The 51,731-nt window shown below is 42.6% G+C and overlaps 3 protein-coding genes across 3 annotated transcripts; 2 read left to right on the top strand and 1 right to left on the bottom strand.

Annotated features, from left to right (window-relative positions):
• Positions 1–3,506: 3,506 nt before the first annotated feature.
• Positions 3,507–4,909, bottom strand: b3galt9 (beta-1,3-galactosyltransferase 9; the record flags this gene model as incomplete). Its single annotated transcript, XM_084572441.1, has 2 exons — positions 3,507–4,792; positions 4,904–4,909. The coding sequence occupies 2 exons, from the start codon at positions 4,907–4,909 to the stop codon at positions 3,686–3,688; spliced, it is 1,113 nt and encodes a 370-aa protein (XP_084428567.1). The 3' UTR covers positions 3,507–3,685.
• A 3,410-nt stretch (positions 4,910–8,319) lies between these two features.
• psmd5 (proteasome 26S subunit, non-ATPase 5) lies at positions 8,320–13,062 on the top strand. The gene is made up of 10 exons (XM_084572900.1): positions 8,320–8,508; positions 9,262–9,406; positions 9,491–9,604; positions 9,686–9,814; positions 10,044–10,153; positions 10,232–10,374; positions 10,516–10,707; positions 11,063–11,172; positions 11,276–11,416; positions 11,603–13,062. The coding sequence occupies exons 1-10, from the start codon at positions 8,336–8,338 to the stop codon at positions 11,858–11,860; spliced, it is 1,515 nt and encodes a 504-aa protein (XP_084429026.1). The 5' UTR covers positions 8,320–8,335; the 3' UTR covers positions 11,861–13,062.
• Positions 13,063–19,218: 6,156 nt separating this feature from the next.
• kcnt1a (potassium sodium-activated channel subfamily T member 1a) lies at positions 19,219–51,033 on the top strand. Its single transcript, XM_084572699.1, has 30 exons — positions 19,219–19,328; positions 26,221–26,300; positions 27,426–27,573; positions 28,402–28,449; positions 29,215–29,263; positions 29,393–29,452; positions 29,776–29,850; positions 31,416–31,499; positions 31,952–32,046; positions 32,367–32,547; positions 32,644–32,808; positions 32,960–33,096; positions 37,909–37,972; positions 38,093–38,201; positions 39,096–39,204; positions 40,188–40,337; positions 42,218–42,447; positions 42,931–43,147; positions 43,382–43,487; positions 43,654–43,826; positions 45,842–45,913; positions 46,060–46,194; positions 46,374–46,485; positions 46,646–46,747; positions 46,992–47,075; positions 47,161–47,289; positions 48,294–48,591; positions 48,688–48,750; positions 48,839–48,923; positions 49,909–51,033. The coding sequence occupies exons 1-30, from the start codon at positions 19,234–19,236 to the stop codon at positions 50,024–50,026; spliced, it is 3,573 nt and encodes a 1,190-aa protein (XP_084428825.1). The 5' UTR covers positions 19,219–19,233; the 3' UTR covers positions 50,027–51,033.
• Positions 51,034–51,731: the final 698 nt, after the last annotated feature.

Raw genomic sequence — 51,731 nt, 5'->3', positions numbered from 1 at the left:
AAAATACAATGAATGAATCACTAAACAATTCATTTGAGGAACCTGATAGTGTGTCAGAAAGTTCTCAGTCATCCAGGTCATGGTATATCCAAAAAGTGTTCAAAAAGGCAACTGGACTTTTAGAGTTTTCTGAGAAGACGTTTGAGAAGACGTTTTGCCACTCATCGGAGTAGCTTCTTCAGTTCTTCAGAACTGTTTTGAAGAACTGCTACTCGGATGAATGGCAAAACGTCTTCTCAAATGATGAACGTGATAGTAATTAAAATTAATCCAATGTACTTCAGTAAGCTCCGCTCCCACAGTGAACGCTACAGGACTTCTTTCATTCCATTCTCAGTCCAGTTGTACAACAACTCACCTTTCAATAGCAGATAACTCCATGTTATTTGTGATAATGGACACTACTGCACCTTACTATCATTCCTATGTATATAATTTCTTCCGTCTCTATTTTTTGAACATTTTTTCCTATGCTAATTCTGTATACTATATTATACTGCTTTTATTTAATTTTACCAAATTGTATTTTCGTTTACTCACCCATATAGCTTTGGTGTTATTTGGAGTTGTTCGGATGATATTTAGATCTGCGTATATCCATATAGTGGGAGTGACTGGGGCACCGAAACGCAGCCTCTAAATAACGCATTATCTGCCGCGAAACTCGTTCATCTCACCAATATTTTGTTATGATACACTAGTGCTATTCCCCATTGAGTCTGGAGTTACTTGTTATCATCATCCGGGGTCTGTAGATTGACCTACTAACCTCTGACCTGAATGATGTCATCTCTGAGCACCGCGCGCACCCCGCGTGGCTTGTTTACCTGTAATTTGCTACTGCTAGTTTTTTGCAACATGGCTGAATATTTTTCTGATTCTGAGGTTGTGGACGACGACTTTGTTTATGATGGACGTCCTTACCGTTTTGAGCCAGAGTATATGGATGAGGACCGCGTTGAAAGGAGGATGCGGCAGAGAGAGGAACAAAGAACAACAAACCGCTACATGTCAGCAAATAGATAACAAGTAACTCCGGACTCAGTGGGGAATATCATCGTATCAGCGTATCATAACAAAATATTTAGTGAAATTAACGAGTTTATAATGCGGCAGATAATGCGTTATTTAGAGGCTGGGTTTCGTTGCCCCAGTCACTCACACTATATGGATATACACGGATCTAAATATCGTCCGAACATTTTCAAATGACAGCAAAGTTATATGGGTTAGTAAATGAACGTATTTTATGCCAGAAATAAGGTAAAGGCTGTAAAAAAAAACTGTAATTCTTAAGAGTGTTTTTTATGCTGCTGCGGTAAAATGAATGATTGTGTAACAATCCATCATCAACAAAACTCTTTAAAAAATACATATACATGTAAACTTCTTCTTCTCCACAAAAGGGTATGACCACTTATAACCTCTTGTTATTTTAGTACTTCACAGAAAGTCCTTGCCCAAGTGAGATGGTAGCGACCATAGCACGACAACAGTCTAAAACCAGAGCATCATGGGGGAGATTGGAATAGACAGGCAGAGAGGCCAGGGATCATGCGGTGCTCAGGCTATGGGTGGAACGTTGTTGATGCTAATTAATCGCGATTAATCCTGGAGAGCGATCTGAGTTCAAGAGGATGGCACATCGGTCGAATTGCTGCTGCGACTGGTCAGCAGCCAGGATGATTATAGACATGCTGAGATGTTATTCTTTGAATACCTTGGCCTGATGCATGGAGACAGACAGCCGGGGGAAGGCTTCGCAGACACAATGGAACCTGGCCAAGGTGGATTCGTGCGTTGCTGTGTGAACCACTGGCAGGGAAACAGAAGAGAGAAAGGTTGTAGAACACCCAAACATTTTGTTTGGTTTGGTGCTGGGACGGTGGCCAAACCGTCCGCCTGAGGAATTTAGAGAGAGAAGCAGCAGTTTGAAGAACATTTAAAGGACGTAAAACTGCTGGGAAAGTTAGAATGGAAGCGAGACAGACTCATTTCCTGTGGTACCATACCTGCTGTGTGTTTACACTACACAAGCTTATAATAAAAATTCATATCTGTATATAGAAAAGGGTAGCATACACTTAAAACTAAATCCCATGAGGAAAGGGTATGCAGAAACCCAATAATATGTTCACTGAGAACTCAAAGGATAAACAAAAACTATGTGACTTATGCTGTTACGTTTCACGTTGGACACTAGATGTCCTCATTTGTGTGTTCGCTGAACTACATCATGTCCTGGTGCACATGTATGTGAGTAATATTTCCATATTTTGAAAGTCCATCAATGCCCTTTACGATAAACCTGAATTTAGGTCATTATCTATTACACTACTACTTCACTGAAATGTCACTAAATGTTCAACTAAACTAAAAGGGTCTTGATGTCAGAGTTTATGTTGTGTAACGTCAAACATCCACCCACACAGGTATCTCCATTATTTTTACCTGATGCGACCTCATCTCAGGACTGTGTGGGCACGTACAGATTGTGATTCATTTTTAAAAAAAAAGCCTGACTCACCTGTTTATTTTTGTTATGTGACTGTACCTCAAGGCTTATTTGACTCATTTTGAATTTAGCACAAATATTACTAATGAAATTTTGTTCAGCTGTTCCAGTGAGTCGTGACAGAGGGAGTGCGCAGTCGTGCATAATACCATTACCCAGAAAATGAACCACTAAAGTAACCCAAACTCTCTCCTATGAACCCTTGTGGGGAGTCACAATGCATTTAGACTGCCATAAAAGCCACAGGTAGACTAAAACTAAGAACTTTAATTTTTTACAAAGAATTGCAGGAGTTGAAATGGTCAAATGTAGTTATCGCCCCCAAAACACCAAATGAAAGCCCAAGGTTTTCTTAACCGACTGAAATGCTACTTGTCCTAAGCAGACCAATTATCCAAAAACACACACGATGCATCAGAAACATACAGCAATAATGACTGATGGGATAATAGAACTCAGGTTACACTCAAAACTGATCCGTAAAGAGGGAAAGACTCTAAGACTGATCTTATCAACTCAAAAACTCCAAAGCAACTTGACGTTATTTACATTTTCATATGGAACATTAACTGAAGGTAAAAGGAATTCCTGGTTCCTCTACTGAAACCACTACTGATTAATTATAATTCAGATCTACACTGCAATTTGATTTACCTATATCTGACTCTATGGATATACACTGATCAGGCATAACATTATGACCACCTTCCTAATATTGTGTAGGTCTCCAATGTGCTTCCAAAACAGTTGTGACTCATCAGAGAATGGACATGGGCCTTCTGAGGGTGTCCTGTGGTGTTTGGCAACAGGATGTTGTTAGTGGGGGCCTTTGGGTCCTATGGGTGGAAGGGAGGGGCCTCTGTGGATCATCCCACAGATACTTGATCAGTTTGGGATCTAGTGAATTTGGAGGCCAGGTCAACACCTTTTTGAGTTGTTCCTAAACTGTGTTTGTGTGTGTGCCTGTGTCAGGCTGCATCCTGCTGGGGATGGCTGCCAAACGTTTCCCAGCAGAACATTGTATTGCCACAAGATGGTCAATGTTATTTACTTTGTCCTGTCAGTGGTTTTAATGTTGTGGCTGATCGGTGTATATTACAGTTCTCAAGGTTGAACCTTAGCTGCACAAGAACAACACACACTGTTTACATCAACCCAACAATCTATCAATTAACCATATGAGTCGGACTGTCCGTGCGAGTTGAAGAAGGACAGTTTATCCAGGTACGTGAGGGCCTTGCAGGTCACTAGACCATAGTAGGTCTGTAACACTGAACAACCTCCACCCTTCTGTACCAAGTCAGCCCACACCTTGCTCAGCTCATGGCTCCCCATTCTTGCTGAGCTGAACAGATAGTTGTAACAGCAGGTGTTGTAGCGGATGTGCTTCTCTCCTGAGAACCTGGCGCTGTGGGTCGGAGCGACGCCGGCCCTCTGAGCACAGAGACCCACAAAAACATCAGCTGGCACGTGTGCAAGGACCGCTGCGGATGATACGTACACTTTTCGCACAACATCTTGGGACAGGACGAAGGCTGTCCCATCACAGTATTCGGGTAGGTACTTGTCAGGGTATAGAGCTTGGGGTAGGTATCCAGGACTGTTGGGGTTCCTGTCAGGGGAGTCTCTCTGGATCACCCTGCCCAGATAGAGGTCCTCAGGGTGCCTGTGTAGCCCCAGCAGGTAGCCACCAATGGCATGGAGATTGACAAACACAGACTCCTTAGTCAGCAGTACAAAGCGTGCCAGAGGACAGAAGGCGATCACCCAGCGGAGAGCCAGCACCGTCCTCTCTGTTGTGCCATGTAGGGATGAGTCAGCTGCAGCATGACCCTGGACCAAGTCCCCATAGCGTTCAGACTCTTTCATGAGGACCTCTTGAGCAGCTGAAGTTGGAGTCGATCCCAAGAAGAACACAGTCCTCACTGGAAAGCCTTGGATGAGAGTTTGGTTGGCCCACGTCTTCCTGATCGCATCTCTATGGGTGACATTGGCTGGATAGCTAAAGACTACAGCGAGGAGGAAGAGGTCGGAGTTTTTGCAAAAGTCAGGGTTGGTGATGAGGTACGCCTGGGAGACGTTCTCCCTGGCGTTGGTCAGGTCTAATTTCCTCGCTTTCTCCCTTACAGCAACAACCATGGCATCAGTGTAAACCCCAGGTCTGGGCTGCAGGAGGTACTCCTCCACAAAGTCTGCCCCAAACAACAAGGCATGGAAGAGCAGCACGTTGAAGAGGAGGAAACACCACTGGTGAGTACGCAGCTTACACAGGAAGCACTGGAGTATTAAACAAAGGACAGTTTGATTTACAATAAATAAATAAAAAAAAAAAAAAAACTGAACAAACTTCTATCACAATATATAAAGTCCAAAGAATCTGCTCTGTACCTGCATGACAATGGCTTCAAGCGTCTTGTTATTTCTCTGTTTATGATCCGTAGGTGACCAGGAGACCTCCCGCTGTGGCCGTCTTTACAACAGTACTGACAGGCAGGGTTTCCACTTTCATGAAACTCTAGCAGCATGTAACCCTGCACCCTAACCCCAAGTCAGTGCATCATTAACGGGAGTGTACGCTCCATCATTCGTACATCTTTAATGACTCCTAGAAGGAGTCGTAGAATTGTAGCAACGTTAAACAGTCCCAGAGGCGTGTTTAAAAGGAGTTTAAAGGTATTATTAAAAAATACAATCTGTGTCCACATCACCTTAACAGGAATTCTAAAAAAAACGTATAAGATATCTGCTACTTCACAACAACGTCAGTTCTTGGCGTAGATGGCTCTATGGTTTTCAGTTTCCACATCGAACTTGTGTCATGTTGTGACTGGCTTCCTAACTGGTTCAGATGTGGCAAAGCCGGGTTTGTATATGTGTGTAATCGTGTTAAATGTGAATTTAAGGAAGCGGAGAAACGTTCCCTTTGCAGCTGCTGAGCGTCAAAACTCGTACATGCGCTCTGAGACTTTTTAATCAAATATATTTTTTATCATATAGATTGAATATTATCTCTAAGATGATTATTGTGCACAAACGCAGTTTCTTTATTAGTTATTAAGTAAGTAAATGCACCTTTTTGATTGCTTTTGTAACATTCAGGTGTCACCTTCCCAGGTGTTTGCTATCTTTGTATTACGTCACACACTGCAAGTGAATAAATGCAGGCAAAATGTTGTTTGGCTCTGCGCCCGTTTTCAGATTGTTTAGATGTATTGATGATATTTCCCTTACTTTGATAGTGTTAACCTAAATGTAACATATATAATTTTAATCAGTATTCTTGTGACATTACACTGTCTCATAACAGAAGCTACCGACAGGAGACTGGCTGATGGCATGAAACCCTATAGACACAGCTGGAAGGTAGGTGACCCGGCATCATGTTGTGCTGAGGCCAAAGATGAAGGCTGTTGATCCAGATTAAACCTGAGGAGCAACTAAGATGCATTCGCTGGTATGCTGGTAAAATTGTTGCTATGGTTGCTATAATGTGTAAAGCCTTTATTGTCTTGAGCTGTGGCCTGATGTAGAGAGACAGAAAGCTTTGCAGACACAGTGTGGAATCTGGCCAAGCTGCAGTAAAGAGTTTTAGTCTGTTCTTTAGTGCTGTGAATCAAAGAAGCAGGGAGGGTCTCTAACCCAAATTTACATCCAACACAAATATACAATTTTACTGTTCTTTCAGAGTCTAAGGCATCAAAGGTCCTCTTTCTATCTACCAACGGATTATCATGCTGTAGAAGTGGGGGGTGGGGGGCCTTGATGTACTGTAGTCTCTCGCAGACTAATTATGGCCAACAATAATATATAATGCACAGTCAGCGTGTTTTATTCCAACAGAACATGTATGATGTCCCCATAAATTAACTACTGCTATATCTCAAAACACGGCAAGGTTCAAACTGGTTGTAAAATACTTTCCCAACCAACAGTGAAAAGAGCTGTTTGCAGTATGACCCCACTTAATTTAAACCAGATGGGACGTTGTGTCATTGCAGAATGTGGTAGACGTGCCGGTTAAGCGTTGCCTTCAATTCTGAGCACGCTCCAACAGTGTCACCAAAAAAAGGCCACCCCGCCCGACCACCACAGCTCCACGATGGGAACCACACATGTAGATGCCATCTGTTAACTTTCTGTAGGTCTCACAAAGACACGGCCACTCAACCACAAATCTCACATTTAGACTCGTCAGACCAGACTCCAGATTTTACTCCAGTCTGAGGTGCATCCCTCACGTTTCCTTCTCTTCGTATTGGTTTTCTCTCTCACAAGTTGTAACTCTGAAGCAGTTTGACCTCATTCACACAGTCTCCTTAGCTTTTGACTGCAGACAGTCAACCCTTTTGAGAGACAGTTTTACGAGAGCATTTAGTGGTTTTTACTCTTGAAGAAAATTTCAAAAACAAAACATTGCATTTTTTTTCGGGTTCACTGATTTCCATGTCTTAAAGTAATGATGGGTTGGATCTCTTCTCCTAACTTAGCAACAACAACAACAACAACAACAACAACAAAGGCAATAAATATATTACCTTTGGACAAAGCTAGTTACTGAAAATAGTGAAAACTACTGTATAATAGCGTAAGAAAGCTGGTATTCCCTCTGTATGGTCATTTAGGAGGATGATGTAAAACTGTACTAGATCAAACACAAAAGTATTTTTGTTATTTAGCCTAGTCCACTAACTAAAAAGGGGTTGCCAAAATTGTGGAAACTTTTATTGGTCCAACACAAAATAGCTCTTGTAGTTCTTTTAAAAGAAATATTAAATACTACAACATTAATGAAGCTATGATTTAGTGCAGAACTGTCATATTAGAATGCATTAGATTCCTCTTGTATACCTAATAGCCCTGCGATGGACTGGCGACCTGTCCAGGGTGTACCCCTGCCTCTCGCCCGATGACAGCTGGGATAGGCTCCAGCAGACCCCCGCGACCCTTAACAGGAATAACCGGGTATAGAAAATGAATGAATGAATGAATGTGTACCTAATGAACTGGCAGATGATTGCACATCATGAAGCTTGTTGCAGTATTGCCAATGATGTGTCAAACTCCACTGATAAACAGATCAGGAAGGCTGGCTCTGCTGCTGGCTGCAGACAGGAGACTTTTGACGCGGTGGCGGATAGAGGAGGACACTTGACAAACTGTTATCAATCATGGTTAACCCTGACCACCCTCTCCACCATATAACGGACAGACAACGGAGCACCTTCTCTAAAAGGCTTAGACAATTTCGCTGTCTCAAGGAATGCTACAGTAAATCTTTCCTGCTACAAGCCATCAGTCTGTTTAACTGGACTTATTGTTACTGACTTATTTATTTTAGTTTTTTATTTAATTGGTCAGTGTATTTCAGTTTATTTTATTGCAATATCATTTCATGTTAATATTCAGTAATTTTATTATTTTTGTAAATATTGTGTATATTGATTTTTATATTGTTAAAGCTTATTCTGAGTGCCTGCACATTGCTGCCACTGAGAAACACTGGCTACTTTAAGGAAACAAGGACAAAATGTGAAAGATATTTTGATTTATTTAAACATACTAGTAAAACTTATGGCAGACGTGTTTAAAATGTTCATTGCTGCTGCATATATAGCAGTAATTAGTCTAAAAGTATGAAGTATTTAAAGTATTTTTGAAGCCAATTGTAATACCTCATTTAGTCCAGTAGGTGGCGAAAGTGCGCCACAAAGTTGGATATCGCGCGAGTAGATTACGAGACGGATGATGAAGTAGAAGAAGAAGTGACGTTCGGTGATAGGCGGACACGTTTGACGGTAGTTTCCCCAAACATTGAAAGTCATGGCTGCTTCCATAGAGAGTTTGCTGCAGGAAATCTCCGGCTCCGACGACCCAGTTGAGGAGCTGCAGAGTTTGAAAACGGCTCTGTTGGCGATACCCGTCAGCGCTTTGAGAGACTCAGTCAGCGGGCAGCGTTTCAATGTGATTTTCTCTCTGCTCAACTCAAATGACAGGTTGGTGTCAGCTCAGAGCGTCTTGTTTACACTGTGTTAGCAAGCCACTGGCTGATAAATGCTGAATCAGTCAGGGTGTGTTATAAGTGTCGCTAACTGCCACCTACTTATCAGTAACTAAAATATACTGGTAGTGTAGGTTAGTTAGCTGAAAATGCTACATTTAACCTGAGATAGTAGTTAGCATGCTAGCTAGCTACAATGCTAGCTGTGAATTAGTAGAATTAAAACGACACAGTGTTTGATAAATGTGATGCTAACTTTAATATTTAGACTGTTTTTGGATGCCAATGTCTATAACCGAGGACAAAAATTAAGTTTTGGCTGGCAGTGTTATTGCTATATATTTTTATTTATTTTTTTGTTCAGTTTTGATGTGAACACCCTCAAATTAGAACAAAAAATTAGCACTTTAAGCTAATTAGTTCCACATTGGATTCCTGGAGTACACGGGCAATAGATCATTAACTATTTTGTTAATTGTTCATGTAATTTTCAAGAAAAAATAGCAACAGCTCAGTTCTTCCACTTTGTTCAATGGAAATATTTAATACACTTCCATCATATTTAACTGAGTGGTGCTATGTTTTGTGAAATTGTGATGCTATAATTTATTTTCTAAGAGTTTATGGACCAAATAAAATTAGATTAAGTGAGAAAAGAATATGTAGACACATAAATATTGGACATTGTTGTTAGTTGCGGCCATAAATCAAATCCTTAGCAGGTTTAATGTGAGCTTCTTTTCCACAGGGAGCAGGTTAAGCTGTGCGTGGACATCCTTGAACGCATCTTAATGGCCCTCAGCCCTGCACACGTGGTCCAGAGCTACAGAGTGGAGCTGCAGGGGGGGTTGATGCATCCTAATGACGCTGTTAAGATACTGGCCTTGACACAGGTAGGCTGCTCGCACACCCACCCACACACATAAGGTTTTCTTAGAGCGCTGGCGACATCAGATATTTCTGTTTCGCTCTGGCAGATTGGCAGAATTGTGGCGCACCCGGACGCCCTTGCAGAAGTCCTCAACCACCACGACATCCTCCGAGGGGTGATCCAGTGCATCGGAGAAGAGAAGTTGGCTGTGGCAAAACAGGTGATGAATGAGACGCTTAAGTGACTTTGACTGCATTTAAATTGATGTACGGTGTGTGCAGTGACAATTTTCCTCCCTCAGGCGATCCAGTCCCTGTCTAAGCTGAGCCACTCCAAGCCTGGATTAGATAAACTATTCAACAGTGACCTTCTTAAAGTCGTGAAGGATGTGATGGCCACGAGTGACATTGTCAGATACAGGCTATATGAGGTACGTTTAAATGTGCATTGATGGATGGATGACGGGACAAGAGCAGCAACCTTTTACTGCACTGATTTTCCCAGTTAGTTAGTGTGTTTCTATGGAAACGGCAAGGTTAACCCAGTTGTTTTTTCAGATTTATTTTATTGCTTGTGTACTTTATGTTATCAAATGAATACAAGTTTTTATTTTGTTGATCTAAAGAAGCCCTACTTGTTCTTCTTCTTCCTGTTTTCAGCTTTTGGTGGAAATCTCTTCCGTTTCACCCATTTCTCTCGGTTACTGCGCCAACAGCGGCCTCATTAATCAGCTACTCGGTGAACTGACGGGAGACGATGTATTGATCAGGTAGTAACATTTTTCATTGATCTGATGTATGCCAATATGTTCTTTATTTATTTATTTATTTATTCTTTTTTTCAACAGGGCCACCTCCATAGAGATGGTGACCACCCTCGCCCAGAGTCAGCATGGCCGGCAGTATTTGGCCAAACAAGGTATAATGGATAAGATCTCCAACATGATCAGGGGAGCTGAGACTGACCCCTTCTCCTCGTTCTATCTTCCTGGTGAGTCTCCTAAAAAAATATTCCAAATTCAGCCATGAATTAAAAACATTTCTTATCATTTCACTCCGCAGGCAGTTAATGGAGAAAAGAAAATTGTGTGTGTGATTTGGCTAAAATTCATGGTGATCTGTTGGTCTGTAGGTCTGGTGAAGTTCTTCGGGAACCTGGCCATTATGGACAGCCCACAGCAGGTCTGTGAAACCTACCCGGTCTTCCAGAACAAAGTATTTGAGATGGCTCTTGATCCGGACCCTGCGATGATCGGGGTGGCTCTGGACACTTTGGGATTGCTTGGATCTACCGTGGAGGGGAAGCAGGTCCTGCAGAAAACAGGTTTGTGGGTTGTCTTTGCATGACTTGATCCACTGGGCCTCATGCAAGAACGACAAGCGAGCAATAAAGACCTGTCTGTCTCCACTGAGGAAAAAATATTTTGGCCTTGCATGATTCCTATTAATCTACTGTTCAAATAAAGTCCAAATAAGCTGAGTGCAAAACTAATACGCTAATACGACAAATTATTTATTTCATTATGACAAGTTGGTCCTACTCTCAAAAAAGAGAACCTGACAGAAACAAATATTACAATAAGAATGCAAATATATTCTTGTATGTAACCCATCATTTTTATTTGTTTATGTCAAACTGTAAGTCATGCCTTTGTGAATTATTTCTTGCGTTTGTTCAGGAGAAAAGTTCAAGTCTGTGTTGTCAAGAATGAGCCAGCTGGCCAGTGCTGGAGCGACAGAGCTCAGAGTGCGCAGCCTGGACGCCATATCACAAATCCTCACCCTACAGGTATCTGTGTTGACACATAAAAGTATGATCATTACCAAAAATTCAGATTTGAACAAAACAATTATGATAACTTAGGAGTATCTATTGTTTTTTTTGATTGCAGCCAGAGCAGCAGACAGAAGACCTTCTGGCCCTGACAGAGTCCTGGTTCCACGTTTTGTCTAATCAGCCCATTGACATGATTCGCAACATCAGCAGTCAGCCGTTTCCAGAGCTTCATTGCGGGGCTTTGCGGATATTCACTGTAAGCTCTGGTTTAATCTACAATCATATCCTCTCTGTGTCACTGAACTTACCTGTAAAGCTGTATCTGATATTAAAAGATTTCATTTATTTCTTCTATGGTTTGTATTATTTCACAAAAGCAAATTACCCTTAACAGCTCCATTATTTGTTTATCAGTGGATATTTGTGTTTATGTGTTTTCCAGGCCATCGCTGCTCAACCCTGGGGTCAGAAGCTGATGATCAGCACCCCCGGGTTCATGGAGTTCCTTTTGGACCGTTCAACCGGTCAGACAAAAGAGGCCAAGGACGCTAAGTTTGAGCTGGTCAGTTCGCTTGTGGGTTCGTCAACAGCAGCAGGGATACTGGGCAGTCAGTACTACATCCGCCTGAAGACTTATCTCCAAGAAGGACCATACTATGTGTCAGCCGTGGCTGCGGTCGGCACGGAAGGAGCAGACTGAGTTAAATAAAACCAGGGACACTTCTTGGGCTTCTACTGTAGTTAATGCTTAAGTAATGGGGTAAGTGCCTGAAAAGATCTAACTGTGGGTTAACATATTATACTCTGCTATGATAAACTCATTGCTGGATTCTAACAAATCGAGGCAAAATTTAAATATATCAAGAAATAAATCGCCCTGTCCTCATCTTCAGTCATTTTCTTTTACTTTATTTCCTAAGTTAATCTAGTCTTATTTTTAAAATATGTGTAAAGTAAAAGTATGACATGAAAATGAGTACAGTTTCTAAGCTCTGTCCAGTCTAATAAATATCTTTCAGTTCCATTATCCGATAAAAAAAAATATCACATCCGACCCTTTTCAGACTTTTTATACGCTACAACTACAGAAGTTGACAAGTAATTGAAGCTAAAATAACAGAAAGCAACATGTATTGTACTTAGCACATTTAAGTATTAACCCACTGCTTTATACGTCTAGTTTATTTGACATAAGGAGTGCTGCGCAGCTCTCAAAACCAGCTGTTGTACATTTTAAAGTAATCAGAGGACAGGAAGGTTCTGATTATAGATTTGATTTAGTTGAGTTGAGTTATGGGAAATGTATGATCTTGTCTTAGTTCTTATCCCCGATGTAAGGGATTAAAAAAAAAAGTCGTTGGGTTTGAGCATTTTGTTTAAAAATCTCTTAAACAATTCCTCCAACTTTATTTAAATGCAACACTAAAGTACTGGAGCATCCCTCTTAAAGTTATTCAACAACACTCATTTAATCACACAATGTGCAGTCTCCACATTGTGTTACAAAGGTTTTGTGCTACGGCAGAGTATGTGTTGGTATGTTAACACATGTTTAGATCGAGTGTCTTTTTCACCAAGTACTTAAGCAGTAATTAAAGAGCCTTAGAGAAACATACAGATGTTTCCCTGACAGATTCACATCACACAGTGACCAAAAGAAGCAGTCGCATCAGTCAATTCTCTACTCTCCAAAATCCATCAGACAAGTGTTTGTAATATTTTTGTTTACTAAATAGATTTTTTTTTCTTTTTTAAATTAAAGAGATTCAAACTCATAACTGGTGTGTTCCTTTAATTCACATTTTTAACAAGTGAGAAAATTTGATTCTTCACATTTTTTTAAACGTATGACAGAAAGTGATGGTTAGTTACTTAAGTCACTAATATGTATTTAAGTAAGGGCATATTACCATGTCATGATCCTGTTATTACTAGTTCTTTTAGGAAAAGACCATATGAGAAGCTTATTAAATATAAAACATTGCTGAGGATTAAATCAGTGGTCTCTTCCAAAAACTGCCACTGTGACATAATTTAATGTCTGAGATGTTAGCAGTTTCTCCAAAAGAGAAATTAAACATTTCAAAAGTTTGTGTTATTAAAAAATGTTTCAGGCTTCAGTTTAAATGTATATTATATAATTATATATATCATTTTCTGTAACCGTTCCTCCTCTGAAGGGTTGTTGGGGGGCTGGAGTCTATCCCAGCTGTCATTGGGCGAGAGGCAGGGTCCACCCTGGACAGGTCTCCGGTCTATCGCAGGGCTAACACAGAGAGACAGACAACCATTCACATTCACACTACAGCCAATTTAGAATCCCAATGAACCTAACGAGCATTATCTTTGGACGGTGGGAGGAAGTCGAAGTACATGGAGGGAACCCCCACAGACGGATTCGATGGATTTGTACCCAGATTCTTCTTGCTGTGAGGCATCAGTGCTCAAATGCAAACTTGTGTTGCATAATTTGCTTTATTTTCTAGACCTGTAAATGTTTCACAACCTCTCAGACAGAAGTACTAATTTTTTGGCTTTTCTCTGTGTCGTGACAGAGGAGGTTCCCAGCATGTATCTGATGAACACATTAATATATACGAACTGAAGTCGTGTGTGTCGGAAAAGATATTAAGATGAATATCACTGGGTCTGACTGGTGTTCTGTCGTCATCTCTCCAATCTTAGTTTTCTGTGAAACATTAATAATTTTGCCCTTGTGGGCCATAAAAACTAAATAAACTGAAAAGAACTAAGTATTAGAAAAGAAGAGACACATGTATCGGTTGTTATTTTAGGCTTTTGTTCGGGCATTCTCAGATTTAGGCTCCGAGCTGCGTACGTCGACGTGCAGCAGAAGGGTCGATGGCAGAGAGGAAGCACAGTGGCCCCAGACACCAGACGGAGACGGAGACGGCGATGGCAGAGGGCAAAGGTCAGATTTCTAACTGAATATAGCAGCAGAGCTTATGTAAGTGCAAGTTGAAGCCCCCTGTAGTCATACTCATGATTGTGTTAGACCCAGATAATCACTATCCCCCTCACTGTCGCATCACAACAATCTAATAAACAGATATATTTGCAAGCAAAGCGCACACAATATGCTTGATTTAAATCTTTAACTGGGTTTATATGAATGTTTAAGCCTAGAATCTGCAGAGCAAACGCTGAGGCAACGGTGGTGAAGAAAATAAAAAATCCTTTTTAACAGGAAGAAACCTTGAAGGCTGCTCAGACTGGCTGCGTACGAGGGAGATGGAACAAAAGCAAAGAGAGAGTTTGACGTAAGCTACGTGGAGCATACACCGATCATGCATAACATTATGACAACCTTTCTAATATTGTGTAGGTCTCCCTTGTGCCTCCCAAACAGTTGTGACTCATCAGAGAACAGACATGGGTCTTCTGAGGGTGTCCTGTGGTAAATTACTTTCTCCCGGTGGGGAGCATGTAGCTGTGTAAAATTATATCTTTGAAACAGCTGTAGAGAAATGACCAGTCAATCGCTAGATGGAGCCTTGTTAACTACTAGCACGACAAAAAGATTATTTAAGCCCTGCATCGGCGCCTTTTTCCGTTTCAAGTTTTCCTTTATGGTGATTTTTAAATTGAGCCATTTTTCAGCCCTGCTCCATCTGACCACTTATATAATTCTGCCTCTGCACATCATAAACGTGGCGTGCATCAACGTTAAACCCTTGCACGTTCCCTCCTGTTGAGACCCCCAATCTCACAGATGTGACTTTTTCCTCTCGTCTCCGCTGACTGACTCGGTCCGAAAACATCCATCATAAAAACTCCTCAGCAACCTCATGTCACCGTCTCCCCAGTGAATCATATCACCTCGCCCACGCCTTCTTCGTACTCGCTCCAGCTTGCGTCATCAGATAAACAGTGAAATAAATAATAAAAAGGAAAGGATTCAGTCAGACAGTCAGTCTGTTCTCGGTATTAATGATTTTCATTTATTCATTTGTCACATCTGCAGGTGTCGAGGAAATCATCCGGCAAAACGTGCAGCGTTGGTGACCTTGCAAAAGATACAACACAAGAGCTGAAAACCTTTGAGTTTCTCTTAAAAAAAAAAAAAAAAAACTGAACTTCTGTGTGCAGAATGTGTTGCTCTCTTCCATTCTGTTTTAGCATTATCTTGTACGTTAGTATCAGGGATGCTGCTGACCTCTTGGCCTTCCGGCCTCGTCTGAGCCTCCTCCTGGGGTAACTCCCGAGCGAAAGGTGGGATGATCCGCTTCTTGAGCTCGGTACACCTGAGAAACACTGACAGCAGGCAGGAAGTGGGCGGAAATGTGGGATTTTCTGAGTTTAAGTGAAGGATGAATCATCGGTCCAGTCGTGTCGTCCTGCTGTCCTTATTGACACGCATCACGTATCTGCGATGTCCAGGATTTATGCGTGTTTATCAGAATTCACGTTTCCTATCTCGAGGTGGGTAGATGTGAAGGCATTCATGCTATCTCTGAAAGATATCTGGTGTATGAAGGGAATCTGTAGGCTTATTATTAAATGTGGAGAATATTATTTTTGCATGCCAGCTAAGACGAACAAGGACAAGGTAAATATTTTAAAGCTTGTAAGGCCTCGGCTCCAAGGGGAATTATTCAGCGCATAAAGACAAGAAGACGAGAATAACAGGATTTTTGCATAGTTGTACATCTTCATTATTTACTATAGCATAGTCATGTTTCTTGTGCAAAGTCTGTCTAAATGCAGTGGATTCTGTACTTTAGTACTTTGAGGTATTTATGCATTTGCATTTCCATTTTATAGTATTTTCTATTCCATATATGTAAGGGCTAAAGAGTAAAAGACTAAAACATTATTTTCTGATGTAATGTCACGTTCCCAGATGTCTGGGAGTTGTTTGATTTCTGCTCCAAACCCCACAAATGGCATCATTTCTAAAAACAACAAAGGGAAATTATATGTATTCTTTCACAGAATATCACAGAAATGTCCAGAAGTAAATAATTAGATGCACACATGCACAGGAGGACGTTATATTTTGTATGCATGGCCTCGTTAATCATCTCACAACCCCTTAAAAGATTCTTCTAACACAGTTTTACTTGATGTTAGGCTGTTTTAAGTAAAAGTTTGTGATACTTCTGCACGTTTCAATGCAGGATTTTGACTTGTCATAGATTTATACTGTAATAAAAGGTCTGAATGCTACTGTTTTATGTTTGACCTAAATGGGAGAACACAGTAAAAAAAGAACAGGCACATTAGAACCCTGGGATAAATAAAACCCATTTGAAGCTGCTTAGGATATTTTTACTTCATATCAAAGAGTTGATTCAACTCTGTGGTAATTTTATTCTAAATACTGGCCACACACTGCATTACTCTGGTCTCTAAATGTCACTGCTGCCATTTAAAGTTTCTGTTTTCCTCCTGGAGAGCTGAAGAGACTGGGGGGTCTCCAGCAGAGGGCGCTAACCCCCTCTCCTCATCAAGAGTTGGGTGATAATTCAATAGTTATGTCATTAGGTGTACCCGCTACCTCAGGAAGGAAAGCTGTCATGTTCACTGCTGCAGACCTGTCCTCTGCATCTCACAACATACCCCCCTCCCACCTCTCTCTCTCTCTCTCTCACACACACACACACACACACACACAGCCTCATCTCCTCCTGCCAGCCCAGTGATTTCATTTGCATCTCTCAGATTGCCTCTTTGAAGAGTTCATCAGTCAGCTGTCACTCTGCTCGCAGCATCTATTTGCGTAGACTGACAAATAAATAAATAATAATAACTCCAAAATGCACCTGGATAGGTGAGAGGGGCGCACACACGCACCAGAGGGAGAAATCACTTCTCAAAGAGCGCGTCTTTCTCTCCGGGAGTCCACTCCTTTCTGGCAGATCAGCCTCCGATGCAATTAACCCAGGAAGGCGACTTCGTCAAGGGGGACTCAACGCCGACCACCGCAGCTCTCCAGTCCGACGGCAGCGCCGGATCTCCGGCCAAAATGTGCAGTGAATGTTACGAGAATCAGACTTTCGTGAACGATGACGGGACCGTGAACGACCACAAGCCACGGTAAGAGAGTGGAGCTGCAAGGCAACAAGTAAAGAGGCGAACTTTAGTCGTTATGTAGGAAAATACACGAGTTAGGATTTTTTTTTTTTTTTTTTTTTTTTTGTTATTGCACCTAATATTTCTCAGAGATGACACTTGCATGAGGAATTTGCAAATTTAAAAAAAAGTGCCATTGCTTTTTTTCTTTTTAAATAATATATTATTTATCGTGCAGATAAGAACCAAGTTGATACTGTGGATACTGTTTTTTTTTTTTTCGTTCATCCATCGTCTGCTCATCTCATCCTTTCACCTCTGTTGTGTGTTCAGCTGTTCGCCGGCTGTTGTCTCAACTTTCAGCATTAATGAAGCGATATCGTCTACTGTAAATGTGATTACATTACTCCAACTAATGCGCATTCAGTCTGGTTAGAATGGACCGGCCTCTGGTCTTGTGTTTCTTTGGAACAACAACAAACATATTGTGTTAACATTGTTGCACACATGTGAGAGATGTGTGCCATTAAAGGACACATCTCGTCATGAAACTTCTCTTAAATTATAGAGTTGTATGAGTGTTGATCTTTGCCACTGGGTTTGTTTAGATAGATGGATGGATGGATGGATGGGTTTTTACAAAGCCACATGGGAAATGTCTCCGTTTATCAATTATGCAGCACGTTTGACAAGCTTAATGAAAGACTACAGCAAACAGACGGGCCTGATGGTGGAGGACAGATGTGAGACATGTTTTCTACACTTTTTTTTTTTTTGTGAATTTCCAGAGGACATAAAAACAGCACACGTTCTTCACACCTCATCAGAATGAATAAACACTCTGGGATGAGTAACATTTAATCAAAGGATGTATTCATTTAATGATGATGAACCTCATTTGGAAAAAAAAAAAAAAAAAACTTCCAGCAGCTGATGGTTTAATATTTTAAAAATCTGTGATCTCTCTTTGAAAAAAAAAAAAAAAAAAAAAGTGCTCAAGATAGTGGAAAAAGCATAAATGGATCTGTTCACACTTAACTCAGGAGCCTCTGATTCATCTCTTTCCATCAAGTGACGGACACCAGGTCATCTTCCCACATCCTCGCCTCCTGGAGTTACAGGGTAACATCCCTCTATACTCTATCACCCCTTTGCATGTTACTCCGGCTTTCCAGTTGTGACTGAACAGGACAGAATTAGGCAGCCGTCTCTGAAAAAACAGTTAACAGTAATCGCCTCAGATGAGATTAATCAAAGTAAAGGATCTATAGCGGCTCTTGCGCAGGTTTGTTGATGTGTGCATGTGTTGAAACCAGTGGCGAGGGGGAAGTACTCGGATCCTTTGCCTGAATAAAATGCACCATCGCAAGTAAAAGCCCTGCATTCAAAAGGTCGCATGATTAATCCGGCGTGCCGTGAGATCATCAATGAGGTTTAGAGAGAAGATGAAATGTACTTCCCGCCTCTGGCTGCAGTGTTCAGACACCAAACATCAAATGTTTATTTCTGGCACCTTGAACGTCAAATCACATCAGACAAAAAGTGTTTCTATTGATGCCATGAAATGAAGTTGCGTCAGAAGTGGCTGCGTTTTATTGATCTGCAGAAGGATATAATTTGCAATCAGTGGTGTTTTAGGTGATTTCATTACACAAGCTGCAAATAGGCAAGTAAAGGTTGAGGAGTGCTGGATTAGATTACAGTATAAACTTGTGACAATATCTTTTTATTTTTTCTTTCTGTTTGTTTCTAACCCATTTGTTCACATCCCTCTAAAAGCCACCAGCCCTTTCCCATCCCACGTTTCCCTTCTTTGCCTCCTCCGCTTCTCCTCGTGCATCTCTTTCGGTTTCACCATCACCTGTCCTTCCCGCCTCCCGTCACTCTTGCCCAGCTCCTCACTTCTCCCCTCATTTCCCTTCTGCTTCTTCACTTTTCTCCTCTCCCTCCCCCAGCGCCTCCCCAGCACCGCTACAGACCAAGAGCAGCAACAACAGCAGCAGCAGCGGGGTTATCTTAGACATCTCCGCCCTCAAGATGGAGCAGATGGAGAGCGAGGTGCCTCCGCTGCCGCCCCGCTTCCGCTTCCGAGACCTGCTGCTCGGGGACCAGAGCTTCCAGAACGATGACAGGTAGGCGGGCGGTGTGGACGTGGAGGGGAAGTGTAACTCGGGCAAAGTGGGACGGCACGTTGGAGGAAGGAGCGTCACATGAGCAAAAGTTGTAAAGCAGCTATTGACACAAGGCTGCACCCTTTAAAGGCTAAAGTGATTAGTCTAATAGTCCATTAGCCTTCTTGTCAGACACACTGGCGCACAGCTCCAACAGATGAACCATTTTATTTACTTACTGATGACTTTTCCGTCATTTGTGGCCAACCTGATGATTTCCACCATTTATACCAGTCACATTTAGCAGTTTTGTTCATTAAATTTAGATAATTTGCAGTTTCACTTTGAGCTAATGCCTCCCACAGTAGATTCCTGGTAGTCCTTTTACTATTTCAGGTTTTGTACCCAATACTTATAGCAGCTTTAGCATTCATCCTTCTCTTATAGGTGACTTATATTTGGCTATTGCCACCCAAAAAAAAGGTCACACACTCTAATATTTCGTTGGACCGCCTTTAGCTTTGATTACAGCACACATTCTCTGTGGCATTGTTTCAGTAAACTTTTACAATGTCACCAGATTTATTTCCATCCAGTGTTGCATTAATCTTTCACCAAGATCTTGTATTGATGATGGGAGAGTCTGACCACTGCACAAAGCCTTCTCCAGCACATCCCAAAGATTCTCAATGGGGTTAAGGTCTGGACTCTGTGGTGGCCAATCCATGTGTGAAAATGATGTCTCATGCTCCCTGAACCACTCTTTCACAATTTGAGCCCCATGAATCCTGGCATTGTCATCTTGGAATATGCCCGTGAACATCAGAGAAGAAAATAATCTGTTGATGGAATAACCTGGTCATTCAGTATATTCAGGTAGTCAGCTGACCTCATTCTTTGGACACAAAATGTTGCTGAACCTAGACCTGAGCAACTGCAGCAGCCCCAGATCATAGCTCTGCCCCCACAGGCTTGTACAGTAGGCACTAGGCATGATGGATGCATCACTTCATCTGCCTCTCTTCTTACACTGATGCCATGGTTCCAGACTGTCCTTTCAGTTTTTAATAATGCGTTGGACAGTTCTTAACCCAGTTTTAGTAGTTTCTACAATCTCCTTAGATGTTTTCTCTGCTTGATGCATGCCAATGATTTGACCCTTCTCAAATAGGCTAACATCTCTTCCACGACCACAGGATGTGTCTTTAGACATGGTTGTTTAAGAAATGAGAAGCTACTCATTGCATCAGTTGGGGTTAAATAACTCGTTGCCAGCTGGAGGATAATCACCCATGCAGTAATTGTGCAATAGGAGGCTCCTACCTTTTCGCTTAGTTAAAACCAGGTGGCGACTGTTTGTTTTTGGCCAGGCAGTGTACTTAAAAAATATAAGATATAAATTAACCCTGTAGGAAATTGTTGTGCCAGAGCCAGAGAATGCAACTAATTACATTAAATAGAATAAGCCATTTAGGGCTATTTCACCATTTATCCATTGCTTTAAGCAAACTATTTTCATTATTTCTCCAGCAAATTGAGATAAATGATCATTTCCACTTACTTGGCAGTTTGATTTACTGTTTACTGTTTACTGCTTGTATCCATTTAGCTGGTTCAGCTATCTATTACTTTTAGCAGGTACAGTCATTGATTTATCCATTATGTTTAGCCAACAATTTCAGCAGTTTGTTAATTGAATTGAGATCATTTGCACTTTAGACGACTTTGAGCTAACCGTGTAGTTTATTCCTGTTAATCCTTTACTTTTAGCAAACTGTTGAAGTTGTTCGTCCATTAAACTGGGCAATCGCCATTTTATCCCATGCTTTAATTTTATTGTCAGCATATCTGATCGCTTGCTAACAAGCTTGTGGTCTGCTGATCCCTTTAAATCCCAATATGAATTTAAATTTTCCTGTTTGCCTGATTGCTTTTAAGTCATTTTCAAGCAGATAAATAAAATATCAAAAGTATGGCTGAGGATTCTGTGTTTTTATAAACTTAAGAATTTATATATAGTTAAGAATCAGTAGGTTTATTGATAATGATTTGAGCTGCGGTTCCACAACTTCGTCTGGATCAGGACTCATGACATATCAGCTCCTTTTGCTTCACTTTGACGCCATTTGTTTGCATTTGCTGCAAATTGCCGGGTGCGTTTTTTTTTTTTTGGTTTCCTCGAGTATATGAAAGAAAAAACACACATATTTTTCTGACCAGATGATTTGACATCATTACAGCTCTGCTGGTCGTCCCGTGTTGCTTTCACTTATCAAAAAGTGCTGATTGCCGGGACCTCATTTGTGGTGACAAACTGGCATTCAGCGCCACTTGATCCGCCTCCGTGCCGCCGTGTGTGGCTGTTGTATGGTTGCATCGGAGTTATTGTGCGTGGAGTGTTTACCTTGCCTACCCCCTGCAGGCGCGAGCATACACAAAGGCAGTGCTGAAGTGTTCTCTGTTCCGGTTATATGGTGTAAGTGTTGTTTGGGCTTTTGATCCTGAGCTTAAAAGCGGAAATGAAGCCGGGGACATTTGTGCGCTGTCCGTGGTGCTGAAGTTTTGGGGTTAGTTGAGAGGAAGACTGCGTGCCTGAAGAGTTGAAACACTGTGACCTGATTCACTTTCAGAATTTAAAAACAGATATCACCGTCTTTCTCTTATCTACCTTTCTGCATCCTTTTGCCTTCAGCTCCTCTTGCTCTGCCGCGGCATCTGAGCTTGACAGACGGGATCAGCAGCAGCCTACTTCTCTTTTTCTAAGATCTGTTTCATTTGAGTCTCAAAACAGCGCTACAGCGGGGATTTGGAGAGCTTCTCCTTCTAAAGTCTAAAACAAAGAGTCAGAAAATAACTTGAAAAGGAAAAAACATGTGTCCCTTTGTCTGCCACTGCATAAATTTTAGAGAGCGCCGAGATCCACAATCTGGAGCGGTTAGTTATACGCATCCGCTTCTCCTCAGTCAAGATATTTATTCAGTATAATCTGGGGCTTCTCCTCTGGGGAGTGATGATCAAACGTAATTTTAGATGTGATTACAGCAGCAGTAAGCCTCTAACACTGCGGCGCTTTTTGTAATTTTTGTCATCTTTTTATTTGATGAGGAAGAAACAACAAGCCCTGCCAATTGTTTTTAGTCAAAGATGACCTTTTCCACACCGGTCTTTGCATCAGTTCTGTTTCCTCTTTGATAAAGCTATCAGTCATTATCATTTTTGTGTTCTCTCTCTGCAAATGAACCCTGCCTCCTGTCTGCAGCAGATAGGTTTGTTGAGGATGACTAATGGTTCAGGTTAGATTTTCAGGGGTCTTCGCCCCGGGGCCTGCGTTCGGCAGCTGGCTCTGAACTCACAAATGTCACCGGGCACATCTGCACGGCGATCAGTGGAAGGTTTATTTCCCAGAGGAGAGGAAACCCGCCGATTTGTGCACACAGCGCCGAGGATACATGTGTGAAAGGTGTCGCATATTTCGCAGGCAAACGTCCTGATGTAAAGGTGTTCACATGTAGAACCTGGAAGCCACGCTGAGTGGCTGCAGCAGTGTGGGCGAAAAGGGTTCGAGTGGAGTGATCTCTTCCTGTGTTTTCAAAAGCACCAAGCCATCGGAGGTCATCTATAAATTAGCGCTTCAAACTCTTCAGATTTAGAGAGGATAAAAGGGTGGGAGACGCACAAAGGAGACAGAAGATGCAGCGGCACCGAAAGAGAGCATTCCTCTTGATTTTCCTTTTGTCCGCATTGTGTACTCAAATCCAAAGGAAAGGAGAACATCCATTTTTTCTGCTGCTGCTGCTGCCGTCTGTCACTTAAGATGCCAAAACCTCCACTATCAGCAGAGCCAGGAGAGCCGCCGCCAAGAGAGCAAAACAAATAGACAGGCAAGCACATGCCTTTTGGGCTTTGCACTCCACAAGTCACTCAGACTTTATTTGATTCACTTCTAAAATGCTCACGGTAAAGACAAATCCGTCTTTATCTGCTATGTGCGGCTGATCTTCAGTACACCACAGTGAATGTTTACGGCTTTGTCAGGAGCTGCAGGGCTGCTGGAGAGGACCATGCTGCAGCAGCATCAGATGGGGTTATTCCTGTCATAGGAACGTTGCTGTGGCAACAGGCCCGCGCACAAGAGGGAGAAAAAGAGAGAGATTATATACATTTCTAAAAATATTCCAATAAGCACCACATTTCAGGAAATAAATGATTAATCAAACGCAGCTTTCTCTATAATCTCTTATTCTTTAAGGGTTCTTTTTTTGTTACCCCCATCAAAGCTCAGAAATAATTCCGACAGACACAGTTTGTGCTGTGTTGTTTGAGAGCTGCAGGGAGGCGCGCTGGTCAACAGCCTTATAGGAATTAAAGACTTGCAGCACGACGCAGCTGCAGGTGTCCCTCACGATGGATCCGGAGATCATCATTTCGACCTGGGCCAGCCCGACCGTGGCCACTTGGAGGTCGGACCCTTTGGGCAGTGACGCCGGGCAGAGGTAGGGCCACGAGGAGCGGAGACAAAGTTTACCTCCTAATGATGCCCTGATGTCAGTGGAGGTGAGGCTGGATGCGCTGATTGGGAGGCGGGGGCACGACGCAGGATGAAGCGCTCCCGATTGTTCCTTTTCTTATTTTTCAAATTGCGGTGACAGACGACCGAAGAGAAAAACGTGCTCTCTCTCAGAGCGATTTGATAAGCGCGCCTAAAAACTGCTGAGACGCACAGAATTACCGGTTGGTTTATTAATACCAATATTTTTATTGACGTTCATGCTTTAATATAAAGCAGAGCTGTCACTAACGATTCCTATTATCTGTGTGTTTGTTACAATTATCTCCTCAAATGCTCCTCTATTTCTTTTTGTTGCGTACTTAAAGTGACAGTGGTTAAAAAATAAATAAATAAATAAATTCGCCCCCGCTCTTTCCAAGTAGACTAATTTAAATTATTTATTTATTTATTTTTGTGCGTAAAATAAGCAAACGGGAAATGCTGAGAAGCCACAACCTGTTAATGTTTGGTGAATCCTGCTTAAAAATGCATTTAATCGTTTTTTAGTCGAAGTCCATGTATTGATTAATCGATTAATCGATTAAGACTGCGGCTTATTCTATTTTCATTATCTGTGTGTTCAGATAATCCTTTGATTTATCCCACAGTGGGGGCATTTGCAGTGTTACAGCAGCTTATAGTTAATGACAGTGCACAAGACAAGGAAAGGCAAACATTAAATAAATGCAATTAATTAATATTAATTGAATTAATTATTAATTATTGGCACACCAGAAAGAGAAACACCAGGATTGGATTGGCTGACCTCCTCTACATAAAGGACATCAATTATTATCCAACTGATAAGTTGGCTTGATTAGTTGATTTCTTAGATTGTTCCTTTGTTTTAACTCTTTGCATTCTGTTGTCTGTTCTGAACACCTCAGGGTGAACTTGAGATGATAAAATCAGACCTGTTTTGGAGCTGTAAAATGATTGCAAAACTTGCTCGGATGCAATTAGCTGTTTCAGAAGATCTAATTACTCCCAGCAGAGCTGCAGCGTCTTATTGCCTCAAACTCCTATGTGACACCGCTGTATGACTAATGTCAGACCACTTCAGCTAGTAATTGTGTGCTCAACAGGAGCTGATTAAGGGTCATTACTTGCACCATTATGTGCGCGCATGTGTGGGTGGAAGGGGTGAGACACGGAGAGAGGCAGACAGGCAGACAGACAGCAGTCTCTAGGACTCTCATATGCGACAGCCAGCTCTCGGTTCAAGTACTCCTGCCCCCCGAGCTCATCTCTACCCTGCTGCTGGCCAGATGTGACAGCCGTTCTCAGATCACTCTCTTTAGGCCTTCTCTGCGTCACCTCTGAAGGGATGTCACCACTCTCGTGTTAAGTTTTACCATCGTGCAGACCTATAATAGCTGTTGCCTGCGCTCACCGAAAGCTTCCCGAGCATCCAGCAGCCCACGACGCTTTTCCCTCCCCACTGTGAGCCTTTCAGCCAGAAGCCAAAACTTTGGATTAATTCCGCAGCAGCCACTTTCTCTTGAGCTCCCAACCTTTCTAACAGTCCTCTAATCTCTTTTCGCACACTCTATTTCATTTCTCCCTGTCAACCCTCTCTCTGAAGGTTATACATCATGGGCAACAAATGAATTCTCCTTCATTTCTTGCCAGTCTAACTACCAAATGAGTTTTGTTTAAGCTCCCTTCTGGCTTTCTTTCTTTCTCTTCGTTGCTGCCTTGCTTCATCTTACAGTTCATCTTATTTTTTTACAAATCGCAGGAGAAAACTTTCCCCAAACACAATTTTTGCTTGATTTTCTGCAAAAAATAGCCTAAAAGTCAATGCACATGCTGATGCAGCTGAATAAAAACTTGCTTTTACCTTTTGTTCTTTCTTATTATAGGAAAGTTTGGGCTCATTTGTGCTGCGGTTTATTCTGAAATTGCATTAAAAGCACAAAAAAAAAAAAAAACAGGCTTATGGGGAGAAAGGATTAACTTCCATATGGATTAAATTTCCTATATACTTTAAAGTTTTCCTCCCTTCTGTTTGTTAGGTCAGTGTTGATTTTTAACCTTTAATTACACTTTAATTGTCTTGCATACTAATAGCGTGATAATGTGTTGTGTGTTTTCTTTTTTTTTTTAACTTTAATTCTCTATGAAATGATTTCCCATACCGTAACAGTTGCTCTCAGGCATCTTTGGCCAACAGTTACCCCGCCTTAATTGGAAACAAAATCAGAGACAGATAATTGCCTAACTCTCCTCTGGCAGTTGATTAGAAAAACCACCATTATGAATATTCATGCCGTGCAGCGTCTCTGGTTCGAAAAACATCTGCGTCGGCTCTTTCTGTTTGCTCCTCTGTGTGACAGTCGCTCTCCTTCTCCTCCCTGTTAGGGTGCAGGTGGAGTTCTACGTGAATGAGAACACCTTCAAGGAGCGACTGAAGCTTTTCTTCATCAAAAACCAAAGATCAAGTGAGTGGACGGCTCAGGCCACCTTCTCACATCCATAAATTGACTATTGCATCAAAGGGGAATTACTGTTTTTTACAACCTGGACCTTATTTCTGGCATAAAATATAACTTTGGTGTCATTTGGAGTCATTTGGACGATATTTAGATCCAGTGAAGCACCGCGTATATCCAATCATAATGGGAGTGACTGGGGCACCGAAACGCAGCATCTAAATAACGCATTATCTGCCACGAAACTCATTCATTTCACCAATATTTTGTTATGATACGCTAGTGCTTTTCCCTGTGGCATTCCTCCTCTGTTGTCATAGACGAACATTGTCTACAAGAACACCACCAGTTACTATCTATTCGCTGACGTGCAGCAGTTTGTTGTTCTTTGGCCAGCTGTTCCTCTCTCTGCCTCCGCTTCCTCCTTTCAACGAGCTCCACATCTGTGTACTCTGGCTCAAAACGGTAAGGACGTCCATCATAAACAAAGTCGTCGTCCACAACCTTAGAATCGGAAAAATATTCAGCCACGTTGCAAAAAACTAGCAGTAGCAAATTACAGGTAAACAAGCCGACCGTTGCGGGTGTGTGCGCCGCTCAGAGATGACATCATCCAGGTCAGAGGTTAGTAGGTCAACCTACAGACCCCGGATGATGATAACAGGTAACTCTGGACTCAACGGGGAATAGCACTAGTGTATCATAACAAAATATTGGTGAAATGAACAAGTTTCGCGGCTGATAATGCGTTATTTAGAGGCTGCGTTTCGGTGCCCCAATCACTCCCACTATATGGATATACATGCCGCTCCAAATGACAAATGGCTCCAAATGACACCAAAGTTATATGCATGAGTAAACGATCGTATTTTATGCCAGAAATAAGGTCCAGGTTGTAAAAAAATGGTAGTTCCCCTTCAAGTGAAAGGGTCCTTTAAAGGATAACATAATGCAAACACAGATGTATGGTATGTGCCCGCTATCTTCCAGATGCACATGGGAAAAACAAAGAGAATCCCACAAGTTCTTTCCTTTACAGCCTTAGCACATGATTCTGTTTATGTGCCACAATAAGTTATATAGTTCTAAGGAATTTCTATAGTTGTTTCTGACATCCCTCTCTCTTGTCCATAGGCCTCCGGATCCGTGTGTTCAACTTCTGCCTGAAGCTGCTCACCTGTCTGCTGTACATCATCAGAGTGATGACGGACAACCCCGGCCAGAGCGCCGCAGCCGGCCTCAGCGGCGGACAGCAGAGCCCTCCCAGCGGCAACAACAAATGGTTGGTTCACGCTGAGGGGAGAGCGTTTCAGTCGAGAACCGGGCACTGATATTGTTGGGGAAGCGGCTTTAGAAACCTTAAGGTCACATGTTCGCATCCCTCTGTGTCCATGGTTGAGGAGTTATAGGTGTCTTGACCCTGCACCGTCCATACACGTGGCAGATCACTGCTGAGACATTTTCTGAATTAGGGCGACAACACCAATCATCTTAGATCGAGCTGTTCAATACATGTTTCTTTGTGGGATGTCTGAGCCGCCAGAGAATCCTTCAAGACGAGTTAACCCGGACACATGACTTCGATTATAGTAGTTACACGTTATAAGACAGGTTGACAGGCTGCTCTATTATAGGAGGGAGGACTGTTGCACAGGTAGGCATGCATACAAGCATGTCAAGTCTGGTTGACATGTACTTTATATGGCTTGTTCTTACTGTCTGCTGCTTTGATGGATAAAAGTCGTCTTTCTGGTTGTAATGAGTTAAGCAGTGAATTCCAGACATCCCTCTCCCTAGTGATGCATCCTAGCTCTTGTTGAGGTGTCCCAACCCATTCCCAGACCAGTCATCATAGATAATCCCTCTAGTGAATTCTTGTTCTAGCCGGCCGTGCCCTGTAAAATTCCACTTATCCTTGGAAGACCCTACCAGGAGCGGAAATAAGGCAATACGAGATAAACACAGTTAAATAAATATTTTTTTGGCTCGTCCAACAGCGAGCATTTCGGAAAAGGTGAGAAGAAACCGAGTATTGAATCGGCAAACATAAAACCTAATCCCAGGTAACAACATTTGTTGTCTTTTCATTTCTGTCAACGCTATTCCGCAGCGTTGACTGCCCGTGGAACGGATCAGTGCAGGACAGAGAAATCAACTGGTAAGCAGCAGAAGGTGTGATTTCTGTGTGTGGTTCGTTGGGTCTGTTATTTCTTGCGCTGACCTTAATCTGGTGCGTGATCGTTGCTTATGTCATCAGATGTTGCCTATTTTCCACGCATTTACAAAGGCATACCAGAAATGTATTTATCTTGCGTCATCGCTGATGGTATACACCAATCAGCCACAACAATATGACCACTGACAGGAGAATGAATAACACTGACCATCTTGTGACAATTCAGTGTTCTGCAGGGAAACGTTTGGACCTGGCATTCATTCATGTGGATATTACTTAGACATGTAGCACCCATCTAGACCAGACCAGGCACCCCCACCCCATAGCAATGACACTGCTTGATGGCAGCAGCCATCCCCAGCAGGATGCAGCCTGACACAGGCACACACACAAAATGGTTTAGGAACAACTTAAAAAAACATGAAAAACAGCACAAGGTGTTGACCTGACCCTTCAAATTCGCTAGATCCCAAACTGATCAAGTATCTGTGGGATGATCCATAGGACCCAAAGGCCCCCCATTAACAACATTCTGTTGCCAGACACCACAGGACACCCTCAGAAGGCGCATGTCCATTCTCTGATGAGTCACAACTGTTTTGGAGGCACAAGGGAGACCTACACAATATTAGGAAGGTGGTCACAATGTTATGCCTGATTGGTATATACAGAAATAATATTGCATTTCTCCTCTGATCTGCATTTATTTGTAAATGTTATACAAATGTTCTGTGCTCTCCTTGCCAGGGAGTTGATTTTCTGGGTGGATAGGAAGGTTCCCGTCTGGGCCATTCAGGTGAGTCACAGCAGAATAAAAAGATCCGATGAGGGGGTGTAGTTGATGTTTGACCATGTATGACAAGTATTCCTGGCATAGCTGTTGTAATTAACTCATGAGTTGTGTTTATTATTTCCCGCTCCACAGGTGATTGTGGCCATCATTAGTTTCCTGGAGACCATGTTACTGATGTATCTGAGCTACAAGGTGAGACACACATACAAAAGCAGAACAAAAAAATAAAAAATATTACACACGCACACACACTTCGACCATGATTAATGCATTCTGTACTAAATTATTCACTTACAATCTGCGAGATTGACAATCCATAAGTGGTGTAATTAGCCCAAGTCATTTGTCACAGCTACATTAAGGACAGATGGTAATTACAGGATCTGGTTGAGGTGAAGGAATAAGTGGCTGTGGAAGGTGACAGACTACAATGAAAAACTGAATCCCTGCAGTGACTCACTGTCTATTGTTCGCTCACGGATCAAACTGTTAAAAAGTCTGTTTTAAACTTTTAGGGAAACCTTTGGGAGCAGATATTCCAGGTGTCCTTTCTTCTGGAGATGATCAACACAGTTCCTTTCATCATTACGGTAAAACTTTTACCGTTTTTTTTTTTTTTTTTATCTACTGCTGTTATTGTAGAAATATATCTTTCATTTCTCGTCTGGTTCGACCTGTCTGACTCTGGACGTCTCTTGTGATATCTATCGCTACGAATTGACGGGGAAAAAAACTTTTCCTCTTTAGGATTAAAGAAAGTTATCTCATATCTCCAATTGGCGAATATATCCTCTCAGATGGAAACGTTGATGTTTGGTATCACAAAATTTTATTTTTATTCATATTTTTAATCCAGTGTTTGTGTTCAAGGACAGTGCTCAATGGTGGTGATTGAAAGACACAAAACCCGAGTAGAGAAAGGGGTGTTTGGCAAATCTAAAAAGGAACTAAAGAGTGCTGTGCATTGAGGTTCTTTAGGCTGTTAAGTGATTCACAGTAATAGGCGGTTTATACTTCTGGGTTTAGTTGACGCAGAGGCTACAGCGACAGCGCAGACCCTACGCAGACCCTAGCGCCGTAGCTGACGTGCACCTCCCCAAAGCGCAAGAGCTGTTACTGAACTGTTTGGTAGTTGCGTGTTTCCGCTTTAGTATTCCCAGCTGCTTCTCCATCTCCGCAATTTTCGAATTGATTGTTTTGAATCAGTAAAGAATCTGTAAGATTAACTGGCGACTGACGATTGTTGCAAATGTAGCAGGAAGTGGAAAGTGAAGCAGGAAGTAGAAACAAAAATTAACCCGACTGGCAAATAAAACTCAGCGCCGACTAGCGTTTGGGTGGTGTTGCTACAGAGCGAGCCAGACTGATGAGTGCACAAGTTTAAATGGCTTGCACCGATGTTGGCTACCTGCATAGGTTATGCCGCCAAGGTCCCGCAGTACTATATAAGCTCCTTAAGTCAGCCGGTCGACCACTTTTGGATGCATTCATGGTCCCCAGAGGTTGCAATGACTGTGGTTGTCCCCTGAGCCAGATGATTTTGGATGCATGCACGCATTTAGTGTCGTTTTGCACCAGCTGTCTGGGATGTAGATCTAGAATTTATTTAGAAAATCTTAGATAAACTGTATGACAATAAGTCAGCAGCCTCATATGCTCTCATCTGCCTCGACTGTACTTCCTTTTAAACATCAGGTGATAGTTGCAGCGTTTGAATTTGATTGGATTTTCCTCCACGGGGGATCATTAGCGCATATTAAGAAGTGCTAAGGCAAAATCCTTGCACACTTAACTTCCGCACCTGGATGCATATTGACTTTGAGCATGTTAACATGCTGCGCTTAGCATTTAGCAAATCACTGCTGTGCTCCTGCCTTTGCTCTTAAGTCCTGTTTTTGTATTTGTAAAATGTTAATGTTCAAGAATAGCAACCGGGAAAAAGAAGTATTAAATGTCAAACTGAACAAGGACACAGAAAATTAGAGATGAATAAAAGTGTGCGCATTTAAAATGACAAAAAATTTTAGAGTGTACCTCTGAGTCATTTGGGGTTTTTAAATGTTAGATAATAATTACAGACTTCTCACAGGTGTAGCATTCGAGCTACAATCCTTTTTTATTTCCTTCACTGTGAAGCGTTTTGCTTTCTCCTCAGATCTTCTGGCCCTCAATAAGGAACATCTTCATTCCTGTGTTTCTCAACTGCTGGCTGGCCAAATGTGCTCTGGAGAACATGATTGTGAGTTTGATCCACTAACGTAATTGTGTCTGTTAATGACCCGTTTTTATTCAACATTTTAATGGCGTTGTTAAGACAAGATAATCACCATCGTATTGCACTGTGCTGGCTTATCCAGGCTCTCACGCTGACAGTCATTTGTACCGTCTCTGCTGCAGACGACAAGGCATCGCTCTCCTGCTTTGGTTCTGCTCTGTTTGTGTGCACCCAGGAAGCCGCTCGCCGAGGGATTATTGCAACCCCGCCCGCATTTTATCATGTTGTTCTGTATTTCACGCTGTAATGCTGCAGCAGGGAGCTTCCAGGAGCAGAACCGTTTGTAATAGCTGATCTAGTTAGTGGTTGAATGAAGCACTCGATGGAGGCGACGTTATTGTTTGTATCTGAGCAACCGTGGCCTTGAGTGTTTTTTAGGCTGCAGATGCTCAAGTATTTTGTTTATCCCGTTGCAGAATGACGTCCACAGAGCGATCCAGAGGACCAACTCGGCCATGTTCAACCAGGTCCTCATCCTCATCTGCACCCTGCTGTGCCTCGTCTTCACGGGGTGAGGACGCTAGCTGCTCGGTGGATCGTTGTGTTCTCCAAGTTTATATCCAAATGAACAAGAATATTTGTATTGAATGTGTGAAAGAAGCATGTAATTTGGTGATAATTACAGGAAGGTACTGTGGTGCACTTCCTGTTAATTCCATAAGATTTGAAGACTTTTGGCCAGTTCCATGCACGCCAGTAGAACATGAAGTAATGTCAGGTTTTATTATATGCAAACACTGCAGTTATCCTACACAAAATTAGGAAGGTGGTCATAAAGTTATGTCTGATCGTTTATTTTTTTACAAGGTTTATCTAATTTGTGTTTCACAGCACATGTGGGATCCAGCACCTGGAGCGAGCAGGCAAAAACCTCTCCCTCTTCAATTCCTTCTACTTCTGCATCGTCACATTCTCCACCGTCGGGTTCGGGGACGTGACCCCCCGCATATGGCCCTCTCAGCTCCTCGTGGTCATCATGATCTGCGTGGCTCTGGTGGTTCTGCCTCTGCAGGTAGGGAGACGATGAGGTAATCTTCTGCAACTTTTACAGCGCACCCTCGAGGGCCCCGTGGCTTCACTCGGCTTGTCTTTTGCGTCACTGTGTCAGTTTGAGGAGCTGATCTACTTGTGGATGGAGAGGCAGAAGTCTGGAGGGAACTACAGCCGCCACAGAGCTCAGACGGAGAAACACGTAGTGCTGTGTGTCAGCGCGCTCAAAATAGACCTGCTCATGGATTTCCTCAATGAATTCTACGCGCATCCCAGACTGCAGGTACGCTCAATGCACACATGCACCGAAGTTTAACAGTTTGCACTGTGCTTCTCTAGGGATATTTAAAGGGAAATACCTCACATCCACAATGCATTGTTCTCATTATTCATCTCACACAAGATACTGACGTTGCTCTCGTGTGATCTTGCAGGATTACTATGTGGTGATACTGTGCCCAAGTGAGATGGACCTCCAGGTACGAAGGGTGCTGCAGATCCCTCTGTGGTCTCAAAGAGTTATCTATCTGCAGGGGTCTGTCCTCAAAGACCAGGATCTGCTGAGAGCCAAGTAAGAACATCTCACTAAAAACTATATGCAACCAACTCCAAGCAGAGGAGGCATCATAGTTAAACTTTTTATTTTTTTTTAACTGATTCAGTATGGATTTTAGGGACAGATTGCAGTCCTTTGTGCAAGAGCAAGAACTTCATATACGTTTTTTGAAAGATGCATATCAGTAGATAAGACAGACGTATCCAACCCTGACATCCGATGGGCTGTAAAATTTGTAGGTTTTGCTGGTGGTGTTGAATAGCATTACCCAAACTACGGACAAGAACAAAAAGCGCTGCAGTTATGAAGCAGGTCAATTCTAAAAACCACACATCCAAAAACTGGTGTAAACATAAAACCAAAAGCAAGAAAAGAACCCAATGAACTGAACACAAAGCAATATACACAGGGGTGACTTCACATGCAACTTGGCAGAGAACAAAGGGAAAGGCAAGGCTATATATACAGACACACGGGCAGAGGGGTTGACGAGACACAAGTGAAACTAATGAGGGCAGAGCACACGAAGGAGAAACCAATCCATCAATCAGAGAGGGAGAAAAAACACCAAGGAGTAAAAACTGTTATACAAAAAACACAAATAAACCTAACAGGACTAAGACAGAGGAACGGAAAACTCAAGATCACGACAAATCAAAGGATTATCATATTTTATCTCAATCCAGTCGAGACATAAACGTATTTTAACATCACATTTACACTGTAAAAAAAAGTATGGCATCTTAAAATCGTTTATCCATGGCCATCCAACTTCCAAATGACGCTATAAAAGATTTGAATTTTGATTAAACAATAAGGATAAAAAAAAAAATAAAGACTTCAAGTCTATACCATTTGTAAAGACAGGCCAACAAATGCACAATCTGAAAATGTAAACAACCCGTTTGGTTGGAGGAAACCTTGCATATCATGAAAAAGAACTGTAAACACATATACATCCACACATACCTTATATAAAAACAGGTTTGTATGGTTATTTATAAATCACTGCAAATGTTTAAATGTTTGTATCTAAGTGATAAAAGCATTGGGAACTTGTGCTTAGTGTAAAGGTATGGCCCCTTAAATGAGTGAACAATGTTTCTTGTGAGAAGGGCTGTTTCAAGTTACACACAGAACAGGTAAAAGCTGCCCCTCCTGCTTGTGCTCTGTCACTTGCACTGGGCCTACACACATCTCTGTGAAACCGTGACAAATGAATTTTCAAGGCATTAAAGGACAGAAATGTACAAATACAAGAGTCATGGAGACATGGTAGAGGGCTAACTCTAGAATAATGGCTGTGTTTCAAGCAATTATTCAAGCCGGAATAACTGTGCTCGGGTGTCTGCAGACACAGTACACAATTTGCACTTCCACTCCATTACTCAAACAAAAGTCGTCTTCAACGTCTTTCTTTCAAGATCAATGTTTACCATAGAGGCTCTGTGCCATTCACTGCTCTCAGTGCTCTTTACTGCTCTCTCTCTCTCTCTGTCTCTCTCTCTCTCTCTCTCTCTCTCTCTCTCTCTCTCTCTCTCTCTCTCTCTCTCACTCACACACACACACACACACACACACAACCACAACTACTGGCACGTGAGAAACAAGGAACAGAAATACTGGTTTATTTTCAAAATAAAGTACACATTTTGACTATCTAATAAAATGGATGGGAAGCTCCCCAGGAGAGATAGGAGATAATAACTTACATTTTTAAAGCTGGTTTGTGATTATAACATGTCGATGTATCAATTCTGGTTGAAAACTGCATTATCTGGCTCACTAAAAAATACAGTTAAAAGCAAAAACAGTTATCATCAACATTCCTGCCCGAACATTAAATTTAATGGATACCTCTTACATTAAAAATGAACATAAGCATTACCTTGTGGCAAACAAGGATGTCTTGTGCTGGGTACCAACTTCAGCCTACAAGACAAATAATAGGAGGTATTAGAAGTGTGTGTCATTAAAAGGACAATTCCAGGCAAATTCAACCTGGAGCTATAGTTTACTAATATTTTAGGTCTTATGCAGTGGTTATGTCTGTCCCCGCATCGCCACAGCAGTATATAATGGGAGATCTCAGGCCATTTCCATCCCACAAAACCGCTTTTTTTTTTTTTCTCATAGACAACGTCAGATGGCTTCAAACATACACCAAGGGGGTTTTACTTCAAGAAAGCGGGCATGTTTGGAAACGGAGCTGAAATAGAAAGTACAGTTGACCCTGGTATGTTTACAGGTCGTCTGAAGCTCCCGTTTGTTTTATCAACGAAAGGAATATCAATATGGAGGCACAACGTTTTCACAGCAGCAAGAGTAAATCTGACTGTAGTTTATTCTACCTGTAAACTATAGTGAGCGCATCAACTTGAGTTTCTCGCGCTAGCTCCGCGAGACTTGGTATTCCAGCTAAACATGTCAGCTTTCTTGAAGTAAACAACTCCTTTGGTTCATGTTTGAATAGCCACCTGACGTTATCTGAAAAATAAAAATAAAAATTAAAAAATGCTGTTTTGTGGTAAATAGCCTGAACAGCTTAACATTCGTCCGCTCCAATTATACACAAACGAGCAGCCACCCCTCCACTTACTTCGAGAGGGGCGGCTTTTCCGGATCATACCGGCTTATTTTCAACCAAATGTTAACATTACCAGCAGAAACACACTTATAAAGAATAACAATACCGTCAACTGAAATGATGATTATTGCGCTCAGTTCACGCAACACGTCCTCACCAAAGACCGGTAACTGTGACCATGTAAATGTGTAAAAAAGCGCAGACAAACGAAAAAGTACGATTTCGTTGTGGCATTTATGCAATTAAACAACATGCAGGTGAATGTGTCTCGTCTTTGAATCGGTCCACCACTTTGGTCCTGGCTCAAACATCTCATTGACTATTAAATAAATATGAAATACACGTGAAATCTAGACAGACTTCTATGGTTTGCAGCTGATTAAGTCCACCAATGCTGATCCTTACGCTTTTCTTATAGCAACACCCACGAGTCAAAGTTACACTTATCCAGTAAAATACATCTGATAGTCTACTCCTGAATGGCTTAGAAACCGGACATTCATCTCGTTCTCCATTTATCCTAATAAATTTGGGGACATCCTCACTGTTGTCTAGCTCCGCCGTGAGATTTACAAGTTTCAAAACTCGTTAGCTGCGTGGTTGACAGTTTTGTTACTTTGCCATCTGCTCTGAGAAATTACACTGATGAGTCTGATTGGTAAAATTGCCTAAGGTGAAACAAATCATCCATATTTGATATTACTGGTTTGCCTCCTGACAGGACGATATATGTTAGTGTTTGGTTGGAGCACTGTCTGCATCATTTTTGGGGAGGAGGATCATGTTTGATGTTTTTACTTAAGTTCATTCATTCTTTCATCTTCTGTAACCGCTTGTGGGGCTGGAGCCTATCCCAGCTGTCATCGGGCGAGAGGTGGGGTACACTGACCCTGGACAGGTCTCCAGTCTATCGCAGGGCTAACACAGAGAGACAGACAACCTACCGCCAATTTAGAATCACCAGTGAACCTAAAGCATGCCTTTGGACGGTGGGAGGAAGCCCACGCAGACTCAGGGAGAACATGTGAACTCCACACAATGGATTCAAACCCAGAACCTTCTTGCTGTGAGGCATCAGTGCTAACCACCACCACGTCACTGTGCCGCCCCCTCAAAGATTTTATTAATATTCGATATTCTGGTATAAATGCTGCAAACTGTCAGATGTCCTTCTACTGCCTTAACATCAGCCCTGATCTTTCACAGATAAATAGGCTTGTCAGAGCTTTTTGTGTGGCCTCACACTCAGGCGACGTTGTAATTATTGATTCAAGCTATACCCATTTCTCTTGGTAAATGGAGAAAAGCCTTGCTGAGAAAAGCCTACATGATCTCACATTCTTCTGCTGATGTTTGAGACATGAAAGGTTTTTTAATGAATGAGACTATAAGAGAACGTTAGCACTGATGAAAGGAATTTTAAAAAAACATCTGTCAGCCTGAACGTCGATGCAGGTTTATTTCCGTAGCCTTCACGACGTCAGCGAATCGTTTGGAAATTTAGTTTTACAGCACCTTTTGTGCAAGTTGACGCCAATGAAGTATGAAAATGTTGAATAAGTGTTGTTTTGGAGGAACTTTTTTGAGGTGTTGCTTTGCTAGAAAAATAAGTTGCATTATGGAAATAGGTTGTGTAATGCCAGGAACAGCCAGGATATACTGTATGTGCTACTCCTACTTAAATTTGACAAGTCATTAAAAAAAAATCAGTCACAATGACAGAACAATTAAATATTTTAGTCTCAAAATCAAAAAAATGGTATAAACTGTGGTATCTTTCATTCCTTATACTCCTCATACAGTTTAGCAGGCAGCAGCTGTGCCATCAGGTATGTCACATCTTACCTTGACGCAAAAGGGTTACATAACTTGACTGTATACTTCTGGCTGGGTTTTGACAGAGTAATCAGACGTGGAGGACTGGGTGCGCGTCGGGCTCACATCCCGCATCCGACGCCGCCTCAAATCCTCCCACACTTGTTTTGCATCCTGCACTCTCCTGACCGTGTTAATCATATGCAGGAGCCGTTCCACACCCCCGGCACATTCGGCATACAGTGCATATTATTTCGGGTTGTTTTGTGCGTCTGCAATTATGCAGGCAATGTTCAGCTGAATGCAGAATCAAAGGTTGCTGCTGTTTTCTTCTCTTTTCAGTTGCCGGCTGGCTTTCTGCTTTTGTTTTCCCCCGTATTATTGCATTGTTTTATTAATTGTCAACTTGTGTCACGCCGCCGCAGAATGGACGACGCGGAGGCCTGTTTCATTCTGAGCAGTCGCAACGAGGTGGATCGCATGGCCGCGGTAAGACAAGCAGCAGTTAGTGAAATCTTTTGTGGGTTGTCACTCATTAACCCTGTCCGTCAGAATTGCTCGATAATTAGGAAATGCATAACGTTTCACTGTTTCTCCGTTTCCCCTCAGGACCATCAGACCATCCTGAGAGCTTGGGCGGTGAAGGACTTTGCTCCAAACTGCCCCCTGTATGTGCAGATACTCAAACCAGAAAATAAGTTCCATGTTAAATTTGCAGGTGAGAGTTTCTAAGCTGTCAAACGTTCGTGTGCCCGTCATACTTGTATCTGTCTACTGTAATAAACCAACTATTCCTCGATTCTGCACTTCCTCTCATCTCTATAGAGATTTACAGCATCTTATAGCTCATTGTTCAGCTGCATGGTATCATCTGCTGTAGTTTTTCTAAAGCATGCAACTGAATTTGTTGAAATTGAGTGGAAATATAGCCCGTTTCCAATACTTGCTCTTCACCAAACAGCAAAATGACAATAATTAGTGACTAGTGAAAGCTGTGGAGCCTTCTGTACAAAACAAAAAGCCAGATATTTAATTGGCGGACGCTAAAAACAGAGCTAAAAGTGACCTAGTCTTTGTCACGTCGCCATGAACGTGACATCAAACTGGTCCGTATCTGCCTCTTCTCTAAAAAGGCAAGACGTTTACCAGATTATTAAAAGATAATACCATTTTAATGCTGCAGCTCGTTACAAAGTGGACAAAAACAATAGTTACTGCCGGTGGGAATATCAGTCTGAAGCCGGGAGTCGATCAGCTTGGCATAAAGTTCCTTACAGGTGATCTGTACGTCCTGTCTTGTCTTTGTGATCTGTACAAAAACAAAAAATGTTTTCCTGAAAATGATGGTTTTACACAGAGTTAAGTGCTGTAATTATTTCTCTCTGGGCTCCATCGCTTTCTTGTTGCCAGGCAACCAGCACAAACTCCATGAAATTTCTGCATCAGATCCAGTGCTCGCCAAGAGATGGTTTTTAGTGCGTAACTCCACATAACAACATAAGACAACTTGCCTCGTGTAATGCTTGGCCAGAAAGCTAAATTTTTTTTCGATTATAAAGAATATGAAGTGAGTGTGCGCACCGCTGTCTGCTTAATATTTGTTCATTTCCAGACCATGTCGTGTGTGAGGAGGAGTTCAAGTACGCCATGTTGGCCCTCAACTGCGTTTGCCCCGCCACCTCCACCTTGGTCACGCTCCTCGTGCACACCTCCCGTGGACGGTCAGTCATCTTTCTTAACCTCCTTGGGACCTTTTTTTGATTTCTCCTCAGTGTGTCCGCAAAGTTCACATTTCTTCACATGTTCGTGCCGGCTGCCGTATAAATAGTCTCCGAGGGGCTGGCGCGGAGAGGTGAGAAAGCCAAAGCAAAGACAAAAAGTCTTAGTTCATTGTGGCGCTCAGCAGGACGGAAAGAGAGTGCAGCAGAAAAGAGAGAGGGCGGCTAAATAGATTTTTTTATGAAAAGTTCTTTGGTGGACAAAGATTTTTCACAGCATGCAAAGAGATGTCTTTTAAAAGCTGATGTCAGTGGCTGGAGAAACAGCATTAAAGGAGAATTTACTGTGTTCCCGACACCTCTTGCAGGGTCTCTTTTTCTAAATGCACATGTTAGTCACATAGATGTGCTGCATGTGAACGCATGTCTCAGCCTGCATGTTCGCAGCGTGGGCATCTTCGAGTGCAGAAGAAGGTTTTAGAGATGTGCAAGTCCGTCCGGGATGTTGTGTGGAAAACAAGTATAAGAAGGCACCAGGAGTTGTTAGCATTTCACAGTGAGTCATGAGCGTTTTGAGTGTGAAAGTCGTCTTATGTAAATGTTAATGTTCACTAAGAACCAAGTATGTAAACTGCTACCTTGAGGGTTTTCTAAGCGTCTCTCGTAGCTTGTTAAACTCCATCAAAGCACTTAACTGTAATCACCGGAAGTCATTACAAAAGGCCTAACAGAGCAAAGCCAGCTGACTGACACAGATGGATCAAGCCGTCTGCTGTCACCGGGAGAAACAGTGTGACCCCGAAGGCGTGGAGGGACGCGAAGAAAGAGATGGAGAGTCCTCCTGTTGCTGATTATGACTGTGGGTAGATAGCTATTAGTGTTGAAGACAAAAGCAGGGGTTTCACTGTTCAGACTTTGTCAAAGCGTTTGACTGTATATCAACACGTTCGTCTATTTACTTATGTGTTTTCTCTGAATGAATGCAGAGAAGGACAGCAATCTCCGGAGCAGTGGCAGAGGATGTACGGATGTTGCTCCGGCAACGAGGTCTACCACATCAGACTGTGTGACAGCAAGTTCTTCGGAGAGTATAACGGCAAAAGCTTCACGTACGCCTCCTTTCACGCTCACAAGAAGTGAGTTGACATGTAAGCTGAAGCATCTCCGTCAGATGCTGACGGGTTGAAAACGTGCCCAGACATTTGCAAGGGTTCAAGACACGTCACCTGGTACCATCCGGAATTATAATAATTATTATTTTTTTTTAATATGAATTTCAAATAGATTGCAAAAAGAGAAACATCCAACTTTTGCATGAAGTAATTCTTCCTGCTAAAACTTTCCACGTCATTATGGAATCACACTTATTCGCTTTCATGCCGAGTTTTAGATGAAGATACCGATACCGCTCTCTGATTCACCGGCACCAAATCAGTGAGATAATTGTCCCCTAAGGACATTTGGAAACGGGAGGAAACCAAAAAAGCTTGACTCTGTCTGAGCAGGTCACTGATTAACACCTTGTACCTCAAGTTTAGCAATCAAAAGTTGTGGAGATGGACTTTTGGGCAGGCAACACTTATTCGCTCTCTTCACTGAGAGTTATATCAGCACCCTCATGTCTGTGTGCTAAATATAAAGCTACAGTTATGTTTCAGAATATTTCTCATTCTCGTCTTGTCAGTTTAAAGGGGAACTACCGTTTTTTACAACCTGGACCTTATTTCTGGCATAAAATATGATCATTTACTCACCCATATAATTTTTAGTCGTTCGTCAGATATTTAGATCTGCGTATATCCATATAGTGGGAGTGACTGGGGCACCGAAACGCAGCCTCTAAATAACACATTTTCTGCCGCGAAACTCGGATTGTTTACCTGTAATTTGCTACTGCTAGTTTTTTGCAACATGGCTGAATATTTTGCCGATTCTGAGGTTGTGGACAAACCGTAGCAGTAGCAAGAGATCTCTGCTCAGAGATCAGAGATCACATCATCCGGGTCAGAAGACATCATCCGGGGTCTGTAGGTCAATCTACAGACCCCGGATGATGATAACGGGTAACTCCGGACTCAACGGGGAATAGCACTAGCGTACGATAGTGAAATGAACGAGCTTGTGGCAGATAATGCATTATTTAGAGGCTGCGTTTCGGTGCCCCAGTCACTCCCACTATATGAATATACACAGATATCTCCTGAACGACTACAAATGACACAGAAGTTATATGGGTGAGTAAATGCCAGAAATAAGGTCCAGGTTGTAAAAAACAGTAGTTCCCCTTTAAGTATATGCCATAATAATGTTTCAGGTTTCTTACATATATAGATTTTTAGAGCCCAATCCCACTTACGATAACAGAAATTTAAATAATTTATACAAATTTTCTTGCAACATGGATAAAATTAAATAAAAACTATCATCTATCTGTATAATAAAGACTAAACATGTGTTATTGACACTACTCTGTTCAGGAGATGAGGCTTGTTTCAATGCTGTAAGGTTATATCTCTGATAAAAACCCTCAGTTTTTCCTTTTAAGTGGAAAATTCTGAAGCTCTTCATAATTTACCATTTAAAGTCATATTTATTTCATGGCGTGAGATGCGTGAGATAAGCTGTTTATAGCTCAAACTGTGCCTGACACAGTTTCCAACTATTTTACTGTGGGGTCTGTGTGCACAAGACAGACTAAGACAGACAACTGTAAACGAAGCCCCCGCTTTGCAAATCCCTTTTAAAGCTAAAAACACTTGTGGTGTAAACAAATAGTTATTCATTCTGGGAAAAAAAACCAAAAAACGAGTGGGCACATTATCCCTCAAGTTAGGGCTCGACGCCTCTGAATGTGCTAATTAGTGAGCTTCAGAGACGCTGTAAACAGAGCTGTTTCGCCCCGTCCCCAGTCTTTATTCCAAACTAAACTAAGTAGATGTAATGACATACAGTAATCCCGTTGGCAGATCTTCGGCTCGGGAGCTTCATGCTAACTGCAGCTAACTGTGATCTCCAGGTATGGAGTGTGTCTGATCGGTATAAAGAGGGAGGAGAACAAGAGCATCCTGCTGAACCCTGGGCCGCGCCACATCATGGCCGCCTCAGACACCTGCTACTACATCAATATCACCAAGGAGGAGAACTCGGCCTTCATCTTCAACCAGGAGGAGAGGAAAGGCCGTCCCGCTGGGGGACTATATGACGGACCCTCACAGCTTCCTGTGCACAGCATCATCGCCAGCATGGGTAAACAAAGGACGACTTTTGATAAACTGGTCATGTTGAATAAATTACACCGATCAGGCATAACATTATGACCACCTTCCTAATATTTTATAGGTCTCCCTTGTGCCTCCAAAATGGTTCTGACTCATCAGAGAATGGAAATGGGTCTCCTGAGGGTGTCCTGTGGTGTCTAGGCTTGTTAGTGGGGGCCTTTGGGTCCTATGGGTTGCCAGTGCATCCCACAGATACTTGATCAGTTTGAGATCTAGGGAATTTGGAGGCCAGGTCAACACCTTTTGCTGTTCTTCATGTTTTTTTGAGTTGTTCCTAGATCCCAGGCCCAAAGGTTTCCCAGCAAAACATTGTATTGTCACGAGATGATCAATGTTACTTACTTCACATGTCAGTGGTTTTAATGTTGTGGCTGATCGGTGTAGGTCTGAAAGATGAAGAAGAAAATCCCTCCCCTCCCTTATGTGTCATTTGAAATCTGTGAAATTACAGGTACCGTTGCCATAGATCTTCAGAACACAAGCCCGCCCAACATCTCAGGTGGTAAACTGGTCCCTCCTACAGTTAACGGGACAGGAAGCCGCCGGCCGAGCATCGCCCCGGTCCAGGAAATAGCCGACTCCGCCTCCATCCTGCCGTGTGACCTCCTCAGTGACCAGTCAGAGGATGATTCCGTCTTCACGGATGAAAAAGGCCACTCGCCTACTGAGTAAGGCTTCTAGTCTGTCCATATATCCATGCATCCATCCATCCATACCTATGTACCTGAATGCACCGTGGACTCATTTTGTAGATAACATGAATGAACAAGTGGATAGAAATACTGTGAAAATTCACATACAACTTTTTGTCGCTTTAGAGCAAGAGATCACAAGGAGAAAACAGATTTTTTTTGTTCTCAGATGATGACGTGTCATTGGTGCCTTTTTGGATTTGTTTCCAGGTATGTTAAAGGTTATCCCCTGAACTCTCCGTACATCGGCAGCTCGCCCACCCTGTGCCATCTGTTGGCTGAGAAAGCCCCGTTTTGCTGCCTACGACTGGACCAGGTGGGCAGTCGCAGTTCCTTCAACTTAGTCACTCAATCACTTACTGCCTCCACCGTTGCGCCTCTCTCTCTCTCTCTCTCTCTCTCCTCTCTCTGGCCTTCGCTTCATAAAAGCAAACCTAAAATACCTGCTTGTTTTTTTTGTTTTTTTTCTGCTCTCTGTTCAGGGATGCAAGCACAACAGCTTTGAGGATGCCAAGGCTTACGGCTTCAAAAACAAGCTCATCATTGTGTCCGCTGAGACCGCGGGGAACGGCCTCTATAACTTCATAGTGCCTCTCAGAGCTTATTACAGACCCAGGAAAGAACTCAACCCTATTGTGTTGCTGCTGGATAACCCGTGAGTTCCACCTCAACACACACACACACACGCTCTCCGTCTTTCAAGCCGCTCCACGCTGGGAAACATTGTGCATGTTGAAAGCTTGCGTCAGCCGAGCACTTAGGACAAGGCTGCGGAGGTGGGACGCCATTGTCGGTCCTGATGTTAGGTTGCTGCTGCTGCTGCTGCTGCTGCTGCTCACGGTGACGGTGTGTTTTGAGCGACAAAGAAAAATAAAAAAAATAAAAAAAAACACTCTCTATGCTCTCTGTGCCTCCAGACTGTCACCATGGTAACTTGCTTTGCCTTGAACCTGAATGATATATATTGCCACAAGGGGAGGAAAAGATGGAGAAAATGATTTCTTCGGAGAGAGAGCCCCACGCAGGCTTTCATCGACAGCCCGGATGTGTCCCTTTTCAGCCCCCACATGCTAGCTCTCAGGGCTCTCATAGAAACACACACATAACAATAAACTCTCCCTCCGGGGAGCTTTCTCCCTCTCTCCCTCTCTCTCCCTCTCCCTCTCTCTCTGCCTTTCTGTCGTTGTCGCTCGCGCACTCACAAACACAAACGCCCACGCACTTGGATACACAACTCAAGCACTTACGACAGCCTTGGGTCTCTAGTCAGCAGGACTGGGCAGATGCTTAAAGCAATGTTCTGTCAGGGGTGGTGGTGGTGATGATGGTGGAGGACAGGCAGAAATAAAGCGATTAGCACCAAATGGACTAATTACTCAACTTAAAAACGCCTTAAAAACCACCACAGAGGCTCCTGAAGGGCCCCCGGCAATTTGTGTTACACATCATCGCAGTGGAACCACACACATCCCTAAAGCAGCTGTAAAGCAGTGAGAGAGAATTTACTTGGTCCATTAAGCTGAAACCTTAATGATTTTGACTTGAATGGACTTTAATGTGATATTTCAGCGGATGCTGGATAACAGCTGCTAAGCAACAGGTCATTTTCTGAAATTGAGATTTCATTTTTTCACTAATACTCGATTTTGTCCCTACAATACAGATTGGTAAGGGTATCTTATCTTTTCTACATATTCTGGACACTTTTTTTTTTGCTTTTTAACGTCACTGGTGAGCATTCTCACCAACACTGATGTGATTTGGGATTTGAGACACCTTAATTACTGTCAACACACATAACACGTCCAAGGAGATTAAGACATGATGGCGCTCACTGTTACATAACACTATAGTTATCAATTAACAAAATCTACAATTTTTCAGATGTCTCGCCTTTAGGAGCAGAAATCTACTGTACACCGATCAGGCATAACATTATGACCACCTTCCTAATATTGTGTAGGTCTCCCTTGTGCCTCCAAAACTCTTGTGACTCATCAGAGAATGGACATGGGCCTTCTGAGGGTGTCCTGTGGTGTCTGGCAACAGGAATGTTGTTAGTCGGGGTCTTTGGGTCCTATGGGTTGAGGGGAGGGGCCTCTGTGGATCATCCCACAGATACTTGATCAGTTTGGGATCTAGTGAATTTGGAGGCCAGGTCAACACCTTGTGCTGTTCTTCATGTTTTTTGAGTTGTTTTTGTGTGTGCGCCTGTGTCAGGCTGCATCCTGCTGGGGATGGCCGCTGCCATCAAGGAGTGTCATTGCTATGGGGTGGGGGTGCCTGGTCTGGTCTAGGTGGGTGCTACATGTCTAAGTAACATCCACACGAATGAATGTCAGGTCCAAACGTTTCCCAGCAGAACACTGAATTGTCACGCCACAAAAGTGCAGAGCTAGGCAAGATCATTTCTATAGCTCCTATAGAAAAGGCTTGATATAATGCATAAAGGAAAAACATAAATGCCAATAATGATTATCAGAAGAAAGAACAGAAAGATCGTACGAACGAGTTTGTTCACCTTCCATCATTTCTCGAATATTTCTCATCCCATCGTCTTTGCTTAAACATTATTTATCATAACTAGCTCAGTATATAGTGGGGTGGCTTGTGTAAGAACAACAAAATGAAAACAAAATGAACTAATTTCTTGTTTCATGTCTCCTGCAGGCCTGATAATCACTTCCTGGAGGCCATCTGCTGTTTCCCAATGGTCTACTACATGGCTGGAACCATAGACAAGTGAGTCTTAAAACCGCCTCCTTTTTATTCTAACTAAATTATGTATTACTTTTATTTTCTCATTCAAATACCTCACTTAGACTTAATTGGATGTTCAGTACGTCCCTGACAAATTGTTGACTACTGCTCATCATTGTGTGTTTCAGTCTGGACAGCCTGCTCCAGTGTGGTATTATCTACGCTGATAACTTGGTTGTTGTGGATAAAGAGAGTACAATGAGCGCAGAGGAGGACTACATGGCTGATGCCAAAACCATTGTCAATGTTCAGACAATGTTCAGGTAATTAATCAGGGCTGTATCGTGTCTGTCTTTTATTATTCATGACACACAGCCAGTTTATTATGAGAGTACTGTCGCTGAGGCTCAACCAGCAGCGAGACTGATAAAATTATATCCAAAGTTTGGTGGTAAATTATAGCGTTATCTTCTGGTTTGCATCCTTTCTTCTTTTGCTCCAGGTTATTTCCCAGTCTGAGTATTATCACAGAGCTTACTCATCCATCCAACATGAGATTCATGCAGTTCAGGGCGAAGGACTGCTATTCTCTGGCTCTCTCCAAGCTGGAGAAGGTAGGACAGAACGAGTGGGTTTCACAGGTATAAATCATGAATATGGATTATAAGGAGACGATAGAGAGGAGGCAATTTGAACAGTCTGGAAAGTGGCAGGCCTTTAAATGTCGTTGACTACCGCTGTGCTTCATGTGTGTGTGCCGCCTCTCCCCCACAGAAAGAGCGTGACAAAGGCTCCAACTTGGCCTTCATGTTTCGCCTACCCTTCGCTGCAGGCAGAGTGTTCAGTATCAGCATGCTGGACACCCTCCTCTATCAGGTTGGTACACACCGACGGCGAAAGCGGCAGATGACTCCTTCCCGTACCAGGCGGAAGAAATGAAACGCGTGTTACAGCAGCAGAGAAGCGGTATCACCTGAGGGAACAGAGCAAGCATTACCGTCGTAAAGCATAAGTGCCCTCTTGTGTTCAGTCAGATAGAAAGTTTATTTATGTCTGCCTTGTTTTTTAGCCGTGATAATGTCATGAAGTCACACAAGAGCTTTTTCTGTATTTCTGTCAGTCTTTTGTGAAGGACTACATGATCCTCATTGCAAGGCTGCTGCTGGGACTGGACACAACTCCAGGATCAGGATACCTCTGCGCCGTGAGTCCCACGGAAGAGTATAAAAGATATTATCAGTGCTCAAATTGGCCAAGCTAACTGCAAACCCCTTCGTCTCTTGTTCTAGATGAAAGTAACAGAAGAAGATCTGTGGATCGGCACGTATGGGAGGCTGTTCCAGAAGCTCTGCTCCTCTAGTGCGGAAATTCCCATCGGCATCTATCGGACGGAGTTCCACGTTTTCTCTACTTCTGAGGTGAGATGTCAAACAGCAACGCAACTGTTGTCCCTCTAATCCAAAAGGTTTCTTCACGTCTAAACAGACTATTGGGAATCCCAGGCTCTTAAATCTCTTGTGGGTTCGTTGATGGTTGTTGAGTTTGAGCACCCTGCTGTTGACGCACCCAGACAGTCGGGAAAGAGATGAAACAGCCCGGGACTCCCACCAGTCTGTTTAATATTGAAGAAGCCTTTTTGGATGAGAAGTGAAAAATCTCCAAGACTCCATAGACACCAATCATGCATAACATTATGACCACCTTCCTAATATTGTGTAGGTCTCCCTTGTGCCTCCAAAACTGTTGTGATTCATGAGAGAATGGACATGGGTCTTCTGAGGGTGTCCTGTGGTGTCTGGCAACAGAATGTTGTTAGTGGGGGTCTTTGGGTCCTATGGGTTGAGGGGAGGGGCCTCTGTGGATCATCCCATAGATACTTGATCAGTTTGGGATCTAGTGAACTTGGAGGCCAGGTCAACACCTTGTGCTATTCCTAAAGTGTTTTTGTGGCTGCATCCTGCTGGGGATGGCTGCTGCCATCAAGGAGTGTCATTGCTATGGGGTTGGGGTGTCTGGTCTGGTCTGGTCTAGGTGGGTGCTATGTGTCTAAGTAACTTCCACATGGATGAATGCCAGGTCCAGATGTTTCCCAGCAGAACAGTGGATTGTCACAAGATGGTCCATGTTATTCACTTCTCCTGGTCATAATGTTGTGGCTGATCGGTGTACCATACCTGGATGACAGGGGATCTTCACAGACCTACAGATATGCTAGCAGCTTTATGAGGCTATATTTATGTATATTTCTAGGCCCTGAGCTAATGCTAATGTCAGCATGCTAACAATGTGCTCAAGGGAATGCAATTACGTTTGTTGGTAGTTATTGAGATACATCAGTCAGACCAGTCAAGAAATCTGATCTGAATCTATATTTCATTAAGGATTCCTGCTCTTAAGGTATATTCCTGTCTCCCTACCTTAGTCCCAGGTGTCGGTCAGCGTCGACGAATGCGAGGACACAAAGGAACGGGGGGACGACCCTCGCAGCAACGACCAGCCGCCCGAACGGCCCCTGCAGAGGAAGAAGAGCATGCAGTGGGCCCGGCGCCTGAGCAAGAAGAGCGTCAGGTGGCAGGGGCCGAGCCGGGACTCCAGCAGGGACCACGCCCAACGCATCGCCCAGCAGCGCCTCAACCTGTACAGGCGCTCCGAGAGGGAGGAGCTGTCTGAGCTGGTGCGCAACCGCATGAGGCATCTGGGCCTCCCCACGTCTGGTTATGGTAAGGATGGACACTTGCTTGACATCGGCTCTCATCCCCTAAAGTTTCCTGCTTTAAAGTCTGTTTCCTGTCTAACTACTCTTTGTGTAACTGTAGAAGATCTGACAAATCTGACGGCCAGTGACGTCATGAACAGAGTCAATCTGGGCTACCTGCAAGGTAATCAGCCATACTGTAGGTATAAATTTTTATAAATTTGTTTGTAGCACTCATTTTTGTACTCATTGTGCGGTGGTTTCTGTTTCAGATGAGCAGAATGATCATCAAAACACTCTGTCCTACGTCCTTATCAACCCTTCCCCTGATACCAGACTGGAGCTTAATGACATTGTGTGAGTGTCTCTATGTTACTTTGCTGCATTATCTGTGTACAAATGGTTTATCGTTGAAGTCTTATTTGTTTCCCCCACTGTATCATACGGGCAGACGAGGTAGCAGTTGGTGAATAGAAAGAGAGCGTGTTGGACAGAAACATGGCTGCAAGTTAATACTAGCTAACAAATGGCTTGCAAGAAAAGCTCATATGATATTTCGTGGCGCGTTCTTTTGGAACGGCATCCACGAGCACACAACACGAATTACAACAGAGCCGAGAAAGCAAGGCCCCAATCAGTATCCATGGAGACGGCCGTTTCCTTTTCGTGACAGAGAGCGGCGAGTGCAGCTGTCAGTTTACTCGTGATCCTTCGTGCCTTCGAGTGTCCTTCATGGCTGTGACATGGTGATTTCCGCAGTGAAGGGTTAGCGAGTAGGGGTAATGTTTAAGGAGTGGCATGAGCTGCCATGTGGTGACACTTTGCACCGATCAGCCACAACATTAAAGCCACTGACAGGAGAAGTGAATAACATTGACTATCTTGTGGCAATACAATGTTCTGCTGGGAAACTTCTGGACCTGGCATTCATGTGGATAGACATGTAGCACCCTCCTAGACCAGACCAGGCACCCCCACCCCATAGCAAGGACACTTCTTGATCCCAGCAGGCACACACACAAAAAATGGTTCAGGAACAACAAAAAAAAACACAAAGAACAGCACAAGGTGTTGACCTTTCCTCCAAACTCACTAGATCCCAAACTGATCAAGTATCTGTGGGATGATCCACAGAGGCCCCTCCCCTCAAAGGCCCCCCACTAACAACATTCTGTTTCCAGACACCACAGGACACCCTCAGAAGACCCATGTCCATTCTCTGATAAGTCACAACTATTTTGGAAGCGAGGGAGACCTACAATGTTAGGGAGGTGGTCATAATGTTAAGCCTGATTGGTGTATATCTTGTCTCAATTCATCTTGCTTCTGCTCTGTGTCTCAGGTACTTGATCCGTTCGGACCCCCTGGCTCACGTCCCCGAGGATCCTCCCGTCCACAGCAGCAGCCTGAAAGAGAGACACGAGTCCAGCGTAGACCCCAGAGAGGACACCCAGCTCTGATCCAGTGCCGACCTTCACCGGTACTCTCTCTACTAATCGGCCCCTCCCTTTCCCCTTTTTCCGAGGGGGGTCCGGTTGTGTCCACGCAGGTCTAGTCTGAAAGAGGCCAAACTGTACTTCAGTGTTCCAGCACTGCAGTCTACTGCTACTGTATTATATGAGTGCCTACTGTTTGTCAGACGACACTTGAAGTCGTCTTCGACATCTTCATCCTCGTGCCACAGACACTGTACGTGACAATTCATTGTTTGAGAGCTCTTGCAGATGAGCAGTCAGGGACACGCTTGTTAACGAATGGGCTCAGCTCAGTCAGGTCCGTCAGACCTTCAGCACTTTGATAATACCGTGAATTAACCAAACGAAACAATTAAGCTCACACGAATCACCTTTCACCGAGTGTTTCTATCACAGAAAACTCAAATGAAAATGGCTCAAGCTAAGTACCACTATTGGAGATATTTGGATGCAGAGGTCCTCATCTAAGATTTATCCATCTTTTCTTCACTTTTTTGAGATTATCTGAAATCAGCTGCGCACAAAATAACTTTCAACACTATATGACTTCAATTAATACGTGCATTAAAGCCGACAAAGCTTATTTTTTTTGTAGCTGGACCATAGAAGTAGTTTTTCAGTGGTGTAGAGGTCTTAATTAGTGACGATGATGGTTATTTATATGTTTGCTGCCGTTCACTTCTTAGGTTGGACGGGAGTTTTAGCACTAACAGAAGCTTAGCTCAGCCCTTTAAACAGGCTGTATATTCAGTATCGTGCCATAAAGGATTTTTCTATTATTATTATTATTATTATTATTTGTACTATATTAGTAATCCGAGAATACCATTTCACTTTCAACACCGCTCAGTGAAAGGATGTGCTTAATCATTTATCAGTCGTGGTTGTTTTGGGCGAGGTCTGTATCTCTAAAGGTTTTTGAGTCTTAATACGTATTTGAATGTTGAAAATATTTGTACTTGGGTCTCATTTTATCTGCACATTAAAGTGCCACATTCTGAAAGAAAAGCAGTGAAACTGTCTTGATTTGTCTTGACGATTTAGCTTCGGTGCGGCTGCATGACTTTAATATGGGTTATGGGTTCAAAGTAAGAAGACGGTTAGCTTAGCTTAGTTTAGCATAAAGACTGTCAGTGGGAATGTCAAAATACACACCATGGCCTCTGAAGCTCATTGATTAACATGATACTTCTAGTATTTTTTAATCTAAACTGTAAAATTGAAACTAAAAAAAAATCTAATAAATTTATTTATTGGGCTGATATTTTATTTATGTCATGTAAACACCATGCAACTATGGTTAGTCAGCAAAAAAATTAAATAAAAATTATTTATGGACCCGCATTAAAATACAGAACACTGAATACAAAATTTTTACATTTATAAATTATATATTTTTTTAATATTTATTTGGTATTTTTTGGCCTGTTTCAACCCTACTTTTTCTTGCCATTAAAGTAATTTTTTTGTGTTGAACTTAAATAAAATAATGGGATTTTAAATGGAACACATACATGTGGTACATTTACTGGAAAGAAAAATTATAAATCTTTGAGAAAACACTTTTTAAATAAACTTACAATTTACCTAATTGTAGATTAGACTCCATCAGGGGGCCATTTCTATGTGGAGTTTGCTTATGTCTGCTTCCTCCCACCATCCAAAGACATTCGAAATTGGCCGTAGGTGT

This window comes from Chelon labrosus (genome assembly GCF_963514085.1).
Source record: "Chelon labrosus genome assembly, chromosome: 22".
Classification (NCBI taxonomy): domain Eukaryota; kingdom Metazoa; phylum Chordata; class Actinopteri; order Mugiliformes; family Mugilidae; genus Chelon; species Chelon labrosus.
The sequence above is the reverse complement of the archived record's forward strand: the minus strand, read 5'-3'. Positions and strand labels throughout refer to the sequence as shown.

Excerpts from the sequence above, each read along its gene's own strand:
- psmd5 (XM_084572900.1), top strand. The coding sequence starts at position 8,336 with ATGGCTGCTTCCATAGAGAGTTTGCTGCAGGAAATCTCCGGCTCCGAC. Across the intron at positions 8,509-9,261 it reads CTGCTCAACTCAAATGACAG|GGAGCAGGTTAAGCTGTGCG; the intron begins GTTGGTGTCAGC and ends TCTTTTCCACAG. Across the intron at positions 9,605-9,685 it reads AGTTGGCTGTGGCAAAACAG|GCGATCCAGTCCCTGTCTAA; the intron begins GTGATGAATGAG and ends TTCCTCCCTCAG.
- kcnt1a (XM_084572699.1), top strand. The coding sequence starts at position 19,234 with ATGGAGCAGATGGAGAGCGAGGTGCCTCCGCTGCCGCCCCGCTTCCGC. Across the intron at positions 46,748-46,991 it reads TGGACACCCTCCTCTATCAG|TCTTTTGTGAAGGACTACAT; the intron begins GTTGGTACACAC and ends TATTTCTGTCAG. Across the intron at positions 48,751-48,838 it reads CAATCTGGGCTACCTGCAAG|ATGAGCAGAATGATCATCAA; the intron begins GTAATCAGCCAT and ends TTTCTGTTTCAG.